Raw genomic sequence first — 70,803 nt, forward strand, 5'->3', positions numbered from 1 at the left:
GCGGCAGAAAGTTAGGAGGGCGGATGAGATTTAGAAGTTTGCGGAGATACAGTGGCCGCAACTGGTGAAGGACATGGTTAACTGGAGCGATACGGGAGAGGTCCTTGCCCGGCAGTGGGCGTAGTAAAGCTGATGATGATGATGAACAGCCGAGATTACAGCGAACCAGCAACTGAGCACAAAACAAAGAAAACGTGAATTGCAGCACCCCTCAGGAGGCCATTTTACCTGCTGTGCTTTCACGCCTCAGTACACCCAAGCTAAAAAGAATCTGTTGGTAGCCTCTCCGACAGTTTGAGTAATTGCCTTCGTCCCTGAGCCAGGATTTTGTCGGTCTCTTTCTATTTCTCGTGTAAAAAGATTGCGTCTGTTTCACATCCTCGAGCAGCATCGCATATCAAGCTCAGACCCCTCAGCGAGCGAAACACGTGGCTATCCATCACTGCCAGTCCTGCAGAAAGAAAGAGGTAATCAGTTACGCGGCCGGTGGTTGAAAGTAACGCTGCGCGTCTTATCCTACAGCATACCTCGCCTTGTTGCAAGGTGAGCATATGGGAAAATGCTTTCATCTTCCGTTGTTCAGGTTGATGTTGTATGTTTAAGGATGTTTAAATATCCACCAGTGACATATCTTTATCTTTCTATTCCTTTATGCCGTAACTTCGGTTGACCTAGTTCTGAATGTTTAATGGGTTCTTAGGATGAATTCTGACGTTGAACCCACGCGACTCGTGAGACGAAGAAAGTAGCCGACAATGTAGAACTTTTTCCTAGTGCTCAAATCATCTTGGTGTCTCTTCCTCCGTGATCTGGAGCCCTTATTGGGCAGATTTTGGGCGAAAACTTTGGTTCTCTTGTTTGGATTTCTCATTGCGTTGTTGCTTCCTACATCAAACCATGCGTCGATTTTCTTGTCAACTACACGGAACACTTTACAAGTCGCTCTCGTTTTAGTTAACCTGTTGTTCAGCTTAAAATGAAGAAGCGACAACAGTAGCCTAACCACACGTAACCAAATGCGGTTTTTTTGCAACTAGACTTTCACTTCAGTCGGCAAGGTTATGTCGGATTTTTCTGATTATTCCTAACAGTGGAAGTCTTTGATTCATTAGACATACTTTCCCTGTGACGGTAGAACATGCTGCAGATCCAGGATGAACTTTTATTTTTTACACGCTATATTTTTTTCTGCTTAACTCTCTTATTCTTCCCGTCTTTGAGACACTTCGCTTTACGCCACGTGTCATTCTTATTCTGGAGCAAGGATGTACAGTCTTTGTCAAAAGTAACCAGGCTGCATGGTTTACTTCTAGCTTATGCAGTGGAGCTCTTACAGCTTCGCTGAGGCTGAAATGGTCGTTAAAGGTAAGGACTGGGGGTCTTCTTATCTTCCAGCACCTTTTGATCTTAAGGAAAGCCACGAGGGCTCCACTATACAAGCTAGAAGCAAACCATGCAGCCTGGTTACTTTTGACAAAGACGGTACATGGTGTAGCAAGAATTAACATAAAAGTGTTAAACGCAGGCATGCTGGATTCTCCCTTCGGTTTCCTGGTAACGCAAACGAGTACTTCATGCTGCGTGCAAGCGCCGCTCTTGAGTGAAGTTCGTCCTCACCGAACGATGTTCAGAAACATTCTGAATCTAACAGCTGTGACTATTTAATCATTTGGTTTCACTCCAGCAGCAACGCAGGAACACTTTAGCCGGCGTGCAGAACGCATACGTACGGCATTGCGTACAGGCTGTTTTTCAACATAAAACCAACCTCGAGCACCTTCAAGTCTAGTTTTTTTCTTGTGCCGCTAATTTTAATAGTTTAGCTGCAATTAAACAAACTTAAAGATTTAACGGTAACGTCCCAATACATAGACGCACTCCAAACTACTTTCGGAGGTAGCTACATGGCAACTGGGTCGAAGTCAATCACTTATGCATTCAAGTCCTGTATCTTCTGGGAAAAGCAGTTTTATCAAATGAATGCGTTGGCATCCCCTCCCCGACTTATTTTCCTGATGCCCATCTCACTGCCCCGACTCTCTTGTCCTCTCCTTTTTAGCCCCCTCCTGCAGTGCTGGCTCGTTTGAAGCAATCCGCTGCCCATACTGCTCTGTTTATTCAGTCAACTAGTGCCGGACTTTTGGCCATCAGAACAGTCATTAAAGGGAAGCTGAAACACTTTTTAAAAAAAACGAGTTTCTGACGCATTTTTGCACTTTCCTGCTCCCTGAACTCAAATATCACATTGAAAATAAACGTAGAGAACGATAAATAGCTTTGTTTTGCAGAAATAAGTGCCCACCGCCGCAGGCAAGCGCGGCGAGCCTCGTCGCCACCTGTGGTTGGTCGAAACATTCGTGACGTCAACATCGGGTACCGTCGCTCCTGCCGCGGCCAGTTCGGTACGGAGGTGACTAGGATCGAGCACGTGTGCCCGTGTTTATTGTGAATCTGCGCTAAATTATTTTACCTTATGGAAGGCTTTTATTCCACCCCAGTCGAAAAAAACACCAGCCCGTATCTGGTGTTTACACCAGACCGGAAATTCAGACACGGGTTCTGGTGTGACCCGGCCTGGTGTGACCCGGCCTGGTGTGACCCGGCCTGGTGTGACCCGGCCTGGTGTGACCCGGCCTGGTGTGACCCGGCCTGGTGTTACCGGGTCTGGTGTTACCGGGTCTGGTGTGACCCGGGCTGATGTTTTTGGTGTGGCCCGGTCTGGTGTTTTCTGATGTGATTTAATTTGGTGCCGTGCTGACCGGGTTAGGAGCCTTCGGGAACAATTTGCCTGTTTCACGATATGTGCCGCCCGCTGTGGAGCATAACGAGTATACCTGGTACCGAGAAAACAGGTTGAAAAGAAGCGCACGTGGGTGAAGCAGGCAAGGTGTGGCTCGACAAGACGCCAACTTCACACGTGAGGAGGCAAGTGTGAGCTCGACAGCTGCCCTCTTTTGTCTTTGGTACTGTTGCTGATATAAACTGCACAAGTACAGTTAAACCACCAGCTTCTGCAATGCTTGCGCAGTTGTTCACTATCACTGGAGAGCTCAAAGAGAAGAGTTGTGTGTACGCAGAGTGGCCGTGAGAAAAACGCAAATTCAATGTGCTTTGATAGCGATGCAGTGCATTAGGGTACACATAACAGCATGCATACACCAGCACTCAATTTTTACACTTACCAATAGAAATTTTAGGGAAAGAAAATTAAACAAAATTTGCACGCATACGCCAATACTCAATTCGTATGATTGCCAAAAGAAATTGCAAGGGCATGTAGAAAAGAAAAAAGAAACAAAATTTATTCTGATTCGCTTAGCTCTTTGAAGCAGCGGGCCTCTTTCGGCGAAGTTCGCAAGTTTTCTGTGATAGCCACAGTCTTATGCTTTTTTCAGCTTCCGTGGCTGCTTCGTCCGTCACTCCCCGACTGCGGGCATAATGCCTGAAGAACACTGAAAGAAAATCAGGCATAAGAGTTAAAAATAGCGCAAGCTTTGTTATTATTCTGGCTTCGGCAGAATTGTTGTTGTAGAACCAATTTCCAGGACATACAGTAAGTCTTAGCCTGACAATTAGCTCAGCACTACAAAAACCGCCGCATCTACTTGTAACGCCACGGCTTGTTGTAACAAAGAACAGTATGCTACATGATAAGTAAATTCATTCGCCTGATCATATCAAAGGGACACAGAGGACAACCTCATCCAGCTTTAGTTCTTTGTAAAAATTAATTGTATGGCTTTGGGGCCATGTTGATGTTGCAGAGTCATTCATTGCTGCGAAAATTGGGTTAGAAAATGAACCCATAGTTCGATTCACACATGAAAAGGGCCAAATCCTGGTGTGAGACCGTCCATGTTTCAACACCTGTAACACAATTAGGGCACAAAGCTGTAGCTCTGACGATGCACAATGCCATTCCTTCTGCTCTTAGTAAGTGTAGAAGCATGTGCAGCAGTAATGGTGAGCAAATTTAAGCGAAACACCCTAAAACACAGCACATCAAAAGAAAGTTGTAAATGAGCCTAGAATTAAGCCTAGAAGACTTCTGCCTAATAAGAGTAATAGTGCAACAAGGTGTTCTGATTCTGGGTAAATCTCAGCAGATATGTAAACAAATCACTTTCTCCACTCTAGAAAGGTTGCACAAAGCTATGTTGCCAAATCTTGTGCATGTGCAAAGGCCATGAGTGCCAATACTGCAAGCACGACAGCTGCTGTGACACTTTGCACTGCCTACATCATCAAAATGAGCATGTCGCCTTAATATTCACGCCAAGTGTAAAGCAGAAAAATGACTAAGGTCAGCAGAAAAAAGCGTTTGTCAATTGTAAGAATGCAGGCAGTGCCCAGTGCCCTAGCAGATGCATACATGGTATGGTCCTGAACACAAAGCCAAAGAACACCAAGCACTACTATGTATGCGAAGTGTACAGCAGGTCGAACTGCGTACATTTCCCGAGAATATGTTTGTGCTAAACCATCCCATAATTAGTGCCTTTGCTAAGGCAATAAAGATGAAACAATAACAAAAAAGGACAGGAAGATACATAAGAATGATACCATCAGCGTTTGCGTTAAAGGTGCACTAAAGAGGAATCTGAACTCATCTTTTACCGATGAAACTCGTTCTACACATTCCGAACGTTCTTAGAAACTGCGAATTATTTCCCTGTGCAGTCGGGCTCTCTAGTTTAAATCGAATTAAACACCCGGTTCCCGCCTTTTTTTTTTAATTCTCCCGCAGACAGTGGGCGGAGTCGACTAATCTTTCAACCAGTCCTGTGGCGGCTTGCCGCTCTGCCATCGGCAGAGCGATACGGAGTGATTGGCGAAAGCAGAGTCCACGCGTATTTTTATTTTTGTGGGCCTAATTTGCAGCTATGTAGTCTCTGAATAGATCTATTTATCCACGGAAATGTAAAAAAAAGCAAAATAAAAACGAAAGCAAAGCCGCCATGCGACTCCCTGCAAGGCACTCCATGCGTTGGCTGACTCCTCCCCGACTGCGGAGAATTAAAAAAAAAGGCGGGAGCCAGACATTAATCACATTTAAATGAGGAAAATCAGCCCCAGAGGGCAATAGTTCAAAGTTTCTAAGAATGCTTGGAATGTGTAGATCGGGTTCCCGTGGCAAAAAGACGAGTTCTGATTCCTGTTCAGTGCACATTTAAAGGTTTTAAAAATGCGCAGCTCTTAAGAACCTAACATTCCAGCTCAACATTGTCATGTGACAACAGCCTATTTTAGCATCACAAAACAAGTTATGTTCTTTGGTTGTTGCCACAGATGTGGAGTGCTCATGTCATACACTCATCTAGCGGCTCAGCTCTGTAGGAAGTTTTTATCTCTACCAAATGCTTCTCATTATGCCTGTCAAGTAGCTAACTGCACATGAATTCTCGTGCACAACAAAAAGCCATGCAATGAATTGATCCATTCTAATATGAGTCAAATAGTGTTTGATAATTATTACCTTCTCATGAGCTATTGCCAAGGTCGAGATAGCCTCCTTTCATATGTTAATGCAATATGACAATATGCACATGTGCTAACCCCAGTAGAATACAATAATTACCCCTTATCGTCTCCACCTTCAGCAGCGTCAGTGGCTTCTGCGGTGCCTTGTCCCCACCCTCTGCCAGGAATCTGTTGGACAGCGTTCCGGTGAAGCTGCGCTGAGCCAGCACTTCTGTTGACCACAATGTGGTTGCCGCTCTTTTGACAAACAGCGAATCTTTTGGCAGCGCCATGAGAGCATCGTATGCCTCTTTCGATATTTCGTGGTCATTGGCCAGGTGTACCTGCAGGAAAAAGAAAAATGGCATGCCGAACTGAAAGGGACGTACATAATGTACAAATTATCATTGTTTACCGAGTGCATTCTGGCTTAAAACTCAGTGTTAGCACTTGCCACAGCACCAAGGTCAAAATCATTTAAAACTTGAAAATAACTGCAGAACTTAAGCGTGGACATTAACAGTGCGATGGGCATTTAGTGGCACTTCTTAACAGCAGTGGAGTATCAAAGGTAACTGCATGCAGTGCTTGTAACTGGCTAATGCTAATCTGAATTCATGTTTGGAATGCTATCGGCAAATAATTTCAGAAAAATGGCTCTACCTTGCTGGACATAGCCAATTAGTATGTGCGCACAGTAACAAATGCTAAAAAAATAAGAACAGCACACAAAAAAGCCGTGCTGTTTGTGCTTCACATGATATGGTGCCCCTTGTAGAGTGGAATGGTCACGAAATTTCTATAGCCACCAGTTTCCCTTCTCAAGACATGTCATGATGACTAAGCAATGCGAAAGACCACACACAAAGACAAGCTACCCTTCCGACAGAGCTGGCCTCTCATGCTTCACCCTCATGCCTCCCCTTTTGCTGACATTGTGGGGCACATGGCTGCAACACAGGCTCTTCTACTGCTCAACCTGCACTGACCCCTAACATCTCATTGGCGTGCTAGCTGCCAGTGCTCTTTTTAAAAGCAGCACTAAGCATGATCATATGGAAAAATTTTAGTGATCATCAATACTATATGGGCTACCTTTGTGGACCAAACTGAACCTGTAAAGTAACTGCGCGAGCCGCAAGAAATAAACATCTGACTGTTCAAGCCTGACCAAAACTAGTCCCATATACCTGTCGTTAAACCACCAAAATAAAATGGATATAGCTTACTGAATTTTAAAAGCACTGGTAATGATGAAGGACAGAAGTGAACGGGACAAACACTTCTCCTCCGTCCTTACTCGTGCATTCAAAATTCAGTGTGCTAAACCAACTGGCCTAATAGACAAATTTTGTAAAGCATCTAGCTTGTTTACTACGCATGACAATGCTAAGAAAGAGTGCACAGCTGAAAAGCATACACCAAAATATAAGACACCCACATGCATCATCATCAGCCTGACTGCGCCCACTGCAGGGCAAAGGCCTCTCCCATGTCTCTCCAACTGACCCTGTCCTTTTGCCAGTTGCCGCCACCGTATCCCTGCAAACTTCTTGATCTCATCCACCCACCTAATTTTCTGCCGCGCCCTGCTACGCTTGCCTTCTCTTGGAATCCACTCCGTTCACCTCACTTCACTTCACTTTATTACCTTAAAGACCCCCAGTTAGGGGGTATTACATAAGGGGTGGGTACAAATAGAATTAAATTTTGTGTACAAAGATGTTATTCATTAAATATGGCGTTTATACAATTCAAAAATGAGAATGGACAGGTGGTTGCAGCGACGTCGTGTGGAAGGCCGTTCTAGTGTTTGGCTGAGCGAGGAAAGAATGATGCAGCAAACGTTGTGGTGTGAGTCTGTGGACGGGAAACTTGCAGGGGATGACCAAGGCGGAGTGAAATGCGTCCTGGAGGGCTAATGTAGGGTGGAATACGCAATGAGCTGTAAAAAAACTTCTGAAATAAACACATACTGGCGATGCGACGACGACAGGCAAGGTTTGCTAGGCTCAACTCTGCTTTTAAAGATGACATGCTGATATCATATGAATAACATGAATGAATGAATCTAGTGGCTCGGTTCTGTAGCGATTCTAGTGATTTTAACAAATAGATTTGGTTAGGGCTCCAAATGGGGGATGCATATTCTAGTTTTGTTCGAACCAGGGACTTGTAGGCAAGAAGCTTAACGTTTGGCGGTGCATGGCGCAAATGACGTTTCAGGAAACCAAGGGTTTTGTTAGCTGATGATAGAATGTTAGTGACATGCGCATTCCAGATTAGATCTTGGCTTAAGGTTACACCCAAGTATTTATAGGAGTTGGTTAATTGTACTGCGACACCAGAGATTACCTAAGGGAATAAAAGGGCAGATATAACAATTACATGTAGAGGTGAAATTCGTTTCATGAGCGTCTAGTAAATTTTCGCAGCAGGACAAATGTTGCTCGATTTGGATGGTGACCTTTTTTTCTGTTTCTTTTTTTTCTTTCATTCTATAATCTGTGTTTCTTGAATAAAAATTTACAGATGCAAGTGAATTCTGGTGCCACGTCTTATTTATGCTGCTATAGCCAGTATAGACAAGTATCAACTTGCTAAACATTCAACACCGGTGAATGAATATATGTGCATGCTACCCCCACTGATGCAACAGCAAGCAGTTCTCAGTCACATTTCATAAGACATGAAATTTAGGTGCTTTCACCTTTCCACTGTCTGTCAGAGTACAAACACCCTGGACTGGTCGTGGTTCTGCTGCAGGCGGTCCAGCAGGCACTGCTGGAAGGTGTACTTCTCAAGACATCACAGATGCCTCACCTCCTTCCAAAGCCGGCATGTCTGCACGCAATATGGCACAACACAAGCTTGATATTTACCTAGTAGAGATTAAGCCACAATTCAGACTAGTGCAGTAGGAACAACATTTCATACAATTTACGCTGAAATCAATACCCTCAGCCTCGAAGCATATCAAATAAATAATTAGATTATTCTTTTGTTATGCAGACATGAAATATGGGATCAATTTTATCCATACTTATGGCAAGACAGCTAGCTACCCCTTAGTACTTGCGTTTAATGCATAGCAAAGAAAAGCAAAATGCAGTTATTTCTGGTGGTGAACTTCATCATCCTGCCTATGCCCAAACCAGGTTAAAAGCACTACCCACTGACCCCCAATTTAGTATTGGGCCAGCTACAGCCATCCTACAGCCCACAGATTTCCTAATCTCGTCTGCAATGTTTACCTTTTTTTGGAATCTATTTCATAAGTAGTAATGGACCATTCACCACCTGTCCTCCATACCATATACTACCGCACTACTCTCTTTCTGTCTCTTAATGTTACACGCACTGCGCTGTCCTGAGGTTAATTTCAAGCCTTCTCAACATGGCTGCTGCCCGTACCGATGAATTTCCCATTAGCATCATGAATAGTGATTTAAAAACAACATTCTCGTATGCTTCCTTTGGTTTTAATGACTGCTGGCTACCTTCCTATTTATGCTGTAACAAGCTCCTCATTTCTATACCCTTCCCTGTTCGTTCCGTCATTAGGCTATCCTTGCAGCTTGAAAAACGGGCTATAAACTTGCTGCGAACTGAAAAAAATGTGCCCAGTGGTAGGTTAAGGACTCAGCAACAATGTCACTGGCAATTACAGATAGTGGGCATGGTTTATTGGTTTACTGGGGTTTACTGGGGCCCAAGGCAACTCAGGCTATGAGGGACGCCGCAGTGAAGGGCTACGGAGATTTCGACCACCCGGGGTTCTTTAACGTGCACTGACATTGCACAGTACACGGGCCTCTAGCATTTTGCCTCCATCGAAATTCGGCCGCCGCGGCCGGGATGGAACCTGCGTCTTTTGGGTCAGCAGCCGAGCGCCGTAATCACTGAGCCACCGCGGCAGGGCACAGATAATAGACATGATTCCGGAGTGCTGCTGATGACTTTCCATACCTTCCTCAGCTGATAAGCACGCATTGCGTACTTCAGATGACAGCAGCGTGGGCCCTTCCAGTGACAGGATGGGGTGGCACTGTTGTGGTAACGGTGTCACCGCCCTTGGAGGGGTGTCTTCAGCGGCATTCTCAACGAGTGCAATGCTAGCCACATTGCTCACTTCAGCAGCTGTTGACAAAAACGTTTGCTGTGTTAGACTTCCCGTTTAGCAAGTTCATTTTTTCTTGTTTCATCATACTTTCTCATCTTTTTGTTTTTGGTCTTTTTAGGTAATTTATCTAAGCTCCACTAAGAACATGAACATATGCAGCTAAAGTTCACATTTCCACTGTGATGCAGACGTTAGGATCATTAAAGCCATGGTGTTAGTGTAAAACTGCATTTCTACAACCAATGAGGAATGTAATAAACATGCAAAATTTTTAACACTTGCTTTCCCAAAAAGAAGTCCTTTTTATAATGCACTTGTGTATTTTTAACACACTGGAGCTTACAAGAAAAAAGTACTAACTTACAGGCTGTAGCAAGCGGTATCCAGATTAAGAAGTAGGCATACTGCCATACAAGACTAACCTGGAGCTGAGAGGCATTTCAGAAGCTGCTCCTGCAGCTTCATGTTTAACTGCCACAGCTTCGAATTTTCTTTCTTGAGGGCTTCCAGCTCCTCTTTTAGCGCATTGCTTTCTCTGAGTGCCACAATGTCCTCATTGGCACTTCTTTTCGCAGCCATTCTCAACTTCTTCACCTTTTTTGTTGACTAGAATTAAAGCATAGGCATAACCAATATAAATGCAGCAAATGTGTATCATGCACAAGTCATCATGCACTTCGTATATAATCAGCATACTGGCATTTGTTTGACCATTGCAAGGAGATTCACCCACTTGCCACAGGTACACTAGGCGTTTCCTCATCCATAACACGGTACTGTTGGCCGCAAAAGTTTGCAGGATCTGTGATGCGTGGCGGGGCGAAGCAAAACAACATTGCTGCGTGATCTGCCATAACAGAGCATAGTATCCAGGCTCATGTGAACCTCAACACCACGCTCTGTGATGGCAGATGGCAGTCATTCCAGAATTGTAAAGCGAGCTGTAGCTACGTCTTGCCTGAAACCAGCTATAAAAAAATCTTGACCCTACTCGATAATTCACAGCGTAGACCAACAGGTCTCCCAATTGAAGGAGAGCGGTTATCCGGAGCAGTTACTTTGCGGCATTGCTGAAAGCTTACTAAGAGAAGTTACTGGGTCCTACAAAACTAAGAAAATGAGCTACGAGGGACGCCCTGCCGTGATGCTGTATGTTCACAATATCTCCCACAGAATAAGGAGGACAGCTAACAAGTACGGAGTCCAGGTGGTTTTTTCAGCTGCCAATAAGCTCATTGGAATGTGTAAAAAGGTCAACGAGAATGAAGACCACAAAAAGAAACCTGGGTGCAACATCAAACATGAAAACACCTATGTAAAGTGTGACGAAAACGTCATTTACAGCATTCCGCTCAGCTGCCAACAAACTTACGCAGGGCAAACGGGAAGATGCCTTAACAAGAGGCTCCGGGAACACGAAAGATCATGTGAACAACTTGCAAAGTCCGGGAATCTGGCAGCTCATTTCGCACACTGTAAATGCATACCCTTGCTAAAAAACACCAAGGTAATAGGTAGGGCTAGAAACGGACGGGAACAAGAAATTATCAAAGCTTTTGCAATGCACATTGCTCCAAAACAAACCAAACCAAACCAAACCAGATAAGCAATGCGTCAGCTCCCCTTCAGTGATGTTAGGGGGAACAGAATTAACCTCCCTCAAGAACAGTAATCTTCGGCTGTTGTAAGCGCGCGTAGTTTTTACCTGTTTTTCCTTCATTCTTGTCGTCAAATGTGTGTATATAGTCATGTTTCTTCTGAGATTAAACAGTATTTAGAAAGCGCTTCGTCCTGTGCGTTTTCAGTGTTTTTATAGCGCTCACCAATTCCTTCAAGTATGTATTTCCAACTTGCCCCAGTAGTAGCTCTTTTGTCTTTTACATTGCAAGACACCACAGCTACTCCCACAGGCAGTCACTTCCATACTGATGGTCAAAAAAATTCAAGTGCAAGAGTAGGGATCCTTACCACATCGTTGCAAGCTAGCTAATGACTTAGGTTGGGCACAAGGTACACTCATAGAGAAAAGTTTGCTGGATGTCGATTTTCCGAAAATATTTATTTTTGCATTGCCTCGCCAGGCAGTCAGCTGAAATTTGTTCAATAAGATCGAGTATCCATGTCCCCTCCTCATTCTAGGCTTTTGATTAAATTGTTCTGGCTAACAGCACAGAGAAAATGTTTCACAAAGAACTCTCATCCCACAAATTTTTATCCATTACTGCACAAGAACACTGCAGTATAGCTAGATACCCTCCGCTGCACAAAGCAAACAGAAGGAAAGTATCCATTATGTGACAGGGTCAAACTTGCACTGTAGTTCAAACTTACCTGAAGGTTGCTGCTGTAAGCTGCAGGTACTATATAGCTGCTAGCTTAGGTCAGTCACATCCTCACTGTATGGACAAGAAAATAAAGTACGAGAGAGCACCTTATACAGCACGTTGTCAACGATGCAGCAAAACACAATCTCTGTCGAAACTACAATGCCCACAGGGCTCACTGATGAATCACGCATCAGGGCACTGACAGCATATTTGATGATCCACAGCTGCACAGGAGTAAGGAAGAGAGGTCTGGTCACAATCCAGGAACATGTGGCTCTAGGGGTGTCATATATGGTCCTGCTATCTGGCTCAGCATTGAGCCCTGTGGGCATAACATGTTTGGCAAAGTTATACCAAAGCACTGCAAGAGCTCATTGCACTCAGTGATTGGGAAGTAAGTGAAAAATGTGACTGAAGCTCGCAAATTTAACACAACAGTTAAGCTGTCCTAAACAATGCTACTGCACAGTGCAAAGTACTGTGCAGTGAGTGGATGGTTGGAGACTTCCATTTGACAAGCCTAATAAATAAATTGATAAGCTGTGGAAGTATGGACAACTTTTATATGACATTTTCAACCTACCTGTGCTTTGCACGGCTTGGCATAATTAATGTAGGCACCAATACACTCGGTAGCCCGGCCACATCCACACTGCAAAGGCAACAGAAAAGAAAAACTCAGTCGCGAAGCGCTGAAAAACTAACACCGTCCTGGCGCTATGCTTTTCGTGCATTCTGTTTTATCGTAATTATGAACCTACGCGCAATTGCCTTAAGATTCACACCATGCAACTAAACACCGTCTCAACTTTTTTTTTACAAACACGAGAAACACGTTTGCGGCAGCTATTGCATAGTGCTTGCAATTTCCCCTCCGTGGCAAACAAGTAGCGCAACAGAGTACAACTGCGTTAATGCGCTTTAGTCATCCCACAGCAACACCCTGAAAGTAATTTTCAAGCACAGTTACTTACCTCGCAAGTGTTAACACCATGGCCGCTTCTTTCATCCGAAGCAACAAAGCATGTCTCGGCAAGGGGTCAGGCGACACCGGAGCTTTTTCATGAGAGCTTCAGAATCAAACGAGCGTCTTTTCGAGCGCGTAGATGACACAACACATTTGTAGCACAGCCAAGCAACCACAGAGCGAACAAACCGCACATTGCAGCAAAAGTAAAGGTCGAAAGGAGCACCGCGCGACGAAAACCAACGAGACCATCGCGCCACAAATATTGGCTTGGCTGATAGATTGGATTGGGTTGACTTTTAGGCTTACCGCTCTGCCGCGGCCCCTGGTAGGAGTTTATTCGGGTTTGTTTTCATGGAAGGCAGCATGCATGGCTACATGCCTCGGTTACCTCGAAGGAGTGCTGCAGGATAAAAGGGCGTTAATTATGAGCATTGGCGCCAGAAAGCCAAGCGATTCGTTTAATTCTGGTTCTTTTACATCAAAACCACAGTTGAGTGATCTTAATCAATCTGAATATTAAACTAGTTGGTGGCAGAAATGTGATTGTGTGAATTTTGGCATTGGCAAAATAGAATTTGTTTTAAAATGTTCGCCTGAGGGAAAACAAATTATATATGCCATGTAAGCTCACATCCCAAGAGGGATGTTTACGGATACTCCTCGGACATCCGCCGGCGGATGTCCGCCAGCCATCTAAAAACGAACGTCCCTCGTACATACACAGATCTCCGATGCGTATATCCGAATATGGACATACGTAGGCATGCCCTATGGACATCCCAGCCTGGCACTGGAGATTCGGACGTTACTCGGACCTACCCCGGATACCCGTGGTTGACTGGGTAAAGTTGGAAGATGCGCTTCTTTCCTCTCGTCTCTATCTTTTTCCTGTGTACGTCTTTTTAGAGCACACCCTTTCAAATATGGATATGTACCAACTAGCCCGTCAAAAAGCTTTACTAATATAAGTTCTTGCTGTCACATTCGAAGCTATAGAAATCTCATAAAAAGGAACTGCGCGCATTATGCAACTCAAAATGTGGTGGAAATAATCCAGTTAGACTGAGAAAAGCTTCTTTGGTAAAAAAAAAAAAGCTTCGCGATCATTTTATGCGAACAGCTAAGAATAATAAACCGTACGTATGACAAACCCAGAAACTCAGGCATGATTTAAGTAGAAATATGGCACTCTCTAACCCCCCCCCCCCCCCGCCAATAAAAAAAATTACGTAGGAAGGCCATGCCGAACTCCACTTTTTCGGCGAAAAATATCCAAGAAGTATACGCATGTGAAATGAGCCCTCGCTCGTAAATTACAGGCCCCTCAAATTACAGGCCCCTCTTTCTGTGGTCGCTTAATTTTTCTGCCTGTGATATTTCTTAACTTTTACCAGTTAACAGCAACTGAAACAAAGATCTCAGTAAAGGAAGCCAAAATAAATGGTACAGGTCGCGGAAGCAAAAGGGATGGACATCTCTGATTACAATTAAAGGAAAGCCGCTGTGGTGGTTACAGTAGTATATGCATCTAATTGTGTGTAATGTCTTGATTGTAATGATGCGCAAGACATTGCTGTACATGGATTATTCCGTGGTGTTCTCTTACGAGCGCTAAATAATTATAATCAAATTTCTTTCTCGTGCTATTTCGGTTTCAACAGCCTATAGCGATGGCTGTGACGCCAACGTGTGTTTATAGCTAACAAGGCAAGAGCGGGGCCTAAAGCTGGTCCTTCATAGTGCAGATATCGCGCTTACTGATACTGATAACATATATTGCTATTCTGTGCATGTGCTGTTTGTGTCAGTTGTCTGCACTGTGCTTATGGTTCACAGGTCACGGGAGACATGAAAAAACTGCGATACGTTGATTAGTCGTTTTACTTCGCTACAATGCAGTCTGCTTCAAGAATCGGAATGACAACGAATGTAGAAGCAGAGATTATATTGTAGTTTTTTTCATGTCTCGCGCTTCTTGACCTATAAGCCACTTTGACGGTACAGTCATCGTTCGGCTGTTATAAACCGAAACCGAAACAGCATGACAAAACATTTCCCTGCTCACAGATCTACAGTATCTACCGCGAAGAAAGAACTGTGAAAAACGGTCATTTACGCTTGTATTAATGAAAAAAAAGGTATTGTTTTGAGAGTTCAGAGGTGCAAAGCGGCGGCGTGATGGTTACGTAACTGTGGAGGCCGAGACCGCGCGCCAATAGCGCAGTCTATTTTTCCATGGTGCGCTCCTTCGTGCCTCGCCTTCGTTGAGTGCGTCTGTTAATCTGTGTCGCCTTTTTGGTACTCGGTTCGAAGGCTTTCTTTTACCAGCAGGCCGTGCACTTTATCGCAGCATGCCTCCTAAAAAACGGTAACTTGCTTATTTTGAGCCCGGTGCGTCGTCAGCGAAAGTTCCGCGGCAAACCGTGTGGAGCCAGCGGCAAAGGGAACCGTCGAATGAAGTTTCACAGGTGAGCCGTTGCGCATGGCACGTTTCCAAATACGCCCGCTACCCCCCAATTTCTCCCCGTACTCCTTGGGCTGCACCTTGGGCTTCTACGAAAAAAAATAAAAAATCGATGAGCAGAGGCAAGTAAGCCTGTTTCTAGCGTGTCGTGGGGCCCGCACCGAATCGAGGCGAGTGCATATTTGAGGGATGGGGGCGGATTTAACAGGCAGTGGTGAATAGGTGAGGCGTGTTTCCGAAGTGTATGCAAACAACCATGGAAGAATCGTCTGTCAGCTTTTTCCGGTTACAAATTTCTCCCATGCACTGCCTTCTGCATAGCAAATGCCCTGTATTCGTGCATCGTTTATTCGCTAATCTATTTGTGCTGCGACATTGCGTATTGCACCGTAAGATCAGCGCGTGCTGTTTATGAACGCGTCCTGAGCGCAGAAAATGACAATTACGAAAGGTACGAGTGTTTTCTCGAGTGTATGCACGGCAGTCGGCTGTGTGCGCGAAATAGTTTAACGCGTTGGTCGTTATATATTTGTTTTTTTTTGCTGCATCACGAAGGCAACGAAGGCTGAGCTTGCACAGTTTAGCAAACGATTGATGTATTTGCCTCAAAGCGTGTAAAAGCTGCCAGTGGGCTAACACATACATGCAACCGTGCGCGCAGCGCGTCTCAACACGTCCCACTGCGTACGCATAGGAAGCATCTGACCGTTTACATTATTGTGGTTGTACTTCATGCGAGTACACGCTACGAAGCAGAACAGAGTCGACGTCTGGTTGGTCTTGCGATGATGCAATACAATCAGCGGTGTTGCAGTGGAAATCAATTAGTGTTAGAAGCGAATTAACACAGCGACTGCCGTGAAGCAACAAGCAGGGGGAGAAATTTGGAACCGGAAGTAGCTGTAGCAGACGACTTTTCCATGAGCCTCTGCGCTGACTCTGGAAACACACCTCACCCATTGAAAGGGGACAATCTATCCCCCTCCACAAGCCTGAAATTTTGCATAGGAAAACTTTGCTTATCCCAATTTTCCGAAGAAAAAAAAATCTCCAAGCAGTACACAGTTCAAGTGGTTTGCCCCCCCCCCCCTTACACACACACACACACACACACACACACACACACACACACACACACACACACACACACTGATGTACTACCCTACTGCCCTTTGCCCCAGAATGAATCTAAATTTTCGTGTAAATGTTGAGGTGTTCAGAGGCAATTCTTGAATTCAAGCGAAGCCACATAGATTTGTGCACGTAGACTTGCTGTGGTGACTATGTGTTTAGGTGCTTGGCAGTTGAGCCCGAAAATGCATGTTTGGTTTCTTGTGTGCCCTTTTGATAGTTTAATGTTAGCTGCCTGTGAACCAGGCAGATGCGGTATTATGAGAAAATGTATTATTTTATTTGCCTATGTTTCCTGCCCACTCAGTTGTGCTAATGCTTGTTCTATGCATGGGCTCATGCCGCTGTTGAGCAACTGTCTTTTTAAAAATATTAGCGTCTCTTGTTATTGTCTGCCTTGTGTGACTGTTGTGAAATCATACTCAACGAAACTGGCAATGCTGAACTTTAAGGCGGCTTGTCGCACTTTCACTCTTGGTCCTACCTTTTTAACACTTTCCCATATAAAATTTAAAGGAGTGTAGATACCAAATTTTGGTTGCCTATGTTTTCTTGTTTGTAATGGTGCGTTAGACATTACTATACATGGAACACCATGAGGTATCTGGCTACAGCTGCCAAATAATAATCAAATTTCATCTCTTACCTGATTCGGCTTCTGTTACAAAAGCAGTGTGATGGCTACGATGTCAGGTCAGTATAGGTCACATGAGGCATGAAGACAGCTGCAATATAATCGCTGCTGCTTCACTCATTGCGATTCTGCTGCTGTGGTGGCTCAGTTATGGTTCTCGACTGTTGACTTGAAAAGCGGGGGTTAAGTCCCAGCCACTATGATCACATTTCAGTGGAGTTGAAATGCTAGAGTCTCATGTGTTGCGCGATGTCAGTACACATTCGAGAACCCCAGGTGTGGGTGAAATTATCCGGAGCCCTCCACTTTGGGATCCCTCATAGCCGGGGTCGCTTTAGGACGCCACAACTCCCATGAACCATGCACCAAACCCATTGCCATTCCAGCTCTTGCGGCAAGCTGTCTTTAGCATCACAGTGAATTAAAATTATGAAGCAGTGATTATGTTTCACTTTTTATTTGTGTCTCACGTGACTTATACTGACCTTTCACGTTGTAGCCATTACTTGACTGTTGAAGCTGAAACAGGTGAGATACGAAATTCGATTATAAATTATTTAGTGATTGTAGGTCAGTGTCACATGGTGGTCCATGTATACTATCTCTTATGGATCATTATAAAGAAAAAAACATAAACCTGTGATGAAAATATTAAAATGTGAAGGGAATCGGAATGATGTTCATGCGGAATGATACCAACTCGGGGTATACATGAACAGGTTGCAGTCATTCACTTCAATACTGATGTTTTTTTCTTCTGTTGCTGATATAGCCTTTCCAATGTTTTTTTAGCAACCTGAAGATGAGGTGCATGACAACGCCTCTACAAGTCATCCCAACTTGGATGATGAGCCTTCAACCCTGCATCTTGATGACAGCATTTCTGATGCACAACTGCCAAGGCTTGATGAGGACACCAATGGGCTTGACAACCATGTGCTAGAGGACCCCGATGAAGACTTGTCGGAATTTATCAGAGTGAACTCCGAGTCGAGACTTCCACACAGAACACTACCCACCTGCAGGCGATGCTGCGTGTATTAACATTATTAACATTTGTTGTTGCTGCTGGCCTTCCTTGGACACAAGTGGACAGCTTGTTGAAGCTGTTGAATGCATTTCTTGGCCAGAACGTCTTCCCATCGACAAAATATGGCTTTAGGAAGTTATGGGATTTGCACAAATCAAGGATGGTGGAAGTCCATACATACTGCCCAACGTGTGAGTGCCTGACATCAAGCTGCGGCCTAGATTTCCAGCACTGCACTAATTGTGCAGCCACAATGACTGTGGCACAGCTGGTGAAAAAAAGGAAGCTTTTTCATAACTGTCGACCTCAAGCATCAGCTACAGTGTCTCTTAAAGAAGTTTGGGGATATAGTTGGCGCAAACCTCCAGAAACTCACAGCTGAAACTCATCAGGGAGCTTATAAGGATATCACAGATGGCCAACTGTACAGAAAGGTCCGCCGTGAAAGGAACATGAATTGGAGTGACCTGACTGTTACCGCTAACAGCGATGGATCGCCAGTATTTAAGTCGAGCAAAGGGTCAGTCTGGCCAATTCAAGTAGCGCTTAATGAGCTCCCTCTTCCCTATCGTTGGAAGAACATCCTCATCGGCGTCATTTGGTGTGCCAAAGGTCACCCACCTACTCGCCTCTACTTGCATTTGTTGAGAAATTCCACACTATGGGCAGCTTCACGTGGTCATTTGCCAGCAAAGTTGTGCAGTCAACAGTGAATGTGTTGTGCTTTTGTGTTGACTCGCCAGCTCGCGCTTCACTGCTGAATGCTAAGCAATACAACGGATACTATGGCTGTTCTTGGTGCCTTCAAAAAGAAACACTTGTTGATGGTAAGAATTCTTTCAGTCATATTACAAGCTTTGCCTCTTCTGCTTTCTGCACACTGTACAGCTCTAAGAACATAATTTTGTTGCTTAAATGCATTCACATGCAACAAGCAACATACTCGTATCCCATGTGGTTGGTATCAACTGTTACCAGGTATAAAAATACTGGTTCATATCAGTTTGAACAAGGTTGTGTTCTAATACAAAAAGAACTTGGTGTTGCAGCAACTTGGTGATGGAGGGCCATGATGATGACGTGACAATCTGTGCTTCCCCATAAAAGCAGTGAAAGAAATTTCACTTGGGAAGGATTGTCACCCATATGGGGGAGAGAGAGACTCGAAGATGGTATGGCAGAGAAAAGGATGGCAAAGTTGCTTGATTGTGACAGCTGTAACTCTGCTGCTTAGTCTTTTAAAGAAATTTTTCTGTTCACATATTCCAGAGATGGAGCCTGACAAGTGCCAGGGTATAGCAGTTTTCGACCATAGGGATCACAGGTCTTCTAAAACTCCTCATAAGTATTCTGAAACAAAAGGCTGTTGTGGGGTGCTTAGTTTACTCTCTAGCAGGCATAATGACAAAGGACGGTCGTTTTGCGCGTTGGTGAGCAGTCACATTTAGCTTTGTGTTTACTGTGAGAAATATGTGCAGATATGCACAGGGCACTTATTTCTAGCTACGAGGAGATTGTGTGCTGTTAATTATGTGAGCAAATGTCTGTGCTGTCTGTTTAAACTTGTGATAAGTTTATTGTCTGGTGATCCAAGACGTACGAGGTGTGAAGACTGGAATCACAGTTGTCACCTGTGGTGCACATGTATGGATTCAGAATGGAAAAAATTGTCACTTGGAAGTTCTATCTTACACAAGCACTCTTGTAAACTTTTGTACCTCTTCCTGCAGAAGCTATGCACATTAAAGGTCAGGAAGATTGACTGTGCAGGTCAGATTCCATAGTGATCCTAATAATCCAGAGCTTTTCATTAGCATCTCCCATAGCCTAGGTCTACCTCTTGGAAGTTGGGTTCTGCAGTGAAAAATAGGGCATGCAAGCTCCACATGTTGACTTATTGCCCATTTACATATTCTGAGTGTAACATGAAAAGCCTAATTTTGTAAAATGGGCTTGTGCATTGATTAAAGGTAGATGTGGTACCATTGCATGTAGTTTAAGTTATTGTAGCATTTCATAACCATCACTTACATGTGCATTCGTACTCTCCTGTCTGTTCTTTAGCATGTATTTCTTTGTTTATTATGCATAGTACTATGAGAAATTTATCTGTCATTTCTTTTTTCAGGCACCCTGAAATATATCATGGAGGGGCGAGATATGGTCGAGCGATGCCATGACACTGTGTACAGTACAATGAAACTTGCAGCCAGGTGAGACCGTCCTGTGGATGGTATGAAGGGCTTGTCAGCCGTCGCAACCCTCAGCACATTGGACCTGTCGTGGGGCTTTCCACCGGACTACATGCACTGCGTACTGGAAGGTGTCACATCGCAGCAAATTGAACTTTGGCTGTGTTCACCAGGAAGTGCCTGGCACATTGGGAATCATGTGAGGGAGTTGAATGACCGCCTGTTGAAAATTCGGCCACCAATTTCACCAGATTGCCAAGACTGGTAACTGAGCGCTCGTTTTGGAAAGCTACAGAGTGGAGATATTGGCTTCTTTACTACAGTGCACCTTGCCTCTTCGATATGCTCCCGCAGAGATATTTGACCCATTTCTGCCTTCTTGCACAGAGTTTACTCTTACAAGCAAGTGTTGAAGAGACAGATATTTTTTGTGCCGAAAGGCTTCTTGTGGAGTTTGTTGAGCAGATGCCAATTCTCTATGGTGAACACACCCTGACCTTCAATGTGCACCAACTTGTGCACCTTGCAAAATCTGTGCGCATGACTGGGCCACTGTGGGCAACCTCTACCTTCCCATTTGAAGGAGGGAATGGTGACATTCTCAAGCTGGTTTCTGCAGCGAAAGGTGTTCCACATCAAATAGTAGAGTGCTTCATCATGCGAGAGGTGCAGAAGTCCCTGAAGCGTCTGGTACTACTGCCACCCTACCTGAACAAGCAGCAAAAGCTGATCTCGGGGAAGCAAGGCAATAAGCTCCAGTTAGGAGTATTAGGTTCGCCATTGCAGCCTGGCAGTCTTGAATGCCATGTTCTGGATTTGATCAGCCAGACCATTGGTGCTGTGCCCAGTATGAGTGAATACCTCAGAGCACGTATTAAAGGGTTCACTGTACATAGTGCCAATTACAACAGGACCGAGAAAACGTGCTCTGAATATATTCTAACAGATGATGGCAAGTTCTTGCGAGTGATCAAAATCTTTTTAGTGGAAAACAGTATCTTCTTGCTCTGCCAAGAACTAATTACCGAGGAAAGCTTTATGCCTTTCATGTTCACTACTGAACACCCTCCGACTGATGTTGGGTTGTGCCTAATTTGTGAGCAGAAAGTTATTTCACCTTGTGTGCTTGTGGCACAGAGCGACCAGTCACATATTGTGAAGGTGCCCAATCTCTATGAAAGTGATTAGGAACAGATGCCAGGGACAAATTTAAATTGGCTTATAGCCAATCCCTGCGACGCTGCGTATGACCAGAAGTTTTCTATGTTGTCCGTCTAGAGCCCAATTATGCATGCTGAAGGACACTGTTCCCACACTGTTTTTTTTTGCACAGTCCATTTTATTTGTTTGTAGTCTTATGTTTTAAAGCATTGGGTCGATGCTTCTTTGAAAGGGGAGAAATTCTGTTAACCTTTGTAGTGTTTGTTTATTCTTCAGTGTTGCCGGTGCGCCGCTTTATTGCTTTGGCTGTGATGCAAGACGCAACCAGATTTATCTCGATTGATCGCATCCAGGCGGAGCCGCTTCTACGTTATTCCAAAATGTTCTAGTAACTTTGCACGCTTTATCTCGAAAGTTCGCTATCAGCTTTAAATTCAGCATGGCCAAGAGCGGCAGGCATTCTGTCCGACCGCAGAGTTCGCCTGTTGCTACGTCGCCGCGGAGTCATTCAGTTCTTTGCTTGTGCAAGTCAGCACAAAAAGAGTTTCGGTTAGAAGCAATTTTCGCTGTCTTCTTGCTCTCTGTACTGCAGTCACCACTCTGTGACAATATTTGCCTCAGTTGCATGGAAGGTGTGCACCTTTTGCTGCATATGTCATTTGAAGTTTATTTCCTTGTGCTGCTCTCGATTATTGTGAAACATCTCTGCATCTCTGTGTTGCACTGCTATAGGTCATTGTATATAGAAGAAGCATTCTGTCTAATGTCCAGTGTGTAGTCCTGTTTGTAATTACTAAAGTTGAATGTGGCTTGTAATCGCATTTTTCATATGCCATATTTGGCCTAAGGTTCAAATGTACGTGTTTTGGTTTGTTATGTGAGATTGTTAGTTTGTTATGTGAGGTTTGTTAAAATAGCGCTTCATTTGTAGTGTAAATAAAGAATTATGATGTTTGATATATAATTTTCACACATGTTTATGAAAACATGTTAGGAGGTTACCTTAATTATCATTCTACTCAACATTGTTTCACAGAGGTGATTAGATCTAAAAGGGCGACCTTCTGCTGCATACGTTCTGCTTGAAATGGTATGTTGAGGCATTTGCATCAGCACATAACATCCAGTGAAGCAAAGTTAGGGCATGCTTAAGCATGAAACACTTCTGCCCTTCGCTTTACCTGAAAAATGGTTGGTATAGTTCTATACTACACTTTGTGATCAGTGCGACGCGCGTTAGACAAGAAGTCCAGATTAGGATGGATGCACTCTGCCAATATTTGTCTTTGCTGTGTATGCCCCCAAACTAAAGTAAACTAAATTAGGTACTGCAGTGTAGTTGTATACGTTTACAACAGCACACTAACTTCCTGTGTGTGTCAGCCAGAATGTGGTTGATTGGTGTCCAAACCTTAATGCCTATTCAAAGTGTTTTTCATGCCAAAATTAACCAATCGACTCTTAAGTGCAATTGACGACCAAAACAGTGTGCACACCACAACCCATGCAGTCTGGTGTATGCACTACAACACACTAACACTGCACGCTGTGGGTACCAAAATACACCAATCAAGTGTAGTGTGCATGCTGCAACACACCAACGCTTTCTGGTGTGCACGCTACAACACGCCAACCCGTTGTAGTGTGCCCGCTGCAGCACACCAACCCAGTCTGGTGTGCACACTGCAACACACCAGCCCAGTCTGGCGTGCACGCTGCAACACACCAACCCAGTCTGGTGTGCACACTACAACACACCAACCCATTCTGGTGTGCACACTACGACACACCAAACCGGGCTGGTGTGCACACTAAGACACACCAAACCGGGCTGGTGTGCACGTTACAACACACCAAAACGATCTGGTGTGCACACTACAACACACCAGCCCGGTCTGGTGTTAACATCAGAACACACTACAGAAGCTGGTGTTCACACTAGGAAACACCAGAACACACCAAGCCATCCTGGTGTATTTTTCAACTGGGACAGTTCAGCTCGGTACTTCCCCTTACCTTTTTGAACCTGAAGCATCCCCACAAGAGCATTCTAGTGCACTCCCGACGAGCGACAGTTCGTCGTTGGCTACCAGCGAAAGCGACGAAGCGATTTCACGAGTGGGGAATGTGAACTGGTAAGTATCTCGATTGCTAATCGGTTCCCGCGCGTATAAATGCTGCTTTGTTGATACTGCGATACTCCTGACGAGGTCCGACAGCGCAAGTGTCTCATTCAGGCATTTGTTTACTGCGTTGCGTTGCGAGGAGTACGCAGGTGTAATGCAGGCATAGAGCGCGGATATTCTTAGAGCGCGTTGGCACAATACATTATCCCAGTTGTAAATACAATTTTTATCGACAAATAAATTCGAGGAACAGGCAGTTACTCCAGTATTTGCGCATGCCGTATGATAGCATGATCTGACCCCGCCGCGGTGGCCAAATTTCGATGGAGGCGAAATTCTAAAGGCCCGTGTACTGTGCGATGTCAGAGCACGGTAAAGAACCCCAGGTAGTCGAAATTTCCGGAGCCCTTCACTACGGTGTCTCTCATGGTCTGAGTCGCTTTGGGACGTTAGACCCCAATAAACTAAACAGATAGCATGATCTGCGTATGACAGTCGGTCTTGAACATAGGTTCTTTCAGTAAACGTAAATTATTCGGCTTGCGCACGTTTGTTTTTCGTATTTTTAGAGTAATGCATAACACCATTTTAGACGTTTTGCCTAGTCTCGGCACTGAAACATTACCACAGCTTTTTACCTTCCACCTCAGGTGTTCCTGCATGCACTGCTCAGTAATGAGTGAGGAAGAAGACAGCTCCTGTTGTCAAGAGATCCCCGAAATTACGGGAAAGCAGAAGCAGGCACGCTGCATCACATCAACAAAAAAATTCAAAGATGTGTGCCTAAATAAAGCTGTGCTTCAAGTTGCTCTGGCACAACAGGAAACTAGTACATCATCGAGAAACGACAGGGGCTGTGTGAACAGGTGAGAAGGAGCACATATGGTAGCTTGGGCAGTTTCATTGACCTGCATTCTTTATTTTAGGAGGATGAGGTACGCTGCTTATAGGCAGTTTGTGCACCTTGTGTGGAAGCGACTGGGCAGGCACAAAAGAAGAATCCTGCCGAGTTGCGTGGTCAGTGCCATACGCAAAAAATATCCATCTCCAGATGGCACTTACACTGGATTCAAGCATCCTTACACTTGCTGAGGTATGTACACATCATGAAGCCTATATAGCTATGCACACAAGCCATTCCTCTAATGTTCAATTATTTGTACCTCCTTTCAGAGTTCATGCAAATGCCAAGCACCTTTATGAAATAAATTTTCATCCATGGCTGGCAAGACCAGAGTTCTGTGTAGAGTGCTTCATAAATATGCAACCGTAACAAACACACAGATGCTTTCAATAAATTAATAATTTATTTGCAAAGATTTTGCAAGTCAGCATACATCTCACCAGTAAGAATGCGAACCAAGTGGGCTGTAGAAACCATGCTAAGAATGAGCTGCATGAGAACGAGATTGTAGTCCCCCATTCCCAACAATACAATGATAATTCCAGCTGTTTCATTTTTAGTGTTTTCATTTTCATATCTGCAAATTCCATTCATGGCACCACATTGATTTTCAGCGCCTGAATTTATAATCTCGCCATTTTCCAAATTGGGCACTGCATTAGCTCACAATCTCCATCACACAGTGTTCCGTAACAGTGTCTTTACACTGACAAGAAGCCGTGACACATTGCTTCAAAGGCAAAGAAAAATGGCTATATTCAGCTGGTGTTACCTATATGTGCTTCGAACTGTGGTTCACAGGTAATTAGTGATGTCATACTGATTTCGTTCGTGGAGACATACAAGAAACAGCAAAAACATGCCATGGACAGGGCATCCCTCAAGTTTCCTACAGAGCTGAACTATAAAATATGAGAGCAGTCTCACTGAAACAAGGAAGAATGGAAGCTATTTTCTGTATGGTCTGGTTTTGCTCTGCAATGTTGCAACATCAACAGTGCAAGAACACAGATAAGCAGGGACACTTCAGGCAACAGATTACTACCATAACTCACCAACCCACTCAGTTTACAACAGAACAAAGTCCTCTTCCAATGACATGTAAATAATTAACACTGTACTATGTCAGTTGTGACCACTGTACCCAAAAACTTCATAATCTCACCTGTCGCCTCTTGTTATGTTTACCCTCCCTTAAAATTCACTCCCTTCCATACCACAATTAGAATCACTAGAGTGAACTTCCTTACAGGCTACAGTAATAAATTTCAGCCTACATTAAATACTACAATAGTCTTAATAATTAAAATTACACTCGTAAAAAACAGTTTCATAGAAAGATTGTAACAGTGAAATACTCTTGCATGAGGCAGATAGAATCACAAGAAGAGAGGCTTCTAAAAGTGTAGCACCACACAATATTCTGGAAGAATCCAGATAATGGCGCTTGTCAAGTGCAACGAACCTGCTTCAGTTGCAAAAAAATGTACACATGCATAACTGTTTGGAGCACAATAAATCATGGAAGTACATGAATTAAAAAAAGAAAACAAGTGGCATGATCAGCAGGCCTTGCACCTAAGGAAAAGCTCGGAACAAAAACCATAGCCAAAAGCACGCAACAGAAGTTAAAAAGGAAATATTGCAGCAGAGAAAGCTGAAAACCATACTATAAGGTGGGTGCATTTCTTGGCACATTTCATATTATCAAGTGACCTGGGCGAGGAGAAAGGAAGAATGATAAATGGTCAGAGTGACACTAACACCACTAATTTCATCTCAGTGCGACCCCTATTAATACGCCATGACATATAAAGCATGCCAGGCTGAACAAGATACAAAGAACTTTATCGGCACATCAACTCAAGAAGCGAGAATTGGCATTGTAAGGCAGTTGATCACTGATTGAAACACAAAGATCGTCATTCACAACATACAAAATTTCTTCAACTTCAAGCACATCAATGTTCTCCGAGTCTGAACCAAGGATGGCAAAGCCGCAACTTAAGAATTCCCATAGTCAAATGGCTAAAACAGTGTTTGTTTAACCCTTTAGCCTCAAATTTCTCAGAGCCCTACTTCAGATGGTGCCTTCATCGTGAAAGGAATCTACTTCACATTTCATGTTTGCAGATGACCGTCAAGCAGGCATTGATGAATGGAGTCAGCTGAGACGAGCACCTTGTAGACCAACACAGACCAGTGGTTCATTGCAAAGAAAGCTTCAATAACCAGTTTGTCCTGTCAATACTGTTCCTGTATGAACTGCTCGTTAATATAAAAAGGTGGAATAAAAAAATACAGATTTCTCAATCGCTACAAGAGGCAGTGCATTTGATACCCGCATATTTCTTGGACGCAGTACATGTATAATAAATTTTTACCGGCCAAACCCTGGCAAGATGCTAAAAGGCACCCCTTCGTGCAGGGTTTTGCATTAATTCTAAGCATCTGGGTATTTTAGCATCGACATTATCATTCATATATGAATGTTAAAGTGCCTTTTTAACCTAAACATCACTGCAGAAACAGAATGGCAGTCGCAACCGGTATTCAGAAAGTGTGTGTACGACATATGCTACCAATTGAGAGACTGCAAAAAAAGAAAATGAAAGTTCTGGCTCTTCATACTGATGGTACTCCCAAGATATTTTAAGAACTGAAATCACTTACATCACTTTTGCCAAAGTCAGAAAGAATTGGTTGGGAACAAATTATCATGGGAGAATGCAACAATTACAATGGCAGCAAGTGTATCCACATAGTTCAAAAACAACACAGGAGTACTAAGTCCAATACTCAGAATATGCATCCATTTGTTCTTATACACAAGGGGGCTTGGCAGTCAGGACCTCTGATTGCAGGACGCTACCATGACATCAGAAACCACACTCACAGTAAACCATGAAGAAATATAGTACACGGCTGTACAACACGCTTGAGCGATTCAGAGAACTTGGAAACTCCAGCTGTTGTTTTAGCTCTAAAATAACAAGCGTTTTTTTTCCTTCTTGACAGGTGCGATGGACCCTTGTGGCTAATTGCTATGTTGCCATATCCTTACATGGTGAAAGGAATTTAAGCCCATGACTGCAACACGCACTTTTAGCATAAAGAATATATGTACAAGACTGAATGGTACACCGCAGTGTGATATACGAGGTCCAGTGCCTGAAAGCTGCAAGTGGACTATTGGGTATGGAGTAGCGGAAGGCTCTGGTTTAATTAGGCCACCTTGGGTCCTTCAATGCCTACTGATACTGCGTAGCACAGAAACATTTCTACATTTTGCCAGCATTAAAATGCAGCCGCTGCAGCAAGGGCTATGAATAAATCAACAGGTGTGCAGAGTAGACATGAATAACTTCAAAAAACAGCAACATTAACAGCTTCAAACCATATGAGATTGGTGAGCAGGCTAGTCCTTGGAGCTTCATTCTGGCAGGGAAACCGCACACAAAATGACAAAAAAAAGTATACAGCACAGCGTTCCAGCAAAAGTTCTAGATATGTATTAGATACACAGTCCATAGTGCGAGATGCACCTTGTGCGTTCATCTACAGGCATTCAGCAGGAGACGAAACTTGCAGATGCTACCAAAGTCTGTCTCCTGCACAACGCATGACAACAAACGCACACAATGCATCTCAGACTGCATGGATGCTGTATGTAGAACAGCTGGTACAGCACTGAGTCATATATTTAGTGTTCTTTTGTCCTTGTTTGTGCACTGTTTATCTGCCAGAATAAGCTTCCGGCCAGCAAGAGGAAGGTTTTACAGTTTTTCATGTCTGCAAATTGAACCTTGACTGTCTGTTCTGCACAACATCTTCCTTTGCCACTCGAGGATAGCAGCTGCTGAGGGGCGGTGGAGTTGGTGAGGCCGCCTTCTGCTTCTTTCTTGACTTGTGCTTGCCTGCTTCCGACTGAACGTAGTCCATCAGCTTTTGCACGTAACCTGTGTAAGCAAGTAAAACCACTGTAACCTGTGGGGAAATGCAATGGCTCCATGAGCTTACCAAATGTGGGCTTTTCCTTCACAGGACAAGCAGTAGGTGCACCACCTCTCGCTTTTGGGTACTTCACATTCCACCGAGCCACACCATCTGTTGTGCATGCTTGTCTTCTTTCACAGTTCTCATTATAATGAAGTACTGCAAGTCGCGTCCTGAAAAGGTGCACGTCATCAAAGCATTCATAAGGAAATAAAAAAATGCACTTAACCTGCATCACCTGGGTCAATGCAACATGCATGAGCTTCCCTCCAGCCATATTCAGCGAGCAAATTAAAATTACTTCATACTGCACTCAAAACATCGATTATTTATACTTGAGGGATCTTGTAATAGGTGCAACGCCACGAACCTTAACACAGACTGAAATGTCAAGTAAAAATCTAAAAGCGTTTTCGAACAATGCTGCATTTACTTTTGTCTCCTTTCACGTCCCTGTCTTTCGCGCTGGTAGATTCACCGTGACACCATACCAGCCGTTCGAAGTTTAGAAGTGTTTGCAATTATTGGGTTAGTGCAATCTCCACCATCTACGTCCTGACACTAATTATTTTGTACAAGCTTACCCGGCACAACAGGCTGCTTCTAGTGGCTTGACTCCGAAAAGCAAGGATGTTGGCAAGTGTACCCTCTGTAGTCATAATTCTGCCCGATTTTGGCTAAGAAAGCATGCCCATTGGTGTGTGTCTGGTCGCTGTTGCCAGCACAACTAGAAAAATCCCAACACTAACACTTTATACAGTAACTACGATTGTCTTCCATCAGGCTCACCACAATGCTAAGAACATTAAGTCTAGGAATTTACCTGGCTTTCATTCCAGGATTAGAATACTGGCAGGACTTCGGAGCAAAATGCAGCAGCAGGGCATGAAATGCTTCCAACCCGTAGGTTTGAAACCTTGTTGAGAGCTGTGGCATGTCAGATAGGAGAACCTTAGCTGTTGCAATCTCGTTCAGCTTCTTGTATGCCTTGGAGTCTTGAAAAAGTGAGGTATAACCATTTTTTTCTTTAGAAACAACCATGAGTACAAAATGCCACAAACTTGTCACGAGTCAGATTTTGTGGAATATACTAATGCAATTACAAGTTGCCACGGGAGAAACCAAAGCTACGCAATAAGCATGTCAGTATTTTCGGATTTTACAGAGAAATGAAATTGCAATGCACACTTGAAAAAGATAAACAGCTTTGTTTCCCCTATAGACAAAGCAGTTTGTTCTGATGAATCCATTTTCTAAAGTCAATGGTGCCTAAAGGTCACTTGTTTACATCTTGAATGGCAAACTGCAATCCATAGCTTTGCAGCTGACGGTAACTAGTGAGCCAAAATTCTGGAAGGAGTTCTTTATAAACCTGCTTGCCTTGCTGCTCGCAATTACATGTGCTCACAATCTACACACCTTAGTGATGTTTCAATTAATTTGCAATGCCTCAGATTCAAGTTTGACAAGGCTCGTCACATGAAAGCACTGAGTTATCAGGAGAGTAAAAAGGTATTCAAAAACTTCTTAGCAAAGTTGCCCCAAATAACAAGCAGAAAAAATACCTGAATGAAGCCACTTTCTGGGCTGAACGTCTCCATGAAAGCACACTGGGAAAAGCTGCTCTTCATGTGTGTCAATATTTCTGATATGATTAAGCAGCGACGTCCACTTCGGAACAATCAGTTCTTTATGGCCATCACTTGATGCTGCAGACCAATAAAGATGATTGTTGATGGACTGAATCCATGGCTCAAGTTCCTCCTGGCCAGCCTTTTTGGCAGCTATCTGCAGTTTTTTGCAAACCCCTGAAAGATGTTGACTGAATGAAATCACGATTGTCTAAAACATCTTGTTACACTAGGTGCAATGAAGACTGCTCATGGTACCTTTTGCTACATGCCAGACGTCAAACTCATGTTTGAGGTCGCTCCTTTCCTTTTTGAAGAAGGCTTTTATTTGTGAATGTCTGTCCGTCACCATTCCTTGGACTCTGACGCCGTGACTTTCGAGGTATGCTAAAGCCAGCTCAAGGCCCCTTCTTTCCATCCGGCAACTGCCACCAGTTTCATTGGACTGAAAGATACGATTATGTTACTGCAATTTTACATGTAAGAAAAGTGTTGCGTTGGGTTTCATGGCACGCCATGAAAGGGCAGCATTATGAACATAATCAATGGTGAGGAATAACGCCAAGCCCTGGCAGCAAGTAAAATGAGAGCAGAAATTTCAACATACCTGCACAACTTCAAAGTGTAGTATCTTGTTGCGTTCTACATCTAGAAGACTATATGTGCCAAACTTTGCACTAAACCCCGGCGAGTCTGCACGCCCATCACCAGCGAGTGTCACCGCCTTTTCTTGGGCTTCTGCCAGTAACACAGCTTGCTCTTCTTCCCAAACCTAAAGAAAAAATCACACACTTCATGGATGAAGAACTTTAAAATCTTTTTGGAGCCTCCACTTACTTTTTTGACTGCAGGCCACAAGTAAGAACGCTGAATATTAAAAAATGTCCGGTTGGTGACCACTTGCACACCAAATGAAGCCAGCATCCTTAGAGTGGTAGCGGCATTGTTTCCTGAAAAAAGGATGGCTGCACACAGCTGCAGGTTGAGAGTAGGTTGCTGATGCACTATTTCCTGGTTTGACCATGAAAAATAGTGGCCAGCTCCACACTGACTCTGCACCTGCAGCAGAGTCCCCTCACAAATCATCACTACATCACAAGGTGCAAGGCAGACTCTGCAGGTTGTGAAAAGCTGTTTCAAAAATTCTTCTTTGACTAAAAAGATGCGGCTCCTCGTATGTTGTTCGGGACATGGCTCCTGTGATGCACCACCAGCTTCGAACCTGGAAAAAAGTCCAATATAAAATTGAGGTAACAGCGGACATCCATGCAACAAGAATGCAAATTTCTAATCTTCCCTGGCAGTCAGCACTTAGAGAAGCTAGCTAGTTTATGCATTTCTACATAGCTAAGTTGTTTTACTTCTAGAGAGACAATTAAGCAGGAATCAACGTTGTGAAATTTACGTACTCTGATTCCAGCTCATCCAAAGGGCTGTAATCGTCGGAGCTGTCCTCATCGAGCACAGGCTCATCAACAAAATCAACAGCTTCAGCTTCAACACGGGGGTGCGCCATATTTACTTGTGTTCCCACATCAGCAGTGCAGCTGCCAACCTGGATACCTGAAAGAAGGTGCACAAGGGGTATAAGTGGAATAGTGTGCATAAACACAACTCGCACAGTAATTAGCTATTTGTAATGGGCACAAAAGTACATGCTCTGCAGCACACTGTATTTAAATCTTTGATAGGCATCCTTTTTGAACAACTGCGAAATGAGTCTGCAGCATTCACAACTTACCAACAGAAACACCACGAGACCTTGCCTGGATTTTCTTCGTTGAGGTCGATTTTTTCAAATTAATTTGCGAAGATTGGCTGCACATTTCTGCTGGTAACGGGGTTTGTGTGGCTGTTTCAGCCGTCTTGGTGTTGGCCTCTGCAACTTGTGCAACAACCATCTGGGTGCACGGTGTGTCTGGCTGTACAGCATCTGCCAGAGAACTCTCTTCACATGCCGCTGGTGGCGGCGAGTTGCTGAAGATGAAAGGCCCTGGACTAGGCACATGGCTGTCCTCCTCTAGTGCTGCTTCAGCTGGAATTTCCGTGCTGTCATTTAGCAGCTCGGCCAATGTCTGCAAGAACAAGACACAGAGGTTCATGACTAATTATAGCACAAGAGATAAAACAGGCCGAGATTTCATTCCCTGTCTTTTCATACCACTCCACAAAACACACCCTACTCCTGCTGTCAAAGCGATTGGTACAGACATAAGTTGTGAATATCAGCGTTTTCCCTCTGAAAATCAAATGCGGCGGAGAGCCGGTAGCAAAGGTCCCGCGGCAGTATTGGTTTATTGTGGTTTAAAAGCAACTCAGGCTATGAGGGACGCCGTAGTGAAGGGCTCCGGAAATTTCGACCACCTGGGGTCTTTAACGTGCACTGACATCGCACAGCACACAAGCCTCTAGAATTTAGCCTTCATCGAAATTCGGCCGCTGCAGCCGGAATCGAACCCGCATCCTTTGAGTACGCGGCAGTATCAGTCAGCGCACGACGAAAATGTAACGGTAACAGCCAGCATCCCCCTCCATAACCCCGCCGTCTGTGCAGGTGCCGTGTGCGCGATTAATTGCACGCAGTATATTTATTCTGTATATATATGCGCAGTTATTGCATGCGCGCAGTTATTTCCGACAGTGTCTGGTCACTCGCGCGCGAGCAGCGCATACCTGTTTACTTTTTCTACTCGCATAGCTCTCCCATTCCCTTTCTCGCTATCGCTTCTCTCTGTGCTTCTCCCTGTCCCTTCGAATTCCGCCGAAAGCAACTCGGGTGCTTACGATATCCCACAGCAACCGCCCAGCACATAGCGTCGCCAATGGCATTCGTGGGCTCCGCACAGCGCGCACACCCTTGCACGTTTCCGCACTTCGCGACGGGCATACGGACGCGACAAGCGCAACTTCTCCTAAAACAGCAATTCCCCCCTCCCCCTTTTGCACGTTTACGCGAATTTGTACACCTACCTCTAGTCTTCTTCTTTTAGCGAAAGCTTGTCGTGGTGGTGGTGATGCGTTGGGCTTGTGCGCGAAGACAGAAGGGACTGCGCCGGGCTTCAGCCGTGCGTTCTTCACTGAGATGCCCATGTCGCGCATGAGCGACAAACTCTGAAAATAGTCTGTGTCACGAAAGTGGTCCGAACAGACCATGCTGCTGCTCGACGGCTTGAAGTTTTTTCGCTTGACAGCAGCCACCCACTGAGCTGCAAGCTTCCTCTCTTTAGGGAACCGATGGAAAATAACATCATCGCGTCCGCTCGTGTTTGAGCAGCCGTACGCCGAACAGAAGGACGGCATGATGCTCAAAGCATGCAGGAAAAGTACTTTGCAGCTTCTGTGCAGTTAGAGCTGAAAAAGTGCACACAAAAGCGGAGAAACAAACAGCGAAAAGGATCACAACCGCCGCAAAACGAGGCAAAACCATTGAAAGGAAGTGAAGAGTGGACCGGGGATACAGAAGATGACGTAGTTTCCGCTTCGCTTCTTTTTTTTTTTCTTCTCTCTGCCCGCGCTCCTCCCGCCGGTGTCGCGCGCAGGGGCGGAGCAACGGCCAATATTTAATCGAGTCTTGCGAGCCTGCTAGAGCATAAATCGCCGAAAAAACTTCGGAATTACATATTGTGCAGAAGGTGATTTCAATGAGCGAGCGTCCGTACAATTCGGTAACCGTTTCAGCTTCCCTTTAAAGCTAGAGAGGATTTCGACTGAAACTCTGTATAAGGAAGCTACAGGAATAACACTCCAATCGATACCATGGCGAATATTGCGCGTGAGTTCGTTCTGGTAGTAAGCAGATCGTCCATTGTACACTTTGAGACTCGCGTAACTTCTAGGGCACGTATTATCGAAAATTAATAATGTGATATTTCTATCCTCACTCAGCTAATTATTAGATGGGGTTTAGCGTCAAGAGCCAAGACAATATCTTGCCGATTACAAAGCTAGCAACACAATGTTCCGCGTCAGATAACTGAGCTGTGGGAAGTTGCGTTCGACGTCAAAACTCACGAAATGGCCGCACACAAAGCAGCAAAGTTTTTTCTTCTTTCTTTTCCTGTTGTTTGCATCTTTCTTGCTTGCTGAACGACAGAAAAATTACTTCCAATCAAGGAATTTCCGTGTTACTTGCCCTTATTTATCTCCCCCAACACTCTCAGCATGCTACGATTGCTTTGGTCAGTAACGAATGCTCCTTCTATAAAAACAGGTCGAAGACACTTCAAGAGGGCGATGCGTCCAATTTGCCAAATTTGTGACAAAAACCTTTACGCAGATGATGACCATATTCTCTGGGGATGTGAAATCTCTTCCCCGCCCCTTCCCCCCATAAAGCTTCTGCCATATCCCTTGTTCCTGCACGTTTAGCAAATTATGACTTTAGAATGCATGCCACACAGTTGAGTGTCTTTAGCTGTCTCGGTTGCCTTTCAGTTGATATTACTCCTGTAATATCAACTGGAGGATGGTAGGCCGTGGCGGTATGGTGAGTGATCTTACACTGTTTGAGAAGAGATTCCACGACCTCGGACAGAAAAACGCGCCCACGGTCGCTCAGCAGTTCTCGGGGCGCTCCATGGCGAAGAATGAAGTGATGCAATATGAAAGAGGCAACGTGTGGTGCCGTAGCAGCAGGAAGAGCCGCGGTTTCGGCGTAATGCGTGAGGTGGTCGACGGCTACAATAACCCAGCGGTTGCCAGCAGCAGTGTAAGGAAGGGGGCCGTAGAGGTCAATCCCAACTCTGTCAAAAGGACGGAAAGGGCAAGGGAGAGGCTGCATCTGGCCGACTGAGTGGTGAGGAGCCGGCTTGCGACGTTGACAGTCAGGGCACGAGCGGACGTATTTGCGGACGTAGGTGGACATACCGCGCCAATAATAGCGGAGACGGAGTCGCGAGTATGTTTTAAAGGCGCCGGCATGAGCAGACTGCGGGTCGTTGTGAAACAGGGCGCGGAATGTCGACCGCAGATGGGCAGGGACGACAAGCAACCACTTCCTGCCGGTAGGGACGTAGTTGCGGCGGTACAATAGACCATCACGAATGGCGAAGTGAGCAGCCTGGCGGCGGAGGGCACGAGGCACGGGTGCCGCCGAGGAATTTGAGAGAAAACGTACCAGCGAAGATATCCAGGGGTCCTTATTTTGCTCGCTGCCCATGGTATCTGTTGAAAACGACAGCGAAGCGCAACCGGTTGGCGAGTGGCAGACAACGTCTGGCGGCAGTGGAGAGCGGGACAATGCGTCGGCGTCGTTATGTTTTCGGCCGGAGCGATAGATGACACGGATATCATACTCCTGTACACTCTAAGAAAAAAAGGTGTAAGAAGGGTGCATCTTCACGACTTATGCTATCTGAAGGCGCATGGACTAACGGTGCACTTTGCAGAGTGCATCGTTACACCCGTGTGGAGGTGGCGGAGGCCGTTAGTCTCTTTCAGAAAACTTACCCCCTTTTTTACTCTTCAAACCAGCTGTGTTCCCTCTGAGCGAAGACATGTACAGCAAAGTATGCAGCCCTCACCGCCTCCCCTCTCGAAGACGGCCCTCTCCGGAAAGCGGGGTGGCGGGGTTATTTTGAGGACAATAGTTAAGAGCTACTCTGGCTCACGCTCCCCCACTGCATTGATCCTTTCAACCGCGCTGGCGAAACTGACCGCGCCTCCTCGCTTCTTCAAGGGACCAGAAGCTATTTGTTCGAAGAACACGTACAGCGATCTTCTGCCCATCTCCGCCTGACATGGTCGGCAATAATGGCGGACGAGGCGGCTTGGCGGATGCACAGAACGTTACTGAAAAAAGGTGCATTGACCGCGATCGGCCACGACAACCACCACGCATGCAAACATGCTCTTGGTTGCTAACGACCAAAATAATCACTAATATTCGGTGCATGTGCTCTCATACTCATGATTGGATATCATTTTAAAAAAGAAGTAAGTCAGCAAAGACAGACGGCATGATCGGTGCTGTGTTACTCCTTTGACCAATCGCAGCTCTGAACCAAATCAACAGTTTAGCGCTTCAACACACCAGAGGCATGAAAATTATTGCGCTTATAATTTCGGCTTGTGGTTAAGCTTTTATTAAAGCGGTAATAAAAGCTTTAAAAGGAACAGTTTTGCTTCACAGCCAGCGTAAGCTCTATTAGTAAGCGCTGTTATTCATGTTCTAATAGCGTACGATAAACGCCAGGGCGCTTAAATTCCCTCCGTACAATTTCGAATAACGTGCACTGCTTTTCGAATAACCCCTCGTTGTGGCACATGTTCCTGAGCAAATAACAGACGAATAACAGAAAGGGTTCAGGTTAACATGCATACAAGTTAATAAATCAAAATCGGACGAACGAGCGAGATTGTTGACGCAGTAATTTTATGTTAGCTGAAGATGCAGTGTAACGCAAATCCCGAATAAATTGCACTCTCATATTTCTGCTCCATTTCAACAACCAAAAAGAGCCCTACTCGCTGATAAATGCGTGATCTTCACCACTAATATTGACAACGCTGAAAAACAAAAATGCAAGAAACTAGGGAAGGAATAATTCTGCATCTGAACTGATTTGTGAACGTGGCCTGAACATTCCATATATATAGGTACTTTTTTGTTTAGAGCCCTTTTACCAAGACACGAGCCAGGCCTCAGAGTCGCACTTTTGCTGGTCTACTATTAGATCACCAGCATTTGTACATCTGCTCATAAACTCCTCAACGCAGCGTAAAAGACATTTCTACGTTTCCTTTTCAAGAAATCTAGGGATCATTTCTCTCGGCACAAGATAGCGAAGCCCATAGTAATCAGTTTTCGAGATAGCTGCATTTCCTGATCATGTTTTGGCGCATACAAGTGTTTCACATTGAAGCAGTTCAATTTCAGCTTATATTAAATTAATAAACAGGGAGCGAGGCGACTAACGCGATTTAAGTCTATTCGAACTTCTCTTGCGTATGAAATTGTGCTACACGCCTACAAGAGCAGAAATTAGCTTAAACTCAGTGTACGTGTACGTAACTTTTAGCTTTTAGGTTGTTCCGCGCAGCTTTAATGCAGTCAAGTAGTACTGATAGTCAGAAATGAAGTTGACTGCCTCCAATTTTTTTTTTTTTTCGAACTGTGGCGCTATGGAAGCATCGAATTCCGCAACAAACCGGGTGCCAGAGGAAACAGTAATCAAGGCGCTTATATTGCGGCAGTGCATTGTGAATTCTTATGAAATGGTTCATGCGTCACGAAATAACTCTTTCTTTTAGAGGCTAATGATAAGCACTAAACAGTACATTGCACTAGATAGACGCAGCCCGAAGACCCAAGCTCGAAAATAAATGAAACTACGGCGTATAAACTGGCAGGTTTTCCTTCATCATCGTAAGTTGCTTCGGATGACTGAGACTTTTGTCTTGTACGCACAAATAAAACTGAGCTAAAGGACACATTGTATCGCACTGACGAACCAATCTTTAACAAAAGCATAAATTCAGCGGTGGCAACTGCCTATATTGAATAAAATGAAAGCGCGTATAATAGACGGAATCGCCCGAATAACCAGTCGGTTGAAGCGTCTTAACGGGTGCTTGCTGGCATAGCGCTGGCAGTGCTCCATTTCTGCTCTGTTGACCCATTTTGAAAATATTTTGAGAACTTCGCGAACACTGGAACGATGAGAGGTGAGAACTGCTGCATCAGCAGTGGTCGACTGCCGCTTGAAACCCTCTTCTACGCCAATTCTTCAAAAGTTCAAATCTCGTGAATCCCCCCCCCCCCCCCCCCCCTTTTGTTTGCCTGAAACTTCTTTCTACTCGGTGCGGCTTTATTAAATCCATATTTCTATAGCTGTATCTATTTCGCGTTTTTGAACCAGAGCTGGTTTTTTGCTTTTTTCGAATTCTCCTAACACGTGCGGCCTCATAAGCAAAAAGAAAGCTGAAATGTCATACCAGTATTGGAAACTATTATTGTATCTGACGTGGAATCAGTAATGCTCTAGCATTTACATCGCTTTTTTAGATAGTTCTATGAATGACTCAGAAGTGCAGGAAGGGCAGTTTATTGATATTTATTTCGCAGTGCCTTCCTCGTGCGGCAGTAAATGAGAGCTGACGAGAACGTACGTTCCACTACTCTGAAAACTATTCTTTTGCATACATCGTAGATTTACGGCAGCATCTGCGTAACAGCCGGCTGCACTAAATATTTCAAACGCATACTGCAAGGCGCTCGTTGTACCCGAGAACACAAGAGCTGTGAGCACGCAAAGAGCGCGGAAAAATTAGTACCACATGGACAGAGCGGCGCACGCAAAAAGAAGCGAACCCGCACATTGCAAGCTCCGAAGGCTGTTGCCCCGCACGCGGGCGGCATGACCTTGGAGCACTGGTTCCCTCAGTCAGCGGAGAAAAGGGAAAGAGGGGAAGCGCGTCGCCTCGCCGAACAAAAGAAGGCGCAAAGCAATGGCAGTGGCTTGTAGTTTTTTCCTTCTCTTTTTCGGTCACGTGCCTGTCTATTTGGATTGGCTATTTCCTCCCCTAGAGTCGAAGACGAAGCCGCTGCTTACACGTGACGCTCGTCGTAGTTGTTGCAGGGTGTCGTGCGTGCGAGTCAGGGCGCGCATTCCTCATTTTGAGCCGTGTGGCCCGTGTGCGTTCGTGTTCGCTTGTGCTCAGCGATTACTTCATCGTGCACGCTTCATCGATGTGTGACGCTGCAGTGGGCGACATCTTCGCGAAAGAGTGAACGCCTGGAAGAAACAGCGCACGCCAGGTCGTCGCGGCGCAGCTCATCGTACGGATTCTTCGCGCCAAATTTCAACCCTACAAGTAAGTGACCTTTTCGTTTGGTCATACGGGTTGTTTCCTGCCATTAAATTATGGTGTATTCTGTAAAGATGCTTTATCATGAATTGTGCGCGCGAGCCGCTACTTGTTGCTATTTCTTGTTTTGAGCCGGTCGCGTGCGGCCGGAGGGAGCCTATCGTGTACAACACACGATCGCAGCGGCGCAATCTGCAGGCGTCTTTCTCATGCTTTCTTTCGCTGCAGGCTCTGATCCTTCGTCTGCTGTGCGAAAGAACATTGCCGGTCGTCTCTTCAACGCAAAGTATTTGTCCCTGCTCACGACCATTCAGTAAGGTAAGTCGAAGCCGCCGCGGTGGCTCAGCGGTTACGGTGCTCGGCTGCTGTCCCGAAAGACGCGGGTTCGATCCCGGCCGCGGCGGCTAGAATTTCTTTGGAGGAGAAATTCTAGAGGCCCGTGTACTGTGCGATGTCAGTGCACGTTAAAGAACCCCAGGTGGTCGAAACTTCCGGAGCCCTTCACTACGGCGTCTCTCATAGCCTCAGTCGCTTTGGGACGTTAAACCCCAGAAAGCAGAAAGCAGAAGCAGGTAAGTCGAAACCGCAGTCTCCGTTCAGAAAGGGGCGAGTAAATTAGTGTGCGCGCTTCTGTGGCACGTACTGCGCGCAGTGCTCACATCTACTGCAGCACTGTATGTGATTCTTATTGGACAATAATCCCTTTATAATTTTAGCGCTACAAGGCAACTCCTTCTGCCAGGCCGCTTTTTTTTTTTGCGAATGGACGGCGTCAATTTTTTTTTTCTCTTTACCACGGAGTAGCAAGCAAACGATAAAACAGTAAACGTGAAATTTATTTATTCATAGGCAAGAAATTAGCAGCTCATTTGTGCTCTGCGCTTCCTGGCATGCGGCCGTTTTCGCTCACACCTTGCAATATTTTTGCTAACCCAGAATGTGACTTATCATGGCAGCAGTTTTACTGCATTCAAATGGAAAGATGCGAGTGCTAATGGTGTTAAGTTGATATGTAGCTGGCTCTTCACTCAGGCTGCGAACTAATAGAGAAAAGTGGACTTGTTTAGTTCTTTTTACTAGTGAAAAGGTCGGGGCTAGTTGGTGGCCAAACATTAGCTCACAAAAGCGTACAGTCTATGTCACCTCTTTTTGTGCTCTTGTATTCTCTTGTGAAAGAGTGAGACGTTAGGTTTGATGTCGCTGTAAGAGGTTGAATAGAAGAATACGCTAGTCGATAAGCTTTTCTGTTTAGAACAATAAGGATTTTGGTTGCACTGCGGTAATCTGTCGACGAAAAAAAAATTCTGTAATGAATACTGTCAATCTCTTAAGCAGTAACAGTATAGTTCTTTCTTTTTTCTGCAGTGGCTGTTAGAAAATCTGTTAATTATGTTAGGCACTTAGTGACAATTCACTGGTAATAGGCCATTGTGCTGTAGAAGTTTGTCTAGGCTTTTGTGCCAGTGCATTGCATCAATTATGCCTCTTATAAATATGTGCAAGTGCTGCAATGGATAAAATTTGGAATAAAAAGTTGTTTCTCATTTTCAAACTATTCCTGTCGTTTTTTAAGCATGTGTGCCTGCCATTATGTGGTTTAATGAACATATAAGTTATCACTAACCATTAGACTAATGCTATAAATGACGCTTCTATTGCAGTGCACCTGGGAGAAGGAGGGATGCAAAGGTGCACAGCCATTGTCACTCCTAGCACCGAAGTTCAGCTTGGATTCTTCAAAACCGTACAAGTGGCCGGGAATAGATGTGTGTGGTATGTATGTTTTTATGTAATTGGGACATTGTTCATCATCTCTTGATGTCCATCCGTGAACACAGTGTTCTATGTTGCACAGCTACAGCCATTCTATTAGAGATTTTAGAGGTTTTCAGTGTTTTCAAGGACTTAGTTCTGAAAGAATTTTTAAATAATGGTATGAATAATCGTGACCACTTTTTATGGCATGAAGTATAAGTGCAGTTTTTTTTCTGCAAAAGTAGGCTGGACTTAAGCAAAGATTTCGTATTGAATTAGTTTGAGACGTGCTGCCTACAATTCATGTTGCTGGCGTCAGAAAAAAATGACACACAGTTATGGTAATGCTTGGCAGGGTGGCATGCTACCAAGCTAATATGACTAGCACCGTTTATGCATGTGAAGCTTAATGTGATATGCAGCTACGTGAGGCTGTTAATCTTCTTTGCAGTGTTCACACTTCTTTTTGAGTAGGAAGGTGCTGTTCACTGATGTGAATAATTTCCAATAACTCACATGAACCCATATTAGTTTTATTTCACATTGGAGTGAACTTAAAATTTAATTAAGCTCACGTGCCCTGCATGTGACAGCAGATATGGAAGGCAACTGTTTGAATAGCCATTCTTGCATGCTGTCAGTCAGTGTTTACAATTTCATTATGCTGAGCATCTGAAAAGATGTGTAAAGGTTACATTCTATTGTGCCGGCAAAATGTAATTCATGGGAATTACTGCCACTGCATATGCTGCAAGCATTGGATGAAGTGGCACTGTCTAAATAAAAAGACGAGATTTGTAATTTCCTCAAGCAAGAATAGTGCTTTAGAAGGAGACTGTTCTATGCTGCTTGTGTAGTTAATGTAGTCTGTCAGTGAAGGCCAGTCCATAACAAAAGCTTTTTGCATATGCATAATGTAGAGGTGTAGTATGAAACAGGCTATGAACGTGAATAAAAGATACCGTTATTATAATGTGGTCAAAATAATTTTTTTTGGTATGACGTTATCTCATGAGTGGAGACAACTCTTTAGATGTGTAAGTTGCCCTTGCTATTATTTCACGTTTAGCCCAAAGCTTTTCCTTGTTTTACAGGAGCGGTACACTAAAATTTATAGTGCATAGCCTTTGTGCGTAGGCCTTTCACCAGGTATTTAAACTTTATCGAAAGGCTGTGACAATGGAATGCACCCAGAAATGCCATTACAGACACAAGCTTCCTGCTGTTTGCTAATCGGAAATGAATTCACAGGTAATATATGCAGGGAAAATTACTGTTGGAGGTATCACTCATTGATGCTCAGATAATCACCTACACTTCCCTTTTAGGAAGAAAATTCACTGTATGGGCAACAAACATATAATGGCATCAGAGACTAGAGACAAATTGTTAGCAAGGGCTGTATGAAACCTTAACCACTCTAGATATGGAGAACTAAACACACGAGAATGGAGAGAAGGGTTTGTTAAACGGCATTTCATTTTATCGCCTTTTAGTAGTTTCCATTTCATGCACATGTTTTTCTGTTTCTTGATATGACCCTCTTCTTAGTCTGGCATCCAGGATGCCTACAGCCTGACTGTGCAGCTGGGCACAATATTCTGGATTTTTCCTGAGAAGCCAGTGTGCTTGTGATAATGTCAGCATATGTGAGTGATTAAGTAGCTGCCATTTAAGACATGTTTTGTTTTTCCTGCATATTGTTTCTGATTTTGGTTCTCATTAATAAACAGAAGCCTGCACTTGTGGAATTGTTTTCATGCATCTCCCTTTATCCCTGCCTTTTGTGTGATTTACACTTTTAGACTTGAATTAACTAAGTCCATGGTCACGTCGTCAGTGCTTTGTGGTTGCAAAATTCATTATATGTTTTCTTCTCTGTGCAGGTCAAATACATGGTACATACTGCCTCCACCTGTATGAAGAAGACTGCCAGGGCCATTGCTGTAATATGGTGTAGCATATGACAAAATAAATATGACGGTATGTTTCTTTCTCCAATTCGTTTATGAATTCTTTGTGTACATTCTGCAGTAGTACCTGCACCTGAACACACAATGACACAGACCACCTCACGTGAAAGATTCGTCGCAACATTTGGACACTGCCTGCACTTCCAGAAAGACTCGGGTTTCTACCATGTGGGTCAACTTTAGTCCTGCATTCAGTGGGCAGGTTTACGCTACAGAAGGGTAATAATGCTCTCGTGTGGACAGTATAAATACACCACTGAGTAGTGCATAGATACCCTTTGCAGTAGGGCATTACTTTGTACCACTAGAAGGGTAACTTTATCCATCACGTAAGGGCATAAGCTTGCACCACAGGGGTGCAAACTTTGCTCTGTTTATGACGGTATAAGTTTAGTCTTTGACAAAGTAACTTTGCACTTCTAGACGTAGCATAAATTTACCTGCTAAAGGTGCAAACTTGCACCTTGCATGCTAGGATATGTTTATGCTTTCTTCAGGCTAACATTTACCCCTTTTAGAAAGGCGTAATGTTATACCTAATTGGTTTAAAGTTACTCTTCTTATGTCAGTGCAAGTTTAAGCTATTAGAGCGTAACATTACTCTATGTGCGAGAGCATAAATACTTAGTCTCCAAGAAACAGCGTAACCTTACCCCCAAAAAGGTGTCAGCTCAGCGACAAGTGTTTTACCCCCCAAAAAGACTAAGATCACACCTTTTTTTCTTAGAGTGTAGGCGTAGGGCCCAGCGAGCGAGACGGCCTGTAGGGTCTTTCAAGGAGGCCAGCTAGCACAGGGAATGATGGTCCGTGACGATATCGAAAGGGCGGCCATAAACGTAAGGGCGAAACTTTCCGATCGCCCAAACAATCGCCAAGCATTCCTTCTCGGTTACTGAGTAGTTGGATTCCGCTTTTGTCAGTGCACGGCTCGCGTAGGCAACGACATACTCGGGAAATCCGGGTTTACGTTGCGTAAGGACAGCGCCGAGGCCAACGCCACTGGCATCAGTGTGAATTTCAGTGGGAGCAGTGGGGTCGAAGTGGCGTAAAATGGCAGGCGCTGTGAGCAGCCGGCGTAAGGTGATGAAGGCGTCGTCGCAGTCATGTGACCAATCGGACAGGTTGTTGGCGCCCCGAAGAAGTTTCGTAAGTGGTGCGATGATAGAGGCAAAATTTCGGACGAAACGTCGGAAATAAGAACACAGGCCGAGAAAGCTGCGAAGTTCCTTCTGAGTCGACGGCTTGGGGAACTCAGCGACGGCACGAAGTTTGGCTGGGTCAGGAAGCACGCCGTCCTTAGAGACGACGTGACCTAAAATTGTCAGTTGGCGGGCGCCAAAGCGACACTTTTTGAGATTAAGTTGGAGCCCCGCGGCAGTTAAACATGTCAACACGTGCTCCAAGCGGTGAAGGTGCGTCTCAAAATCAGGCGCGAAGACGACAATATCATCTAAGTAGCACAGGCACGTGGTCCACTTCAGGCCGCGTAAAATGGAGTCCATCATTCGCTCGAAAGTCGCTGGGGCATTACAAAGGCCGAAAGGCATGACGGTAAATTCGTACAGGCTATCTGGCGTAACAAAAGCCGTCTTGGCACGGTCAGCCTCGGCCACAGGGACCTGCCACTACTCCGAACGCAGGTCTAAAGAAGAAAAGAACTCCGCGCCTTGGAGGCAGTCAAGGGCGTCATCGATTCGCGGCAGCGGGTAAACGTCTTTGCGGGTGATCTTGTTAAGCCGCCGATAATCGACGCAAAATCGTATTGTGCCATCTTTTTTCTTCACTAGAACCACAGGAGAGGCCCATGGACTACTGGATGGTTGAATGACGCCTCGCTGAAGCATGTCGTCCACCTGAGTGTTGATAATCTGGCGTTCGGCTGCCGAAACTCGGTACGGGCGTTGACGAAGCGGCAAGTGGGCTCCGGTGTCGATCTCATGGGTCACGGTAGACGTGCGGCCGAGTCGGTTTTGAGCCACGTCGAAAGAAGAGCTAAACTGGTTCAGTAGGTGAAGTAGTTGGGCGCGTTGCGGTGTGGCAAGACTGGCGTCGACGGAATCGGCAAAGGCATCGTCTGTGGCCACAACGGGAGATGCGGGCAAAGTAAGAGAATTAGTAGCAAGAGAACATGATTCGGCGCATCGTGCGGGACCGAGCAAAGAGTCGACGGACTGAATGTGGCCAAGGCATTCGCCCCGGAGAAATATGCAGGGGCTCAAAAAAGGGTTCGAGATCGGGATGAGGCTGCAGCCGTCTTGAACAGTGAGCAGAGCGAATGGCAGAGGCAGACCGTGTCGAGAGATGAAGACGTCGGATGGTGTAAAGACGACGGCGCCGTCAGATGCGGTGAGGCAGGAGACAGGGACAGGGACAGATGAGCACGGAGGAATCTCGATGTCGTCAGCCACAGACAGTTTGCCCCAGGAAGATGACGTATCAGGCGAGGTAGCACTGCACGGAAGAAGTTCGAGCTCGGCACGAGCGCAGTCGATGAGGGCCTCATGTTGGGAAAGAAAGCCCCAACCTAAAATAATGTCATGCGAGCACGATGAGAGAACGACGAATTCAACAGTATATAAGGAACCGTGAATGATGACCCTGGCTGTGCAGGCGGCTAAAGGCGAGATGCGCTGCGCATTAGCTGTATGAAGCGAAAATCCGGATAACGGCGTCGTCACTTTGCGAAGTTTTCGGCACAGTTTCTCATTCATCACAGAAACAGCAGCGCCAGTATCAACAAGCGCCAAGGCGGTGTGGCCCTCCACAGAAACGTCGAGCACATTCGCTGGGGACAAACGAGGCCTTGAACTTGTCGCCGAATACGCAGTTCTTGCCTCGGGAACTGCGGCAACTAGTTTTCCTGGCGCGTAGGGGAATGAGGACGCAGTGGCGAAACAGAACGGCGCCGCGGGGATGGCGAACGGCGGCGAGAATACGGGCGGCGATCGGAGGCATCAAGCTGTTCGGCAGCCGACGGACGTGGCGGGGGCTGTGGTGCCGCGTAGACGTAGGTTCTGGGGTCATCCACAGGTGGTGGCACATGGCGTCGGCACAGACGCTCAACGTGGCCAGGAACACCACATGCATAGCAAATAGGACGGTTGTCACGGGTGCGCCAAGGGTTGACACGAGCAGGAGGTGGTCGGGTTGGAAAGGCAGGCGGCGGCGTCGGAGGATAATACGGGACAAACGGCTCGGCTCTTAGTTTTCGGACGGCGTCGGCGTATGTGAGCGGCGCAGCAGCGGGAACCGGCGGACGAACAGGTGGTAGCGCTTCGGTCACTTGCTCGCGAATCACCGTTTGTAGGGTCGGATCCAGGTTGGAGGGAGGCCCCTGCACGCCGTGAAGAAGTGACAGCTGTCGAGCCACCTCCTCACGTACAAAGTCTTTTATCTGGTCAAGCAGCGAGCTGTGGGAGGTTGTCACGGCGAGGCTGGAAAGCGAGTCAGGCTGCACGGAAGGTGGTAGCACCAGAATGCGCTGCTTGCGGAGCTCATCGTAGCTCTGACACAGGTTGAACACTTCGGCAACGGTGGTAGGGTTCCGGGCGATAAGCATCTGAAATGCTTCCGCTTCGATGCCTTTCAGGACATGCTTAATCCGGTCCGCCTCGGTCATAGACGAGTCCACCCTTGAACAGAGGTTGATGACATCCTCGATATAACTCATGAATGATTCTCCGTGTAGCTGGGCTCTCACTCGCAGGCGCTGTTCAGCGCGCAGCTTGCGTACTGCAGGGCGCCCAAAGATGTCAGAAAAGGCTCTTTTGAAGGCAGACCAGGTGGTAAAGTCTGATTCATGGTTCCTGTGCCATAGGCTGGCCACGTCCGAGAGGTAAAACACCACGTTGTTCAATTTCATGCCGTCGTCCCACCGGTTGTGGCCGCTTACCCGCTCGTAGGAGGCAAGCCAATCCTCCACGTCGTGATCATCGGACCCGGTAAAAATGGTTGGGTCCCGCAGTCGGAGAGCGCCAGGGCAAACGACGGGCGTAGGCGAAAGGGAAGATGACTGGCTTGCGTCGGTGGACATGGCTGGAGCGATCGTTCTGCTGCGAAGCTCCAGGACGTTGGCCAAAGGCTGTACCCAGCACAGCTCCACCAAATTGTAGCAGGATTTCCGGGGAAAGTAACTTAGCGACAGCTAGCCAAAATGCCGGTCCGAGCTTCGGTCATCCAGCCAGCGATCTCGCGCCGCGCGCTAGCGGAGCGGCGGCCGCCGCTGCTCATCTTCCTCTTTACACTCCACATAATTTGGTTCTGAAAAGTACGAAAGGTTTACAGTAGATATTTTTTTGTGTTTCTGTTCTTCACTCTGATGACTTCAAAATTGCTGAAGAAAGTACTTGTCAATTATAAAAAAAAAAAACAACTCAGAAGTATGTGACCTAGTTTCTCTTTTCGCGTCACTGCTATCTGAAAAACCAACATCACAGAGCAAAGACGACAGAGTGCAAGAATAACACTACGACAATGAGAAGAATTGCAATTTGCGAAAAAAAAAACCTTAAAAAGGCATCGTTTATCTCCAAAAGGAAGTATGCCAAGCGATCCCCTTAACTCTGTGGCCATGTTTTTCAAAGACAGTCATGCCTCATTTGCTCGCTCCATTAGGTGCCGTTGATCGTGCTTTGCCACCTTAAATGAGGCATACAAGGGGTAGGAATTACGCGTTAATCCTTACACACCCCACCTCCATCCCAGATCGAGCTCTCACCACCTACTCGCTTACTGAGGCGAGAGTTTTATTTCCATTTTCAATGCCAAGTTATCAGGCTATACATTGGTAGCGCTCATGATTATCGCGTGATCAATAATTTATGGGTTTAGTGACCAAAGTGGCCAGGTGGTATTTTAAAAACATTCTTCAACTTCGCAATCAGCTATGAACGTTAACCGAGGATAGCATTTACGCATTCAATATGCCTCCGCAGAAAATAATCGCAACAAATCCCTTTAAACGTTGAGCAACATGGCGTCGATGTCAGTATTTTATCTCTTAAGCGCCCTAATAACGATATGGAATATCAGGCAAATGCGGCGCGTTTGTTCTCTGATTACGGCTTTATTTTTCTATGAAAGCAATCGAAAATTGGCGGATTCTGAAGAAATGAAGTAAGGAGACATCCATACATGTTTTTTTCCTATTTTTTCTGTTCTCACCTGAGTTACGTAGTTAAATGTAGCCACATTGCATAAGAAGACTGCCGATGGGAAGTTACTTCTAGTACTTCCTGTTCACCGTTTATTTCTACTCCAGCCTCACAGCAATTCTTCATTTGCGTAGCTCGGTGTTGCTCGGTTTCTGGCTAGAATTTCGTATCATCAGACTGTTTTTGTTATCTGACGGCTAACAGCAATTTAGCCTAAGTATTGAGGTTCGCTTCACTCTACCGCTTCCAGCAGTGCACCTCAGGTCAGTTACAGTCTCAACGACACTTCTGGGTACAGTCATACAGCGGGTCATACAAGGTTACAATAGCATTTTCCTTTCTTTGTGCAGAGAACTGGTGTAGTAGAAGCTGGACAGCTAGAAGTGGTCGGTGCTCATATCACAAGGTTTGTGAATTCAACAGAAGGAACGCCGACCGAAAGGTTGGTGTTTAATATGAAGACGAAGACGTTTCGGCTTCCATACGGAAGCCTTGATCACTGGGCGGAATGCCCAAAGCACATCGCTTAAGTGCGCTGCAGTAATCGCCCCAAGCATCTTGCGTACGTAGGCGGGAGATTGCCTGCGTTGTGGTTAAGGGTATTTTCTGTTGTTTGAATTATTAGGGATTACAGATATTCTAATCTCTTGCGATGACTGAAGCTTCTTCCCAGGCTATTTTGTGCGTCGCGGCTTCCACGTGTTCCGCAAGTGCATTAGAAGCATTGGTCGGCGTTCCTTCTATTGAATTCATAAATCTTCTTCCCGACCAGACGAGTTTTCGTCGAACGATAGATTTCATCGCAAGGTTTGTGCTTTTGATGTCTAACAGATTGCAGAAATAGGCAGCTGCTTGCGGGAAAAGCCCGCTGTCTACGGAGGACGTCTTTTCCACCCAGACACGAAGTGTGTTGACGTTGCGGTTAATTTTTTTATACAACTTATCTGAGTAACTTTTTTGGTGAACAAAATCTGGAATTCCGGCAAAAGGTAATATGCGACATCACCAGTTCGTTGGCGCCCCTTTCACCGCCTTTCACCTCCTTCGTGTGAGCAGTGTGGCTTCTTGCTGTGCACAAGAGTGCTTAACAAAGCACGCTTTACAGGCGGAACACACTTCGGAGTTGGGGTAGTCGGGCGAACAACCAGTTTCTAGTCTCTTGCATGATGCTACATTATAAGGGTCCGTGATCGTAGCGTTGAGTAATGTCAAAAATACTCTTGAAAATGTCAGAGGACACTAACGTTATGGGAGAGGGGTAGAGACACCTTCTTTCAATTGAGTAACTCAGGCAGATAAGAGAGAGACTTTATTCATTAAAGTCTCTCTCTCTCTCTCTCAGGCAGAATCATTACCGACATAGAGCTGTGAGACTAACTACACCAGCACATAGACATCCCTATTAACACTACCTCAACCACCAAAAGCGTTTATAGAAGTGCCATATAAAACGGTTGCTTAGGAGCGCAGCGCGCCGGCGTTTCCCATGCGATACTTCACTGCTCTTATCTGCCTTGTGGCGTAACTAACCTGACATATCCACACTGCTGAATCACTGCAGAGTACACCATGATCTGTGCACCCGTATGGCAATTCTTTCGCTCCTGCCATATATATTTTTGGCGTCGAAAGGACACAGAGATATGTGTGCGCGCTCCTTGGTACACAAAGCGCTAGCAAATACCCTGCTCACGTAATATCTCTCACTCCATCGCAGTCTTGGGAATTCAACCGTTCCGCCAAGCCAGCCCAGTGCCCTCCTCATCTGTGCGCTCCTCCTCCTGCGTATCATTGTCTGACTTGACTTTTACTGCACTGCGGACATCAGTTCAGGGGCAAGCGCACAAATTCTGCTTTGGTATGTAACGACCCACTTACCGTCAATACGATTCGAGCCGACCGGCTTCTCGAGTTACGGCGGACATTACTATTCAACTTTGTATAAATATTGCTATTTTTCGCCAACTTCTGCTGAAATCTTGCCAAAAGCTTACTTCTTTGTCGATAAATCGAGCATATCCTGTTCGCAAGTGAAACATGCAACGAGCTCACGCTTTTCCTTTTATAGGAGCGGATAGGCAGCATGTAGTGCACAGGAGGCGCTGCTGTTGTTTTTCTGGGCGCGGAAAAACTTCTATTGTTAGTCGCTTAGGCTTGGAAATTGGGAGACGAAATTCTGAACGATAAAGCACACGCGTTTGGGTGACAACATATTTCGCCTAGGTGCCCTCGATGTTGCACAGTTGGCGCATTTACTTGACGCGCTGAAAGCGCGGCTTCGACATAGCGCGGAAGCTCATTCCTGTAAGAGCAGGCAGACAGAGTGTAAAACACTATCTGTTACAGTCACTGGAAGGTTTATTTTTTCCAGTGTGCCTACTAGGCGTGCGCCTAAAAAATGCTTGCTCTTCTCAAAAAGGTGAGAGCTCTGATCTATACGACAAGCTTCATCGAAGGTTTTCTATGCACTCCAAACAACCTGTAGCTTCGATTAAGACCGCTATCTGAGGCCGGTGACTTGTAAGGTGTAACACATAAGCCTGATGACCTCCCCAGTTTTTGCCGATTAGCCATCGCATCTAACCAAAATAAGAAGGGAATCCAGGCTTCTCTGCGTCACTGGAACTCGTTCATGTTGACCAATTTTTAACTTTTTATTTACATTCGCTTTTCTTTCTGTACGGAGCAACTACCTTCCCTCATTCTTCGCTTCCTTTCTTTTCCTGGTAGCAGCGCGACATGATTTATGGACGTTGTAAGGAGGGCAAGCATCCATTAGCGCGTCAAAAAACCACGCATTCTGGTACACCTCGGCGTACTGACGCCTTCTGTGCCTCGCTTGCTCAGTGCCGCATGTGTTAACGAGCTCACTAACGACGGCTATTCGCTAACAGGCACGGCAGCAGCCAATGGCTTGAGGCTTACACTTCTTGCAACAAAACGGTCATTGCGAGATGAATTTGGTTTTAATAGTTAAGAAATGCGACAATTACAAGGAGTGAAGGAGTGATAACTAACCGAGCAATAGCCGCAAGTTCTCTCCGGCCATACCACTACAATAAATATCGCCCTCTTTTAATCACCTTTAAAGTGACACACTTATGGTGTTCATCAGAGTGTAAAGAAATGAATGAACCCTTGCGCAACCCCAGCGCTGCGCTCCTTGGTAATCTAAAGTTCCCAGGGCAGGGACAAACACTCTCTTGGTTGAGACTTTAGGTTGAGAATTTTAGGTTGTTTCCATAGTCACTGTGCACAAAAGTTGATAATGTTTAAAAGCATACTTATTTTAATTCAGAAAGCATACTGGAATTCAACAGCGTGTCGGGCAAGATAAGAAGGCATCCACGGCAATGGCCCCATCGTCGCTTCGAGACGATCCGTCGAAATCGCAAAGCTTTGGGTCGCGCCGTTTTTCTGCGCTAGTCGTAAAGCCATTCGCCGACCCGTAAAAGCTGTTCTCGTGTGTGCCATAGACATTTCGTGTGTCGGGGGAAATTATGCTCGACAATAAAAAGCTCTGAGAAGCAGTCGAGATGAAAACTCTTTCGCAAGCAGCGCGACCCACGCGATTTTAACGGCAGCATTGGAGCTCTTGTGGCCATATTGTTTTCTTGATCTTACGCGGCAGACCTCTCACTACAGAATTTTTGTTTTGTTCCGCTTGAGTGCCCGGTGGCAGCCTGCACTCCCACTATATAGTTCGCAGGAGCTTAAAACAGTATACCGTAACATAACGGTTCAAGAACTATACCTCCTGTCCAGGCACCGCTTGTAAAGCGCGAAGCGAACGAAGAACATTGAACGCGACCCCATCAAAACAGGTCAGGGGCCCGGCTCGAACGGAAGCCATAATCTTCAGCTCCTTCGCACTTGCCAAACCGTCTTCGTCCATGGCACAGCATCCCAAACAATAAATGTGCCCGCAGCGCACGTCGTACCCCAGTGCGCCATACTCTTTTCTTCAATACTTTTCATGTAGAAAAAACAGAGGCAGCACAGAATATCAGAGTTGCAGTCCTGCAGTAGTTATTTCAAGCTTGTTTTTTTATTAGCCAGATATTTCGTTTAAAACTAAAAAAAAATAAATGAGGTAAAGAGGAAGTGCAGTAGAAGGAACGTTCTCTACTCGAAAAACTGCACAAAAAATAGCAGCGACTTTAACGCTGCCGTTTCATAACTTTCTCACCAGCAAGTGGTGGCGTAAGCTAGGTCAAGTATTCTTTGAGGCACTGCGCCAAAAGCAGGAAAGTTATACGGCCCCCTTCAAATGTGTACAAAAAAAAAAAAACTTTCATGACAAAGCGAGCACGCGAAGTACTAATCCTAAAAAGAAAATGTTGCGTAAAGCCAAATCTCACAAAATAAACGTTTAAGGATTGTGTTAGCTAAAAGCCTAATCTATTTCATTAAATTAGTGGGCGTTGTGCTTTTCGGTCAAGTCTTCGTCCCAGCACTGTGGCTGCTGGAGAGGAATACGGGACTTCTAAACATCGTAGAGCGGCCCGTTGCAATTAACGACTCTGCCCTCTCTTGCTCGGGACTACGCGCTAATGAGGTTTCGCCAGAGCTGTCTTTTAGAATGGGGAAAAAGAGACCAAAGCGTATGCCTTACCAGAGCCGCTTTCTCTCACCTACAGGGCTCGGTAGCAGCCATTGGTGGCGCAGGAGCAATTTGCATCCATTTGCGAGTGGCTTGGACGCAGTCAGCAGCGAAGCAGTTCTTCACCATTCCGCAGTCTCTCTCTAGGGACGCTACACACCTACTGCGAGCGCGACTCTCCAGGGCCCCACATTTTCGCTGAACTTTCTCCAATCCTCTCACCACCTGCGTTTCCTAAGTGCCCAGTCACGTGAAATGCTCCGCAGCGGGAAATGAGCTCAGTTTTAAGCAATATCGTACGCCGAAATTTGACCTGCACGGAAGAACGAGTGTGGAGAGGCCATCACTGAGCACTCCTGTGGTCTCGCTGAGAAAACTAATCGGAACGCTAACTTGCGTGTCTCGTTTCACCACCTTTGGCAAAAATTTCGTCTCCCCATTGCTAGTTTCGCCTATGGAATTCACTTAGGCATGTTTAGGCCAATGGCTGCTAAAGACACCAGCATCCAATATTTGCCACAATGTTGTATGCTTAGGCGGGTATTTAGGGCAGAAACCATACTCGCGAGGCCACAAGTAATTAAGTGCGCCACTTTGATTCCGTTCTCAAACGAACAGTATTGATTCGTATTTCCGCATAGAAGCCAGAGGCACATTTTGAATTTGAACAGAGTTGGCTTCTATTTTTATAGTGAAAGCGCTACTTCGCAAAGTCAAACCACCTCACTGAGTTTGTGTGAAGCTTGACATTTAGGGTGACCTTGGCAAACAAAAAATAAATAAATAAACAAATACTGGCGTGACTGCGATTTGAACACGTGGCGGCGCAAACAGATCAGCTTCGCTGGCCAGTGCACGAGGGAATTACCGAATCACCACAGCCGATCATGACGGGTGTTAAACTGCAGCACGCTCTCACTCTGTGGATTGCACAACGTCGTCTCCATCAACTAACACTGCTATGGAACTAATATACACAATTGTGCGTTCTGCATTGCATATCGCCGTCTTCATCAACTTATACTACTGGAATGAAGACGATGATCATGCGTCGATGCCAACGACGATTAAAATCTGGGGGCTGACGCTCGTACTGGAGAATTGCTCCTTGTGACCCTGCCTCTCACTTCATTACTATGCAACTAATATGGTCGCTAGACGTGCCGATGTACCAGCAAAGCAAACCTAAGAGCCAAAAAGGCTAAACATAACTTCGCACGTCTACTTGGTTTAACTGCGTTAAAACCCTACCACATTTCTTTTTAAGGGTTTCTAATAGGGATGTAAAGTCACTGTTAAAAGTATACCAGACAGCCGTGACCACGAAAAAAAAAAAACAGGCTGGCCGTGTAGCAGGCACACAGCGGTGGCAAGCCATTACCTGCAGCGAGGGTAACCCGGGTGTCGTGAACCTGCGCAATCGTTATTCTGCTATGAATGGTATTGTGTATATCCGATAGCATGAGACGCGAAAGACAGACTGATTATGTTAGGCGAAGATGGCACATACGCCAGTCATATGTTGGTTTTTAGGCAGGTTTACACAACAGTCAGTCTGCATGGTCTCTCCTTCTGAGGGATACGAGCTGATTTTGACGTCCAGACTGTCTCTCAAATATATAATACATATCTGCTTTTTTTCTGCAATACCTTCTTTCTACCGCTTTGCCTTGCTTATGCAATGCCGCGTCAGGGCCCTCATAAGCAAAATAACGAATGATTAAACTATGGTAAATATAACAAACGATAGATATCTTTGTTTTTGACACATTACACACACTTGTGATTGTATGAAGCAAAAAATATAATCGAAGTCTCTGGCAAGACACGGCTCGAAGTGCTATCACGTCGCATCTTTGTGCAGCGCTGCTTTTTAGATCCTTCAAACCGGGACATCTCCCTCTTTTGGCCGAGCTCTACCGAGCCGAAACCCGAGGCCAGAGTACAAGGTAGAAGAAAAAAAAATGACACGAAAGACGATGTTCGGCCCAGTTCGCGCTCGCGTTCGTCTTCGCGTGTGTGCTCGAGACCACTTAGGTCGAGTCGAACACGACGGCAAACAGTGATGGCAGGCACGGAAAGCGTCTTCTTACCGCCGTTACATTCTTCTGGAAAGCGATACGCCCGTCAACGATGGTTTCTCTCCTTCCAGTAGACACCCTCGAAACAAAGAAATAAAGAAAACATGAGATCTGCGCTTACGCCAACAAAGCGCCACGTCCCGAATGCAGGAAGTAAAGAGATCGCAAGTTAGGTGCGCCAAGAAAACTTGAGCGGGCGTGTTTCATTGCTCAATTGATCAAGAGAGAGCGCGGGATCGAAAGAAAAAAGAATAAAAAGTGCGCCTTCTGATGAAACACTTCGGGGCGCAACGTCTAAACATTTTTTCTGTGCGATAGCTTGACCCCACGCGAGTGTCTTCATAAGAGCAGTACGGTTCAGTACGATCCACAAGTCTCGTTTTCAAGTGTTCACTGTGTGGAATCACTGTTGGCAAGAGGCGCGATGATGTAAATGAAAACTGAATTGCTATTTGGTCAAATATTTAGAGGGATTCCCTAAGGTGGAGTGAATTAGTACTAAGGAAGCGAATTGACACCCATTGAAGCGCAGCCATACGGCTACAAAAGAAAGCTATACAGCTTCCACTGAAGCTTCGTAGATAAAGAAAAATTCGTCCTGGTCATAGGCTCGAACCCAGGACCACCGCTTCACCGGAGCAGTCACTCTACCGGTTGAGCTAACCATTAAAGGCTAGCATAGGGCGAGAGCGATTCGATCAATACCTCTAAGTGGGAACAGTGTTGGACCAGCACGGATTTTTCTTTAGCTACGAAGTTTCCGTGGAAGCTGCAGAACATTTCTTTGTACCAGTATGGCTACGCTAGGGTAGATGCCGGTGACTAATTTGCTCCCGTATTCAAATGATTTTTAATGCTAAGCCGAAGAAATGCTTTCATGATGATTAGAAACCGAGACAATAGCAAAGTATCGAGATGTACGCTACACCATTGCACTGAGACGAACAGCGGGCGATGTATTGCGCTTATATGAATTGTAGGAACTCTCTTTTATATTTCCAACGTTTGAGGAGGGTTTTGTTGTTACATCTTTTTAGTGGGCGTGAAGCTGTTGTTTAACGCTATGGGAGAGCATTGTACCTGCTAAAAGTGATCGCAACGCGGCGCTTCGCCGAATTGGGTTTCCAGCCTTTTATTTGCACGTCGGCATTATTCACCAGCACATCTCATTTTAAACATTCCTAAATCGCTCACTTTGGTGATAACCAATGAAAGAATGCGTCTATTACAATATATGAGGCTCCGTTCCTAGAATGAGGTACGCCTTTCCTGCAATGCGTTTCGCACTTACACCTACTCCCGACGACAAGTGAAGCAACACTGATTTTACTGCGTTAGCATTATAGTTCTCTTTAGCAAAAAAGATGTGGATAGTGTGTGTCTGTGAATCATCCATCTCCAAAAGCGCCCTCCGGTGGGTGGCCCTTCAGGCACCAACCGGTAAAAATGCACCTCCTACCGATGAGCTGGCCCCCACCATCCGTCCAACCAACTCCACTCTCAAGAAGTAGCAGTGGAACGAAAAGTTACCGTGAAACGTAATTCGAGGACGCAGTGGGAAGGCGATCAATATTAAAGCGAATAGTGCAACCAACATGCGAACGCAGATTTGCAGCATCACGTCGTAGAACTGCTTGCGATGTAGTACGTAGGATTAGGATTAACTTTCATATAGAGAAACGGTTGCGTCTACAGTGCACGGTTCGAGGAACGCACTCGCCAGAGAGCGAACTCAAGAGAAGTTGATCGCGTTGTTCACATTTCTCAGCCCCGGTCCATCACGCCACCAATAACGCGATGCGTGGCGCCTCTCTACGAGCAGCAGTGCCGACATTTAATCTGCGAGGGCGGTGAGAAGACGTAGACGTATTGTATACGGATGAAATCGCTGTTTTCTGGTTCAACATAGTGTAAAGTTCACGTTGGAAGAAAACGCTAGACGGAGACAAATTACTTGGTTCCTGAAGTCAGGATGGAGGAACAGTTTGCTTTCTTTCTTAAGTGGGCTGTTGCTGAACAATAAACTTTTCGTGATCCTGCGCCTTTGTGTACATTACATTATTTATGTTACTAGCACAAAGTAGCGTACTACCACGTCGGACTAGAAGATGGCGCCGTAAATGGGTGGTTCGGAAAAACAAGGGACTGGAATTAGCTAGCACTGTGATATTATCGCTTTGGAAGAAGAAGAAAAGTACCGCAGTAAGTTTTTTCTTTCGACTGTCTTTCATTTTATTATTTCTAGCTTTCCCCTTCAAATCATCTCGCTACGTTATAGGAGCTAAGGAAAGAGCTATTGGATCTCAAAAATACAGGAGGCCCTCCCAGTTCCCTTGAGGTCATTTTCTACCCGCGTGGAAAACAGCCGAATAGAAAGAAGGCTTCACGCCTTCTTTAAAGTTCCTCCAGGACTTAGATTAGCACTCCAGATGGTGACAGCAGCAGTTGACTATTGACTGTTATCTAGGTGATTGTGTTTAGAGCCAAGTAGATTAGTCAGGTGTCAGGTATGTGCCTGATTGGTGGTCCATATCCAGCATTTAAGTGTCGATACAGTGGAGGAATTGCCGGCATAATCCACACGGATAATCACACCAGTAGCTGCAACAACCTCAACCTCTCTGTCGCCTACAGAGATATAGGGCCGGAACTGCGCGTGCAGCTAACGTCTCTAGAGATGGGCACCAGGTCTAGCCAAGGGAGAACAACATGCCTACCTTCTTCCTCCCCGAACTCAGCTGTTCTTCTCAATCGAAATAGATAAAGACAGGATTTCTCGCTGTAAAGAAATTGTGGCGCTTTAATACAAAACTCTGTCTTTATCTGCGAGTTCCCATCCGTCGCTTACACTGCGCCGAATTCCTTTTATGAACAAACAAATTGGCAGCGAAACTTCTGCAGTAACTTCCGTGCTTCTAACGTCATCCAAGAACCCCATGCATGGATGCCAGAGAGCGCCTAAAAGCAAGAGGTGTTATCTACAGTCCAAACAGCGTTTCTAAGCTTCGCCACGTTTGCCCAGGTTTTAGTACCGAGTACGTTGAGCTCGTCAACTGCGACAGTGAGGTGGCAGCTGTGCCGGAAAAGCCGAACCAAGCGCCTTGGAGTTGCTGCGTCGCTCATTCGGTGACAGGCGCAATATGCGCGTCGTCGCCCTCACGTCGCCACTTTACAAACAGATAAACGTCTTGTGCCTCACCTTCCCCCACCCGTCAATCTTTCCTTCCACTCAGAATTTTGTTCCCCTCCCCTGAGTAGAGCCTTTCTCTCTGATCCCGTCGGAATCCCAGCCCCGCACAGGTGGTAACAAAATACGCTGTCTGTACCGAGAATTCTATCCCCAAGCTGTGCGCAGTGCCGAGAGCTGCTCTGGCAGCGTGCATGGCTTTGGCTGCGCAGCACGTCTGGCTTGGGCAAGAGCACCCAAGCGTGCCCTCTCTCTTCTCTGTCTTTCCTCGGGCCGCATCGATTGGAGAAGTTGAGCCCAGCCCCCAAGTGAAAGAGTTCTCTGCCAACAACACCCTACTCCTCTCTTCTTGATGTAGCCTCCCTCATATTCCCCCTGCCAGACGAAGTAGTTAAGCTCGTGCTGGTACGTAGCCAGGAATTTTTGTGGAGGGGTCCAAGGTAATTTGTCCTGACTGGCGGGTGGGAGGGGGGTGGGAGGGGGGTGGGAGTGGGGTTGGTTAGCTGTGTAATGCCAAGTGAAAAAGGGGGGGGGGGTGAACTTGATTTCCGGGTTTGGGGGGAGGGGTCCCAGGCCTCCTCTGGCCCTCCTTGAATACGTGTCTAACCTCACAGAGTATTAACAAGTACACTGACCTCATGTTGCTTAGTGAAAGACTCGTACTGCAACTGTCTCTACCGCGACGAACCGCGGGTCTTGAATACGTAGATTCTTTCATGAAGCGCGGGTGTCCAGTCATCTAATGGATGCACTTTTGCGATTTTTTAAAGGTAGTGTTTTCTTCTCCTTTGTAGTGTCTGTGTATTTTAGTTAGCTTCTAGTTGTTGCTTTTCCGCAGCAAGAAAACAGCATATATTGCAATCCGACCTATTTTCTAGTGCTTTGCATGTTTGCGTACTTTTCTGGCCACTTGCAAGACTATGCTTATTTTTCACTGTTTTATTTTTGTAATTATTTTCGATGTTTTTCTCGAAAGTTATACGTTCGCCTCTTTTATTTATGCAAATTTTCGATCGTCTGGCCGCTTACCGCGATTCGTTGATTGTATTTCTGTCGCAATTTCTTTATTACATTCCGTTCGCCTTTCAGTACTCGTCAGGCCCTACCAGCACCTATGGCGCTTTATTCCACACATTGGAGCCGCAACATTCCTCCTTTTGCGCTTCCCAAAACCCTTCGTTTGTTGATAATTCTCTTCACTCTTGTCTGCGCAGTTTCTAATATGCAGAGCAAACTGAATTCAGTGCAACGCTGCGTTGTGAGCTCCTTTCACGCAGTGACTGGTGGTGTTTGGCGTGGTGACGACGGAGTCCCACGTCTCAGCGTCTCGAACAACTGCTGAAGTGGCTCCTCGCTCAGTGGCGAAAAGGGGATTGCAATCGTTATGGACACGGCCACTCGGGAACAACGTTCATGTTACAGAAAGATGCGCCAACATGAACAAACGCAAGACAGCGATATGGAGAAGCGCATTCTTGAGTTTGTTGGTGTTCGCGCTTCTTTCTGTAACGTGCCCCAACTAGCCGTTCAAATAGTTTGTGAACACCATTATTGTTTTAATAGCAATATTCGCACCCTAAACCTTGAATATGGTTTACTAGCCTCACCCTGTTGACACACCAGCTGCAAGGTGTGAACGGCAAGCCACAACAATATTTGATTCCTGCTCTGTAAACTAAAATAGAGTACATGTATGATTGCAATATACTAAAAGCGACAACCAGATGATAGATAGAAAAATAAGGGGCTATAACGGCCTTGCAGAACAAGTTTCTCTGCTCTTCTCTCAAGAACAAAAACAAGAGTATTCAGTGATGTTTACTGGTCCAACGTAGTTAGTCAGGGAGGTGTCAAATTTACGTTTTATTAGCTATGTACCATAAGTTACTACTGGTCTTGCTTTCCTAAGTTCGTGCTCTGAACATGAGGTTAATTCCAAGCTAGTGTACTATCGGCGTCAAAGGATTACGAAACGCATGTTCTCAGAAACAAGAATTATTCTAAATCTGCCTCGCCACCCTGTCGCGTGGTATGTAACCAGCGGCTACAGCATGCACTTTCCCTCATGCCTCTACATATTTCAGGTGACAGTGTGACTTCGCTGAAATAATCTTTTTTCAGCACATTCGCGCTGCGTAAACTGCTGCTGCCGATAATATGTAAAAAAAAAAAAATCATGGTGAACTTTGAGCGCTGAAAACGTCAACCAGTCGTTGGTGGCACAAAAAAAAAGAAAAGAATATTAAGGCTGCAGTTCTCTTCAAACGACGGCAATACATCATAGTAATTAAAGAAAATGTAATCACAGCACCTTGTTTATATATTAAAACAAAATCTTCAGTCTGTTTCCCTCATAATGTGAAAGAAATTTTGAGCATGGAAAGAATTCCGTTTAGTCAACGTCAATAAAAAATTAGTGCTTTAAAACGAATGATGGTTCCTGTATATTAATAACACTTATTTTCTTCAAAACAACCTAACGATTTTTAATTATCTCACATTCAGTTCTACGCAACTCCACGGCAATAAGGATGAAGTGTTCGAAATTTTTTTATCGCTAACGTTTCATAATATCCTATTTTGCGATTAAAATTTTTATGTCTCTGTGCAATACCCCTGTAAACTGTGCGCTCATTATTAAATCGGTAGTTTGCATTCTTGTCGGTTTCCTGCAAGAGAAAAACCAAGATTAGAAGTGTCCACTTCACACTGTGTGCAAGAGAGAGAAATGAGCGTCGCTTATAGCTGTGTCTATTCTCAGGCAACTTCAAAATTTTTGCCTAGAGCTTACACTATATATTGCAAAAAAAACTTAAATGCGCATTTTGGATGAAGGAACAGTGAAATTTTGTATCAAGTATCACGACGAAAGCTCTGCATCTGGTGTTCACGGAGTTGAAAATGCAGTGTCATATATCTCAGACAGTGGACCACTTGTTTCCGGAAGACGACGGCGTTTATAAGATGGATGACGGCTCCCAGAAAGCCCGCTGATCCTTGAACCTCCCCTGCCCTTACCGTTATTATTGCGGCTCAATGTTTCATCATCATTTTTACATATTTGGTTTCTATACTGCTTACCGTGAGTAAGCAGTTGCTTATAGCATATTTTATATTTTATGTGATTAGGACACATCGTTGCCTATAGCACAGCTTCTGTTTTACGTTAGCATTTCTGGCGAGTGAATTGCATTATCGGTATTGTGAGTTACGTCTGTTATAGCTGTGTTTTGTGAATCTTTATGTCCCCATCGATGACATCGCCGACAAAAGGCTCTTCCGTCATAATTTGCCTTAGTATCTTTACTCCGTTGCACTAGTATGCAGCAAGCGGTGCAAATCGGAGAGCTGTCACACTGTAACGCTCCTGCAATCCACCCAGTTGACAAAATAGATGGCGTTACCATCTGGCTTCTGTCTTTGAGATCAGCTACGCCTTAGATTTGTTGCTGCCGTGTCTCTTTGCGTTCACAAAAGGGAAAGAAAAAAGCGAACTTGACACCGTAGCACCGGAGGCCTCGTTTGACAGCATACGCTATTAATGACCATGAAAACCAGTGCGGGATCAAGGGCTCTGCTTAAAGACATGCCATAATTTAGTTAATTTTGGCTACGAAGCAAGCCTTGCTATCTCAGATCCTGTCGCAATAAGAGACACTATATACCCTGTTATCTCCCGTCCTTCCAAGTGCTAGGCTAGCTCCTCGTTCTTGTTTTCCTTGAAACTAACAACGACGTGCACGTAATGAAAATATTTGCATTATCTTTGTTAGCTTCTTTCTTCCCGCATCGCGCTTAGAAAGGCTAACAAGAAATTAAAAAAAGGAGTAGTTCATGCATATATTCTCTTCAATTTCGTTGTCCTCTCTTTCTTCTTTCTTTCATTCTCATTGTTCCGCCTAGTTTGCTAGCGTCCTATATTCCACTCTCCTTTGCTGCTCTGCATCGCGCCGCCAGTATTTTTTTCTTCCGCAAGGACTAGGCAGTCCAAGTGTCCACGGATGATTTCTCGCTAACTCCTTTATGAGACTGTCATCGTAATCACAGCCGATCCCGTCCTTTCCTCATCGTCAGTTCCTTTTTCTCGGTGTCTTTATACGGTCGAGGCCTGCTTCGATAATCACGAACACGTTTTTGCTTTCCTCCTAGAGACCTCGGAAAGGCCAACGTCTATAATGCAAACAATCCCGCGGCCACGCCGACTTTCCCGGTTCCGATCGTTGCGGCTTCCGCTCTGCGGACACCGTTCTTAGCCCGTTGCTGTCATACTACAATCGGTCGAGATGACAGCGGCGTTGATTAGAAGGACGACCGGCCATGCGTCAGCAAAGCGTTCGCGCGGTTGCCAGCCCTTCGGTTCGGAAGCGGAGAGTAACGACCAAGAATAAACGCCTACCCGTGTCAGCGGTCGTCACAAGAGTTCCATTCGCAGGAGGTGCTTCGTCATGCCTATTGGAGTTATGAGCGCGGCCGATGATGCCGCCGAGCGCACACATACGGGAAGGACGAAGAAAAATCAGTGACCCTAATAGTACGTTCTCTGCGCTTTGCGTTTCTAGCGTTGTTAATGAAGATAACTTTGAGATCATGAAGTAACCAGAATCACCAATTTGATAGGTAAGTTCTCACAACTGGCAAGCGTTTCCTTGTAAGAAGTGTTGTTGAATTAGGCTGAATGCCTCAATTTAGCTGTGGTTTATGAACGCGCGTCACTTGGTAGCAATTAATTGGCCTTAGAATAGAGAATTTTATGAAGAATCGTGACGTTTGATTCTCAGAACCTACTGGGTAACGCAACGATCTAGAGCTTTCTGCAGTTACTAAGCGCACTTTGTTAACAAATTATGAAACTGATTCTTAATGAACTTGAAAGCAATTCTTTATTTGTCACTGAACCATAATACGATGGTTTACAGAGTGTATGTAGGATACAGGGTGTATACAGGGTACAGGGTGCATATAGGGTATACCGGGGACTATTTTATTTCGTACAATTTTGTAACGCGCGTGTGTCCTGGGATATGCAAGTCTAAAATTTCAGCTCATTACGTCTAATTACGCATGCGAGAGCGCAGCGCTCAGCATGAGCTGCGTGACGCAGCTGTTGTGTATGACGCTTCGTCTGACAAGACAGTGGAGTGACAGGCGACAGTGATTTTTTTCGTTCTTGGCCAGCAGAAAAGAAGAACGACTTTGCTGGCGACGTGAGGCGAATCCTGATTCTTTGAGAGATTGCTATAAGAGTGGGTGAAAAGACGTACTGCCACTTTAGACCTCGCATACAGTCAAGCGCAGCGATGCCGCCCTGCTAGCAATAGGATATGCGCACTTTTTGGTTTATCTTCTTTGATAGAAACATTTTAAAACTGTTATCTAATATTAAACACGTGTAATCACACGTCTAAAGACACGGGTTCAATCTCGGCCGCGGTGGCCAAATGTTTACGCGCTCTTTTTTCATGGATCATTGATACCGACTCGCCCAAACTTCCACGCTTCTCCATTAATGCTATCGCGTCATAACCTCAAGGCGGAGTCTAAGTTTTTCTTCCAGTTTTCTTTTCTACCACTTTATGTTGGTTTTGGCTGAGCAATGGCACATTTGCTGGAAACACTCATCAAAGATTTCATCCAATTTCCCAATTGTTTTTGTTTTTTTTGAAAGAGAGAGAGACAAGCAAAAATGAAGGAAGGACTGCCAACTAATCGAACTTTTACAAAACATTTAGTTCGTGCTGTTTTTATAACAAACACTGATCCGACATTTGACCGACGCAATGATGCTGCAGATCCGTAGGGACGAGTCTAACGCTAGGGCCACTCAAGCCTGCCAAGGCGCATGTTATGACAAAGCGCGGTACACGCTCCCTCTTTCTATATAAGCTCCACGCCGGTTCGCGACGAACAATGACTAGCGAGGCAGTCTACTTGCAGACTGCCAATTATGAAACTTGACTCGGAGACGCAGCATGGTGTCGCACAAGTCTCGTGAAAGATCGTGACCGCGCGAAACGCGGCGAGAATCAGATAGGAGCCGAACGTGGCCCTAACGGTCCGTTTCTCTAAAAGCCCCCATTACTGCGTCAATGAGCTGTTACAGTGATGACTTGCTATATGCGGAGGTTGTGCGGCAGCGATAAAGGGGGGTGGGGGGGGGGGGGGGGGGGGGGGGGACGGCGGAGTTCTAGGAAACGAAATTGGTGAGAGAATGATCTGCTGTCCCATCTCCGTACGCGCCTTCACGGCAAGCTGCTTAAAAATCGTGCTCCACAACAACGCAGTCGACCATCCCGCTCACTGGGTACCTTTGCATGGCGCTCCTTACACACCGTTGCTCTCCGATTGCTGAGCGGCCAATGAAGAGGAAGCACGAAGGCACGTCCTCGACCACAGCACCCTTTGTTAACGCGCCTTCGGACTAATGTTGCTCGAGAAATGGTCTCACGTATCACTGAATTTCTCACTCCGTCCTCCAAGCCGAAGATGTCGCCATTGCTTTGGCTGTCTCGGACCCAAATTCGAGGATAATCATAACAGACTCACGAAGAGCCCGTCAGCATTATGGGGCAGGTGAGGTCGCACCCTTAGACTACCATCTCCTCACACAGGCTCTAGCAAAATTGGATCCCTCTCCCGAAAGCATCGTTAGGACTCCGGGAAATCGGGGTCAGCGAGGTAACGACGCCGCTGTCGCGGCTGCCCGAGTTTTTAAATTATTCTTCTGGCTACAAGCTTTAAAAACCTCTGCTGTGGTTTACGAAATTCTGACTTACCAATACGAACAACGTCAGCTTTACACAGCTCCAGGATAGAGCCTGAGTAGGGCGGACGAACGAACGACACCTGTTGTGTCCTGCGATAGCAAAGCATTTTGATCCCAAAATAGATGGGCGATGCCCTCACTCTGGGCAGACTTCCGATGTCTACCAAATGGTGTGGGCATGTAAACAGAATCCTACTCTTTCCCCCGCCTCTTCCCCACCCGAGAAGCATGGGAGGCGGCGCTGCTCAGCTGCTCATCTCTAGAGTCCGAACGGGCTCTCGCCAAACGAGCAAGAGCGGCGGCTTCGCGAGGCGGGGTCCCCGACTAGGGACTCCACTCATGCAAAGGGCCTTTTCAGGCCCGCACACTGTCATTCCGAGATCAAAATGTTTTCACTACCACCACCCCCGAGCCCTTTAAGCACTTATCTGCGCCCTCTCTCGTGCTCTCCTGTGCCCACGCGCAGTCGCTCCTCCGTCACCAATCCTTGCACAGCGCCGGCAGCGGTCCTTCTCCCGCGTGGTTGAGATATCGCCATTTATTCGGCTTCAGCGGGAATTCTTCGGGAGGCACGGCGTAGTTAGCCTCGCAAGCGGTCGCAGGTCGCAGGCCCTCCCTTCCCACCTACTTCGCCGTCATAACTGGGGCCGCACTTTCTGCTACAGCGTTCCCCTCTTCTGCCGTCTTGCCCCCCCCCCCCCCCCCCCCCCCTCAACCTGCCGTTCTCTCTTTTGCGCCATCCATATCCCTCGCTTCTCCATCTTTCCTGTCCCAGTGCGCGTCTGCAGAAGTGTGTTCATGCTGGCATAGCTCTGGATGCTCACGTTACATCATCGGTCTCCTTGTTGGGGTGAGAGGATATAGAGAAAGACGGGAAGGTGAAATGGGGAAGTTCCGGTTGGTTACTGCGCATTGTGGAGAGGGAAAGGAGGAACTCGCATAGGAAAAAATAAAAAACCAAATCATTAAATGGGTAAACGATGGACGAGAAACGCATGCTGTGCCTCGCAGGCTGCTAGCAAACATAACGCCGTCGGCTACGAGTGTGAACCACCAGGCTTTGATCGAAGTCTAATACTCTTGCGATTAATGCTGATGGGGAAGGATGGGTAGTTGATTAAAAACAACGGCCAACCCAGTCAGAGCTCAATGCAAATGTTTGACATGGTTTATACTTTTTATTACAAAACAAGAAAGATTTCTAAATGCTCCTTTTTAAGCAATAGCTGCAGGAGAAAGTTCCTTTGATGTATATGCTACTCTACGCTGCAGTCCCGGAAACACAAATCGCGCACAGTTATAGAGAACTAAAGACTTGATTATAGTGAATTTTTATAGCACATGGGCGTCTGCGGCCATCGAGTGCCATGGCACAATTATGTATTTTTGTTCGCTCAGTGTAAGGTGAAAGACCCATTTCCGAAACAATTCACCTTGATTAAGCCGAGCACCAGGACCGGGACCCATTTCCGAAGCAATTCACCCTGATTAAACCGAGCACCAGGCCAGGGGAAGCTTGTACGCATTGTATCACCGGTGCGTACCCGGAAGTACTGGGGATCGAACCCCGAACCTCCCGCATACGAGGCGGGTGCTGAACCACATTGCCACCCACATTAAACACTTAAATACCGGTCTTCATGCAATTTTTCCCGATGAACGCTTCCTTTCTTTCTCTTTTTTTGTTCCTTTCGTACCCAGCCACGAAGCAGGCAGGGACCACATTGGTTAGCCTTTATAAAAGATGTCTTGCAGCTTGATGTGGGTTCTCTGACACTGAAGAATCTTTGACACCCCAACCCAAAGAAAATTTCTATTGATTATTTTCCTGTAGCCGGAAGCATTAAAGAAACCCAGCAAGATAGTCTCAGCTCGTCTCTTCGGAACGAAGCTTGTGAAAACTAAAGAAAAAGTCGATTTTGTTACGAGCCGCACATAAGAAACGGTATGACAACCGTGATTGTCTTTGTGAACAGCTTAAATTATTTTTATGACTGCGAAGAAAAGTCTTGGAACATTCATGAGAAATGCTGTGTGCATTTCTCAACCGGAAGAATCAGTGAATGTCGTAGCAACAACAACGCCCAAATTTCTCCCGTTCTTGCTCGTCGGCATACTCACGGGAGCGCCACTTCAGACCTCCACGTCCTGTGTAGGCAGTTTTCTCCATTGCAGCACCGGCTTTCTGTAAAAAAAAATGACGGATGATCAGAAAAATTGATGCGAAGATCCTGAACGTTTTGAAGACTGCATCATAAAATGGCCTTTCTACACTCCTGGATGCTTTTTTCTTTCGACGATGATGTTTGCATCCAGTGCTCTCGTGGTGACACTGTTGGAGTTACAGGACAAGAAGTATTATCCTTACTGGTATATTCAGTGCACAAGATTCGTTCCATTCTTTTTCTCCCCCGCAATCAGTAGTGAGGCATGAGATGTTTCGGTAAGAGGGAATAGTTCGATAGGCATAAATCAATTGGCGAAGAATGAAAGCAAAGGAAACCGTGTTGAACCGATTTGTATCAGCGTCATGCATACGAAAATAAATAAAACAATGCAAACGCTGTGAATGCCGTGATTAGCTTCTAATCACTTAGGCCTTGCACGGGGTTACTAACGCACACTATGGAACATGTACAGCAGACCACACGCTGATGACCCGCTTCTTTCCGGCATGAACTACTGCGAAGCCAAAAAGGACGAGAGCACTGGACCACAGAGCGAGTGTAGTTGATGGTGGAAGGAGACAACGTGTAACGAAAAGCGCCGGTGCTGCCAGGCACAGTGTGACGACGATAGCAAGAAGGGCCTGGTAGTAATTATTAATGGCCTTTGTGCAACGCTGCTGGCTGGCCTGAATGCGAAGTCCGTGGGAGGAAAGAGGCGTGTACTAGACAGCCGGTGTGCTCCACACTGTAGTCTTTCTCGTCTCTTTGTATTGCGAAAAGCGCTGCTGGTTGTAGACACGAGCACCAACCACATGGGTCTCTGCTCAGCGCCAAAGCTCGCGGCACTCGAAGCGCATCGTTACGCGGGGCTGCTTTTTTTTTTTAGTTTCTCATAAACTACGAGGAAAAGGATAAAGGCTTGCTCAGTGAAATGGATGCCTGTTTTAAACATGTTGACTGGTTTAATCCATTGCACACTTGTGGATGTATCATGTAATGAAATGTAAAATCTGGGATCGGGGCAGCAGTCTTCACAAATTTCTCAAAGCACAATTCTGAAAGCAACTTCAGTGGCTAAAAATTCTAACAAAATATTGTTCACGTATTTTTAATATATTGAAGGGATATAGGACACGTTCTTTCGTCCGGAAAATTTTCCGGACATAATGAACTCCGGAAATAATGAACTTCTTTTTATTAGATCATTACCTTACAATTTACAGCGGATGGATACAGACCTTGATTTAGAAAGTAGAAGCCACACGATTCCAGCTAAGCCTCCGTTGTCTTTAAGCCTTATATGATTAATTGGCTGGTGTAATGTTTCCCCGCGGGCGCAAAATAACGTACAGTGGTGAGCAGCCTTGCCTAGAGCGCTCGGGCGGTGCACTTCCTTGCAAACAAATCCAGATTTTGTGGCAGCCTCTAGGGTCCAGCTGCAACGCTTGCACGGAAGTAGCGCCAGATAGCCTCGTAAACAAAGCAGGCACGAAAACTTTGCCCTGTAATGAGGGGCTGCTCTCTATTTTCGGTTTTTGTTACCAAGTGCGCACTGCTCAAGCGCTCTAGACAAGGCTGCTCACCACTGTACAGTCTTTGTCAAAAGTAACCAGGCTGCATGTCTTGCTTCTAGCTCGTACAGTGGAGCCCTCACAGCTTCCTTGAAGCTGAAATAGTCGTTAAAGGTAAGGACTGCGGGGCTTCTTACCTTCCAACAACCTTCCAGGAAAGTCACAAGGGCTCCACTATACAAACTAGAAGCAAACCATGCACCCTGGTTACTTTTGACAAAGACTGTACTTGCTTAAAGGAATGGAACACTGAATTTTACGCACCGAATTCTTTTCGGCGAGACGGAAAGCTGCTGTCTAAGTTCCCCGATTATACAATGGCTCCTAAAGGTCGACCGGTGACGTCACACTCTTTCACAGCGCTCCTGGTGGCTTCCGCGAGAAGTTGAAAGCTTCCCTTCTCTCAAGCTACGCAAGGTCTTCGGCGCCGGTGCTCCTTTACGAGCTTCCTACCGCTCTCGAGTTGAAACGTCACCCCCTTATAGCGCCCAGAAGAGAGCACTGAGCGACAAGCGCGAGAAATTTTACGGATGCCAGAACTTCATCTGGACGCTTTCATATGTGACCAATGGTAATATTAATTTGTTTCTTTCCTTGCATGATCAATGCGGGCCTAAATAATTGTGGCACGAATTGAGAGAACGACAGCGGGTATGAATTTTCATCAAACAGGAAGAGAATTGAAGGAGGCAACCATTTTTTTCCTCCTGTGTTATGTGCTTGCATTCTGAATTGTATTGCGGGCAGCCTCTCTCTAAAGCTGCAATTTGAACTGAAAGCCTTATGTAGCTTCTGAATGGTCTGTGCAGGAAATGATGACAGAACAGCACTGGAGATAAAGGAGAACGAGATCACGTCCTAGCCTGCGTATTTTACAGTGTGCACTCTTAATAACAAAACTGCCTGTGCAGCTCAATTGTGTGCGAGTTTCTCGGAAGCACAGATACAAGCAGAGGAAGCAACATCTTTGGAAAAGGGATATGTTAGAAGTAAGGCGGGTAGTGTACACAGTGTGAACACAAAAAAATTTAGTCCTCAGATTGCACGAGGGGACGCTCAACATAGGAAAATAAGCATAACACGGGTTTCGGCGTTGGTAACGAAATCAGAGACAAAGACTAACGATGAACACTATTTTGAAGGAGCCACTTACAAGAATGAATTGACCTGCAGTGCATTTTTTAATCTTTTGTTTTCTGCTTCAACGAATCTTTAAACTCCTGAAATCCAGTTGCACCTTTTTGGTCATACGAGCAAAACCGCTGGTCAACTCCGCGCTGCCTTCCAACAGACTGCTTTTCCGTCTCATGACTTGCTACCGTTGATAATTAATTACTGCTACTTTATTCAGTAACTGATCACCAACTGTAACCACAAAACCACGCGTCCTTGGGAGCTTTTGAAAAGGTCATTAACCGTCTCCCCATGAACTGAGTGATTTACTTTATACAGTCGAGGACAGCTGGCATAGGTGTAAAAACTTTTAGGTGTAAAAACTTTGTATATCGTCGTAAAATAACCTTGTGCTCTCACTTCCACGAGGGAAACCGCAACGTGGTATACCGGCTGGCCGTGAGCAAACTATTTTTTCATCGAACTATTCTATTTCATTGCCGGTGACAGCGAAAAAGGGTGCCTGCACGTGCGTTATTTTAGTTAGGAACAGAAACCTTGAATGAATGGAATGGCCTTTAAGAATGTAGTGCAGCATCGGCCATTTAAAATGTTGATGCGCACATCATTACAGTCGCAGAACGCCTTAAACTTGCGGTCCTTGAAAACTAGTACGACTGACCGAGCCTGTAGCAGCCCTCATCTGTACACGTCATGAGAATATGATCGATGCTCTAGGCTTCAGTTGACAAGGCAGTCCTGTCTCCAGTCGAGACCCAAACGAGCTCGTTTTCGTGTCATTCAGTTAAAGCGGCTGACACCGTGTAATGAGGAGAGTGCGTAATAAGACGAAGTCAATTAACCTTCCGGGATGTGGGCATGAAATCACAGAACAAATCGGATAATTAAATTACAATGTCAGGAGCCGTAGGTGGTACAGAACCTCCCCTCATTAGAGCTGGTGCACGCGATGCTAAAATAATATAAAAGGAAGGAGAGCGAAGATGGATGCCGCCGTAGCCGTCATTAAAATACGTAGAAAACGCGCAGCGTCATCGTTCATTCAATTATCGGGGTTGAAGAGAAGTAGTTTTATCCGGCAGCAAGTTCAAACATTAATCCTAAGCATATCCAGCAAAGGCGCCGTCAATGCTGATTGTCTTTCCAGCGTAAGGCAGCAGACAAACTCAAGTAGACAGCCCCGAAAGAAGCCTTTCGCCCATCAGGAAGCATTTTCTCGTCCGGATAAATCTGGTGCATCCCGACAAAGGCGAACATATACAGCTTTTGATATTCGTGATTTCCTTCACTGCTGTGTTAATAACGCTGAATGAAAAAAAAAAAAACGCTTAGTTAATGCTTTCCAGCCTAAAACTGTCCGTTGTAAACAAAAAATTATATCCAGAGACTAGCATCTATAGGAAGACGATCATTACAAAACATCATAATGTAACGTACTTGCTGACGTCTTGCTGCTTC

The 70,803-nt window shown here is 45.5% G+C and overlaps 4 protein-coding genes and 1 long non-coding RNA gene across 5 annotated transcripts; 2 read left to right on the top strand and 3 right to left on the bottom strand.

The window, feature by feature from the left end:
• Nucleotides 1-3,277: 3,277 nt before the first annotated feature.
• LOC149339327 (uncharacterized) lies at nt 3,278-5,777 on the bottom strand. Its single transcript, XM_089550459.1, has 2 exons — nt 5,579-5,777; nt 3,278-3,452 (listed from the first exon to the last, which is right to left on the bottom strand). Exons 1-2 carry the CDS (start codon nt 5,751-5,753, stop codon nt 3,316-3,318), a joined length of 312 nt encoding a protein of 103 aa, XP_089406585.1. The 5' UTR covers nt 5,754-5,777; the 3' UTR covers nt 3,278-3,315.
• Nucleotides 5,778-8,174: 2,397 nt separating this feature from the next.
• LOC149339328 (uncharacterized) lies at nt 8,175-13,171 on the bottom strand. The gene is made up of 6 exons (XM_089550460.1): nt 12,885-13,171; nt 12,494-12,562; nt 11,915-11,979; nt 10,006-10,189; nt 9,430-9,600; nt 8,175-8,304 (listed from the first exon to the last, which is right to left on the bottom strand). Exons 4-6 carry the CDS (start codon nt 10,160-10,162, stop codon nt 8,261-8,263), a joined length of 372 nt encoding a protein of 123 aa, XP_089406586.1. The 5' UTR covers nt 10,163-10,189; nt 11,915-11,979; nt 12,494-12,562; nt 12,885-13,171; the 3' UTR covers nt 8,175-8,260.
• Nucleotides 13,172-23,496: 10,325 nt separating this feature from the next.
• On the top strand, nt 23,497-24,839 carry LOC149339329 (P2X purinoceptor 7-like). The gene is made up of 4 exons (XM_089550461.1): nt 23,497-23,627; nt 24,269-24,484; nt 24,545-24,711; nt 24,792-24,839. The coding sequence occupies exons 2-3, from the start codon at nt 24,279-24,281 to the stop codon at nt 24,708-24,710; spliced, it is 372 nt and encodes a 123-aa protein (XP_089406587.1). The 5' UTR covers nt 23,497-23,627; nt 24,269-24,278; the 3' UTR covers nt 24,711; nt 24,792-24,839.
• Nucleotides 24,840-27,349: 2,510 nt separating this feature from the next.
• LOC149339330 (uncharacterized) lies at nt 27,350-33,565 on the bottom strand. Its single transcript, XM_089550913.1, has 10 exons — nt 33,120-33,565; nt 31,891-32,224; nt 31,559-31,712; nt 30,987-31,371; nt 30,757-30,921; nt 30,408-30,594; nt 30,084-30,326; nt 29,342-29,513; nt 28,543-28,691; nt 27,350-28,481 (listed from the first exon to the last, which is right to left on the bottom strand). Exons 1-10 carry the CDS (start codon nt 33,447-33,449, stop codon nt 28,309-28,311), a joined length of 2,292 nt encoding a protein of 763 aa, XP_089407039.1. The 5' UTR covers nt 33,450-33,565; the 3' UTR covers nt 27,350-28,308.
• A 5,023-nt stretch (nt 33,566-38,588) lies between these two features.
• On the top strand, nt 38,589-40,710 carry LOC149339331 (uncharacterized). Its single transcript, XR_016283785.1, has 3 exons — nt 38,589-38,963; nt 39,186-39,275; nt 40,619-40,710. It is a non-coding gene; the product is annotated as an uncharacterized LOC149339331 (long non-coding RNA).
• Nucleotides 40,711-70,803: the final 30,093 nt, after the last annotated feature.

The sequence above is a fragment of the Amblyomma mixtum genome, chromosome 6, assembly GCF_055824585.1.
Source record: "Amblyomma mixtum isolate Tamu chromosome 6, ASM5582458v1, whole genome shotgun sequence".
NCBI classification, from domain to species: domain Eukaryota; kingdom Metazoa; phylum Arthropoda; class Arachnida; order Ixodida; family Ixodidae; genus Amblyomma; species Amblyomma mixtum.

Bases quoted from the DNA above. Each gene is read 5' to 3' on its own strand.
- LOC149339327 (XM_089550459.1), bottom strand. From the start codon at position 5,753: ATGGCGCTGCCAAAAGATTCGCTGTTTGTCAAAAGAGCGGCAACCACA. The intron at 3,453-5,578 runs GTAATTATTGTA...ATTTTCTTTCAG, and splicing joins GAAGGTGGAGACGATAAGGG to TGTTCTTCAGGCATTATGCC.
- LOC149339328 (XM_089550460.1), bottom strand. From the start codon at position 10,162: ATGGCTGCGAAAAGAAGTGCCAATGAGGACATTGTGGCACTCAGAGAA. The intron at 9,601-10,005 runs GTTAGTCTTGTA...TTTTGTCAACAG, and splicing joins GAAATGCCTCTCAGCTCCAG to CTGCTGAAGTGAGCAATGTG. The intron at 8,305-9,429 runs GTATGGAAAGTC...TATTGCGTGCAG, and splicing joins GTGCTTATCAGCTGAGGAAG to ACATGCCGGCTTTGGAAGGA.
- LOC149339329 (XM_089550461.1), top strand. From the start codon at position 24,279: ATGCACTGCTCAGTAATGAGTGAGGAAGAAGACAGCTCCTGTTGTCAA. The intron at 24,485-24,544 runs GTGAGAAGGAGC...TCTTTATTTTAG, and splicing joins GACAGGGGCTGTGTGAACAG to GAGGATGAGGTACGCTGCTT.
- LOC149339330 (XM_089550913.1), bottom strand. From the start codon at position 33,449: ATGCCGTCCTTCTGTTCGGCGTACGGCTGCTCAAACACGAGCGGACGC. The intron at 30,922-30,986 runs GTAAGTGGAGGC...TTTTTTCTTTAG, and splicing joins TGTGGCCTGCAGTCAAAAAA to GTTTGGGAAGAAGAGCAAGC. The intron at 28,482-28,542 runs GTAAGCTCATGG...TTGCTTACACAG, and splicing joins GAAGGAAAAGCCCACATTTG to GTTACGTGCAAAAGCTGATG.